Here is a 71,921-nt window from a genome sequence, read left to right as displayed (position 1 = left end):
TTTATCGATTTATCTATTCATTCATCCATTTATTCTTTTTCCTTTGTCTTCCTCTATATTCCTTCTCTCATTTTTTTATTTCTTTTAGTTGTTTTCTTCCCTATTATAGAGCACATAAAACTACCGAAACTTGTGTTTTCAGATACATTTGTCTCTTCGTCAAAACATTCCCCATCTTTCATCTTGTCTCCGAACATACACTCTATTCCTTGTAGAACAGGTAGCACTCTCTCCTACTCTTAACCCCTTGAGTGCCATGACGCGTTTCCATATTCATTCTGCCTACTATTAGGTGACTGTATACAGCTTTAGAAACTTCTATGGGGGATTCAAATACTGAAGACTGTGGCGATTAATCTTCTGACCTCCATAGACCTTTTCTAATATCAATAGAATGGTCTAATTGTACACAAATTTCTAGGTAAAAATGTGCCGCAGTATTGAAGGGTTAACCAGCGCTACATGACCTTGCTACAGTGGCGTATTTACAATCAATAAACCCCAACAGATCTCTACAATGAGGCGCGTGAGGGAGATGCTGTACTGTATTATCCTGCTGGTGGTGGCGACGGCGGAGTGTAGCGTCGAGGGGGATGGGCGACCTGCAGGCATCGTGAGGCAATTGGTGGAACGTTACCTGACCTCGTGTCGCCTCGCAGTGGTGGGGGCTGGGCGGGCTGTCTCAGATCCCTCGTTCACGGAGCTTGTCAGGTACAATATTTAAAGCGCAACTCTGTAAAGACTCTGCTGAAATACTGATTTATTTGTTCATCATATGTTTGCGTTTCATTTTTTTCTATAATTATTTTTTTCCTTTGAATTTTAAGTCTTGTTTCTTATTCTAAGGTCAGTATTAACCCTTTCACTGCTGTGGTCATCCTTGGTTAACTATCAGAGCACAAAAAAAAAAAATAAAAATAAAGAAATGAAATATGATACTGTTTGCACGGACACAGAAGAGAGACAGTAGATTAATTTTGTCCTCTAAACCACAAGATCAAGTGGCGGTAATTGAATAGTCCAAAAAAAAAAAAAAATGTAAAATATTCGGTAAAGTATCTCCGGCAGTGAAAGAGTTAAGATGATAAGTGTCGCATTGTCATTAGCAGCCAAGAAGCCAAGGAGTTATTTACACGTACAAAATAAATATACATTACAAAGTTTTGTTCCTTCAGAGTGGTGGGTAAAGCAGCTCCTGGGGTGGTGGTGATGGAGGCGGAGGGTGCCTTGTCACCAGCCTCACCACGGACCACCCCCTCCATCCCGCAGCAGGCACTGGAGAGCGATGCCAAGTTCCCATGCCGTGCCTTCCTCCTGTACATGACCGCCGCCAATACGTCCTGGGCTGGGTAAGCGTGCTGCGCGGGGGTTTCGGCGCGTTGCAAAATTGTATTTTGATGTCATTTTTTCCCCTGTCGCTTAGGGAAATGGAGCGTGCGTGAGACAAAAGACACCGTAAGCCATTGTATGAGTGGTTTGATACGGTCACCCATGCAGTCTCCTCACGGTCTGTCAAGGCATCAAAGTATTAGTGGGAAAGCCTAAACTTATAAACCTTTGTGTGTATTAGTTTTCACTTATCTTTTTACTTCTACTTTCTAAACTAGGAATATACCTTTTTTTCTATATGGTGTCAAAATGGTTAAGCATTTTTTTGGGAATTATTCTTTCCGTACATTTTCTATACCAAGTTAAAGATTTTTCCTGATGTACAGTCTCCTGCAGCAGGTTCCTCGGTAAGGCGTCTCTGGATGTGTCGCCGGAGATTAGAGTGATAGGTGTGGGGCATCCCGCCTTGGCCAAACAGCTACTCACCCTGCCCGTACTCCGGAACACAGCCCACGCTCTTTACCTCGCTGTCCCTCCTCGGTCACCATTCGCTATCGACTCAGGTGATGACGATGCAGTGGAAGTCATCTCCCGCTGCCACTACTGCGACCAAGGCCACCCAGATTACGTGGTTCTCGATTACTGGCGCCCACTCGTAGGATTCCAGGAGGCCACAGATCTCTTTCCAAGTAAAATCATTAGCCTTTTTACTGCTAGACATTTATTTTTTTTTTTTTTTTTCATAGCCGCGTTTTAATTTCTAGACAACTTTTGCACTACAGCCTTCTAAATGGTTCCGTTGCTTAAAGAAAATGAAATTAACATCTTCTCTTTCTCGCTCTTTCCTGTATCTCTGAAAACTTTTTTTTCCCCAGTGTTCTGAATGTGAAGAAAGAATGGCCATAGCAGGGAAATGACTAAATATGACTCAGGCTTATTATTTCCTTGCGTTTATCAGTAAATATTTTCCAAGACTCTCTGATGGCTTCCAGGTTTTTCTCTCCCCACCAGATCAGTTCCAGGACTGCCGGAGCCACGCGTTCCAGGTGGTGTCGATGGACTGGTTCCCGTTCCTGTCATTCAGCCGAGACACGCAGCGCCCCGGTACCACTGTCACGCCGCAGGATTCCGTGGACGTGCGCATGTTGCAAGCCGTCGCCCGCACCTTAAACTTCACGTGAGCTGCATGGTGGAGTGTTGGGCCGCTGCAGTCCAGTCAAGAGTAGCTATGTAAATTTGAGCTTTGGTCTTTGCAGCGGTATGAAACTTGTGTCGTTTATTGGTTTTCTAGCTCTTTCCCATTCTTATCTCGTGTCTGTCGAGTTTAGTCTAATAATGTTGGTGGAATGATTTTTTTCAACGGCTCCTATTGCTCTGTGTCCTGACTGCTTGTTGTTCTTTGCTGTTGTCTGTGGTCTTGTGGTTTATGTAACGTATTTGTGCTACTCTTGTTACTGTTATTGCTGCTTCTGCTGCTGCTGCTGCTGCTGTTGATGCTATTGTTAGATGTTATAGCTTAGTGTGTGTGTGTGTGTGTGTGTGTGTGTGTGTGTGTGTGTGTGTGTGTGTGTGTGTGTGTGTGTGTGTGTGTGTGTGTGTGTGTGTCTGTGATGGCAGTAGCGCTAACCCTCCATGGCCTCCGCATCTGACCCTCCTGCAAACATAGAAAGGGGCCACAAGGCATAGCAGGAGGTTCAGCGTCGCGAGAGGTGCCCGCTGGGGAGGAGCAGTCAGATGCGAAGACATGGATGCATTGTTTCTCAGACATTTCCAGGAAGAAGACAATAGCGGCTATTTGTTCTGCGTCGTTTCATAAGCAATATATTCCAGAACCGGAAAAGTAATAAGGAAGGAGGGCTGCTCGGATAAATACCTCAGATTCCTTCGGGTCGTTGGCTTCCTGGCATTCAAGTGTTAGCGATGTCTTGACGCAAACTGCTCATATAGACAAAACTGTTGGTGCGTTATGGCAAGCTGTATCAGAACAATCACTACCTTTACCTGCTTGCTCCTAAACATTCTTGGTAATGACGCACTTGGTGATGAATAGATAGCATGGTTTATTTTTGTGGACTGAAATGTGTTTATTGTCTTCCCGTTACTCGTAGTATGGTGAGGCGCTGAGAATTGCAATGGTACGAACGTTTTCTTTCATTTATATCTATTTTCTATTTGTCTTTTATCTATTTCAAAAGATAAGTGATTTTTAATATTAGTTATCAAACTCTCATTAACTGCGTCATTCACTAGAAGTCAATAATACGTTTAGAAATCAGAGTTGCACACTAAATCATCGAATAAACGTCTCTATTTCCAGCGGCAAGGGATTGTGTGTATCTTAGCTGACAGGACTGTATGATACCTTTGTCCTTAAATGTATCTTGTCATCGTAACTGATCTCACTTATTCTACTTTTCTTTTTATATATTTTTTTTCATGAAATCATATATTCTTATAGATCACATTAAGTCCAAATACCCACTCATCAACTCATCCCTCTTCCCCGCACACTAGTAATTATAACCAACAAAAGAAACACTCAAAAACAATCAGTGCCACACACCAGCAGTTGTCCCATCCATCCTCCTTCCCTCATATCATTCCACACCATCTGTCCATCCTACCCTGTCCATCCTACACCACCTCGTCTATACTACCTTCCTACACCAGTACCCTTCGTCCGGCCACCCTACCATTCCACACCACCTTGTCTTGCATCCCTAGCATCCCACACCACCCATCCTATACCACCCATCCTGCACACCCGGCTAGCTTCGTAAGGGTGACGGACTACAGACGAGGTGATTATGCATACGCGTACCTCCCAACTGACCTGGGTGTCTTGTGTTGTGAGGTACGTGATGCGAGTGCCTGAGGATGGCCAGTGGGGCGTGCTGCAGAAGGATGGGCTGTGGACAGGCACCGTGGGGACCTTGCAACGCCGCCTCGCTGACTTCTCAATGCTTTTAAACTGGTCCTCCAAGCGATTTCATGCTATCGACTTCTCCCGCATCTACGCCGCCGAGCCCTTGGTCATCGTCTCCACACAGCCACGCCCTCGCCCGCACTACCTTGCCCTCGTCGCGCCCTTTACCTGTTAGTCAAGTTAGATTTTTCCACTCCTTTTTAACACTTTCACTCTAGTCATGCTGTATTAACAGTCATAGCACATGGGTATAAAAGAAGAGGATGCAATAAAAGGTTGACATCGTCTTTTCTAAGGTATAGAACCATACATTCAAGAAACTGTCCTGGGAAACAAGTGTCCGAAAGCTGTGCATGATTACGAGAAAGTGTTGTACTGCAGTGAAGGGCTAGGTGTCAGGCCTCTCTGTGTTATGGTGTGACGAACGAGGGAGTGTGATGGTGTGTGATGAGTGAGCGTGCATGGAGGCGATAAGGGTCTCGGAGAATACAGCAGGAATGATGTGCCTATACATATACAAGATACTCTGTGTATGGTGTGTGTGTGTGTGTGTGTGTGTGTGTGTGTGTGTGTGTGTGTGTGTGTGTGTATGGGATATGTTGGTTTGCTGAACGACCCGTGCAATCTCTCTCTCTCTCTCTCTCTCTCTCTCTCTCTCTCTCTCTCTCTCTCTCTCTCTCTCTCTCTCCCGGGAAATAGGGGTGAAAAGAGAAAATAGTGAGGAAATATTTAGAAATACCGATTATGATAGGTATTTTGGAGAGAGAGAGAGAGAGAGAGAGAGAGAGAGAGAGAGAGAGAGAAAATCACCATCTGTATCGCCATTGTTCGCATCCACAGCTGACTCACTCCCTTACAATAACTAATGACTGTTATAACACTTACTGGAGTCACCGTGGGCTGAGGGAGGGAGCGAGGCGAGAGACAATGATGCGGCCTTGGTATAATCCGTCCCCTTGACCTTGCTCGCTCCCTCGTCACCATGAATATGTTGGTACTTAAACGAACGCTGCTTCCCGCTTCGTCATCTGTGGCTACATTACTCACACACTCCTCTAGGGAAGACTGTAAACAGAAGAGTTTGCTATCAGTGTGTTGCTCTCTTCTTCGCGTGAATAAGCTGTTTATAATGGATTCGAAACAGAATATAATGGGTTCGAATTGGAAATATGGGTTCTTGCAAGATGTAATGGGGTTAAAGAAGAAGTAATGGTTCAAACAGGAGATAATGGGTTCCAGCAAGAAATAATGAGTTCAAGCAGAAAACATTGGGTTCAAGTTTTGACAAAGTAAGATCAGAGAGAGAAAAAAAGGAATTGATCTTTCAACTATATAGTAGACGACGAATTGTTAGTGCAGAGTCATTAGCGAATATCAAGAGAAGATTAGACAACTTATGAATGATGATGATGGATGGAAATATGCTTTAAACATGGAGTGCCGCGTGCAGACCTGATGAGTTCTTGCAGCTTTTATGTTCTTATGTTCAATTGTTGGCGTACATAAGAAAATCAGGCAGCTGTAATATAAGACAGCTTGACTACACTTGGCAGTTCATGTATAGCTACTCGTATGTTCATATATGTTTATCTGTCATTATTGTTCATGAATTATTTTAATCTTCTCTTAAAGTTCATTATCAAGTACTTGAAACCTAATTAACGAGTCTATTATCTATCTCATTGTTTAAGATGGAATTACTGCAACGTAGTGAGTACAGCTAGTTCAAAATTAATATTCAGCATCTACAAAATTGTAAAGCTGCCCTCGTACACAGTATTTCTTCCCCAGCGAGGTGCAGAAGGGTAGAATGATGCATACCAATGTCCGCATTACAGTCGAGGTGTGGTCCTTCCTGGTGGGTGTGAGCTTATCTGGCGGAGCAGTTCACTGGGCACTGCAGAGGTTCCGTCGCCGCCTATTGCAAGGGACCGGGACAACAGAGGTGAGGGACCCGGCGGGCAAGAGTTATGCCTCCGCTCTGCTCTACACCACCGGGGTCCTTCTACAGAATCCGCCCTTCAAACTCCCTAGAAACCTTACTGGCCAGGTAACATTCATTCAGACTTTTATGTCCCTGACGTGTGAACGAGCACATAGGACAGTGTTGTTGGTGTTCATGTAATGCAGTCATTGTAGGCAGGCACGACCTCAGGGTCAGTCATGCTGGAATTAGAGGTGCCGTTACGTGGAGGGACCAGAATGGTGATCTGAACCGGCTGGCCAGGGTTGCTGCTGCTGCTGCTGCTTCTATCTGACAGCATTCATGCGCATCAAGAGTCAACTCACTTCTTTATTACCGAGTATAGCTGCAAGATGTCAGGCTGAGTTGCAGCTTCGTTTATGAGGCAGCTTAATGAAAAGCCTGAGGAGATTCCAACAGTCACGTGTGCACAGATGCTGGTGGGGTGGTGGCTACTGTTTGGCCTGTTGACAGCGGCTACCTACCGGTCTTCTCTGATCGCCCACCTATCGGTGCCGGCCATGAGCGCGCCTGTGGACACTTTCGAGGAACTGATAGGCCGTGCTGGGTGGTCTTGGGGGCTGGAGCCAACATATGGCGCCGAATGGGAATGGTTCAAGGGTAGCGCTTCGCCCACCGTCAGGAAGGTCTTCCAGGGAATCGAGGTACGTATAGTACAATGAATGTTCTTTTCGTAATTAGGAAGCAATGGTCATGCAAATAACACGGATTATTCTTCACAATGACCCCACCTCTCTCGTCAAGGTACTGCCAACCAAGGAGCACCTGCAACGTGTCATGGCGGGCAGCCACGCCCTTCTCACCTGGAAATTTTACATTCAGTCCCTTATCGCCTCGCGCTTCACTGACGCCAGCGGCTACACTCCCCTCTACATTGGCCGCTCTCAGCAGTACGTCAGCACCGGCTACGGTTGGGGCTTCAGGTGAGTCTCGCGGGAAGCAGCAAAACAGCGCGAGATGACTCGATCGATAACCTCAGGAAAGTGTCTAAAAACAGCGAAATCACTGCGCAGCAGAGACAGATGTTTGTTTATCTCCTACAGGAAAGGCGCACCGTTCCTCCGCCGTATAAATGAAGTAAAGCAGTGGCTGCTGGAGGCAGGACTCGTCAACTACTGGCTGGATGACCTCATCCAGGCCTCGGCGCAGGCAGCCAGGATGAAGCAGGCCGCGGCAGGGGGTACGGAGCAGGTGTGTTGGAGACTGGAGAGGGAGCTAACCTGCCTTTTTATACCTTAAGGATACTTCATCTTCATTACATATATACCGATTAAAATAGACATTGAATTGCACATATGTTAATGTAACAAATATTTTTTCACTATTAATTAAAGTGAACAGATTTTCCTGATGTAGTGACTAATCAATTTTAATGTCTGAATACATAATGATTCCAACGAACCGTGCATCGTGTTAATGAAAATGTATAGAGGGGCTGATAATGTCGAAGAAATACTGATGACAAAATAACAAGTAATACCTTCACACAGAAAGAGCAGGCCAGGGCGGCAGAGGACGGGCGCTTGGTGCTGGGATTGGGTCACCTGCAGACTGCTATGTACCTCCTGGTGGTGGGGTCCGGGTTTGCCTTCCTAGGCCTGCTGGGGGAACTGGTCTTGCCCCATCATTGAGGATGCCTACACCAGGAACTAAACTCCGCCTCATCATCCTGGAGTAGTGGCAGTTTCCTTTTGTTCCCGAGACTTGCATATTTTCATCACGAGTCTCTGATGTTCTCGTAGCAGCCTGTAGCGTCACTGGCTCAGGAAGAATAATATATCGACCTCAAATTACCTGCCACGTGTATTTTTTTTTTCAGATATCATGAGAACACTCTCTCTCTCTCTCTCTCTCTCTCTCTCTCTCTCTCTCTCTCTCTCTCTCTCGAACACGTGCTCCACATTTACTATTCAAATACAAACTTTTATTTCATTTTACTGTTTCCTTTTTAACCTTGGTTTCATCATCTAATGGTCAAAACATGAACTATCTTTGTTTCTAAATATTTTTCATGTCCCTATCTTGGCAAGTAAATCGTAGCTCCCAAAACAAACGAGCGTATCTCAGTTTTTGGCAAGATTAAGAGATTACCACCACCAGATTACTTGCGGTGAGATCTGCAGAATTGTTGAAGTGGTGTGTGAAGTGCATTAGTTTTGGAGATATGAGGCTTTCATCATATATGTATCTCAAATTGAGACGAATATTTCTGTGACAAAGAGGCGTATGTTTAGATAAGCTAATTTATTACGATACCCTGTCACCATGTAGAATGGGCGTATGCCGAGATCCGCTTGTTTGTGTTAACTCGAGCGGTATGTTCAAACAATTTTAATTTAGATACCCATACATTCCCTGGTAATCCCATTTTCCTTTTAATGATAAAAAAAAAAAGTCATATGCAGGAGTTCAATTCATTAACTATGAAACAGCGACTTCCACAAACTGCAAAAGAGGATCCTCCTAAATTGTATTCTCAACCTCCCACAATTGCAAAAGACAAGTATGATGACTTAAATGTCGCGGTGTACAAGTGCCTTCCCAGGAGTTAAGGTGTCTGAATATGTGAGTTTTTAAAAATCTTTGCCACACTGAGACTGATGGAAGTGGTGCATTCTATGAGTGACACATTCTTTTATCATTGTTTGCTCCAAAGAGAACTTTCAATGAGTCATGTGATTAAGTGAATAATACCTTAATATGGAAAGTGTAAAAACACTGTGAACGTATATTTTCATGGTTTCTTTATTATTGCATTCCTGATCTCTGAATATTGTAACAAAAGATTATGATTACTTATTGTTCCTTTGCAAAGGTGCCTCATCAATAGTTTTAAAGTATCTGGGTGTGATTTTTTTTTTCTAAGGCAGGTGATTTGATGAGTATTCTTTATCATTGTTTGTTTCAAAGATAACTTTGGATGCTTTTTGTAAATAAGGTGATTAGATTACTTTATCTTAAAATGTTTAGTATGAAAATATCAACAAAATGTGTATTTGCTTAGTTTTGTATTGCTTATGAAATACTGTAAAGGAATAGGAAAAAGTGGAATCAAGATTTTTTAAGCAAAAAGCAAGCATGAATGTTCTCTCATCAACATTATACATTTTCATTTAATTTTTCTTAATTACAAGTATTACAGTAAGCCCCCGCACTTGGCGAATTAATTGGTCTAGCGAAACTACCGCCAAATGCTAATTTTGCCAAGCACGAGTTCTTCATACCATATAAATTGCCTAAGAAATGCCTCAATCAGCCTTGGGTCATTGCCAAAGTCCCTCTTTTGACCCCTAAAATACCATCTTTCGAGCTGAAATAAAATCTTTTGCCTTCACATATTAGAACACATGTACAAAACAGACCAATAAACGATAAATAAAAGCTAATAAGACACGATATAAAGGCTGTAACTAACCTGACTCTGGTACATCTAATGCTCTAAATATGTCACTGTTTCTGCCTCAATCGTCTATCATCTTGATAATTTTCTCCTTTTCACTCACTCCGTACGATTTGTGATGCTTTCCTTGTCTGTACTCCCGTTTTTCCACCCGTTTCCCTTGCCCACTTTCGTCCTTGATGCCACCACCATTGTCCTTAGTCCTTACGCCCACCGGTACCGCCTGTTTCGATGGTAGAGGCCATGTTGGCAATACATCGCCAGAATTCGTTCCTACGCTAGCAGAACAGAGGGTAGAAGAAACAAAATGGCAGAAAGGGACTTTCACACTGCGTTCTGATAGGTTTAGAGAGAGGTCTGACGTCACCGGGGAGCCGCGTGGTTCGGCGTGCGGCCGCCTGGGAACAACCAAGATTGAATTCAAATCGCCAAGCGTGCACTCGTGGCCTGTGGCCACCCTACCGCCAAGCTGAGATTCGCCAAATGCGGGGGCTTACTGTACAACTTTCATTTTCACTTATGAAAATACCCAATTATTCAAGTAGTTGCTATTCATTTTGGATGCATCCATGCATTAAGTCTTTAGATGAGAACCTATAGAGATGTTAATTCCCACACAAAGATTAATAGTGATCCATTTGGTTCCAATAAAGTAATAAGTTCATTTCACACTCATGTTGTTTATTACTACATCTTAAACATTTTTCAGCTCCTTTAGGCTTTCATCTCATATTCTCATAACATGCAGTGTGGTACAACATGCTCATTGAGTAAGTATTCAGAGTTATATAAGACATAGATTACATTACTTTTTGGTGTAACTCAGTGATAATCTGAAGGATCACAATTTACCATGTCAGAAAAATGCTTGATTAAAAAGACAAAAAGGCGTAAGCAAGCATTCCACTTTCAGAAAACTTTAGGTCACAAGACAAACAAGCGTATCATCTTTTACCCCCTAAAAATACCTAAAAACTCCATCTACATAACTTTAAAACTATTCCAGTAGTAAATGAAAGCATATAGTAAAAAACTTCCAATCGCTCTCCTAAAAAAACAGCAAAAACTGAGATACGTCACTTCGTTTTGGGAGCCGCGAAATGCATATCTGGTCAATGCATACCTTCCTTCTTAAGCCACACTGTTCACCACAGGCCACCCTCTTCTACCTTCTCCAACACCATACATTCAAGACTTATGCCTGAAATTACCGTGTTCTTACTTATCATTCTTGGAAATAAATAAATAAACGATAAACAAATTAATAAAATAAACAAATACATGCACAACCAACAGGCACCATTCTGCTCATGGATGATGCACATTTCATACTATTAGCAACCACCCAAAAGAAGTTACTTTCTCTTCAAACATTTACATTAGCATAACCTGTAGCTTACCCAGCTTATGTTTTTATCTCCCTCCTGAACTTCCTCAGTTGTGATCAAGAAACCATTTTGCTATGTATGTCTGTCTACATTCCAGCAGTATTAAGAATCAAAGGCTTTTATCTTACACTTAGCTATCTCTCAAAAATTTCTGCCATCTCTTTGTTATAACTCTCTTTTCAGTGAAAATTTAGCAATTTCCTGTGCACACTTTATTGTTCTGATATTCTCTTCATTGATTTCCAAAAACAGTGTTATCTTTTAAATCATATAATTTTTTTTCTGCACAAGTCATCTGCACTACATCAGATCTCTATGCTACCTCTTCACTCCACCATTTACTTCCCTTTCCTTCCACAAACTTCACACACCACAAACATCTTCAGTAGTCAGTACACTCCACCACTGCGTGACTGAACAGCTATTCTTCTTTCACATTCCCATAAACTAGCCCATTCATTGTGTTAATGTATCCAAAAGAGCAAGGCATGACACAGTGACACATATATAACATATAAGAAGCAAAGCAATTTATTAACATCATAGTAAGCATTTTGGCACCAAACACATCCACATACTCTCTCATAAGTACAATCTAGCATGTATGTATTCATCAAAATATGCATTAGTGTGACTGCTTTTTATTGGAACAAATAGCACATTAAACTATTCATGACAATATATCAAACATTCATACACAAACAATGTATGCCAAAAAAATAGTATACAAAAATATTATTGAACTCATGCACATCTTTTTTCCATTAATTATTAGTTTATGGGCAGTAAATAATTAGAAGCTAACATTGTATACATTCTAAAAAAAAAATATATAGTACCACAACAGTACCATAACTTTCATGAGATTAAATAGTTTCTGAATGAAAAAAACAATAAATTCTTAATGTTTCCTATTAAAAACAATGCCTCTATCTTCCTATAATATGTACTATACCCACTCACATGTAACAATCCTATATAAATCACACTGTTAAAAATAATGAATGCAATGGTTTCTTTCACTGAGTCAAAGCTACTATCTTTAGAGCTTTGCTATGAAAAATCAACCTGACATGAATTATCACCTTGCCACTAGTCTCTCATATGAAAGCACCACAAAATGTAAAACGTACTTTCACAGGTGCCATGGATTTGAAAAATGAATAAATAAATAAAATAAATACTATATGAATAAATAAATATTTACAAAAAATAAAGACTGCAAAATAAATTAATAAATATAAAAACAATTAAAATGAAGTAAATAGTTAACTAAAATAATGAGTAATAATGATAATAATAGATATGCAAAAGCATCCACTTTATGCCTTAAGTTGCACAGACTGCTTAGTGATGAAGGACATGCATGCACCTTACCATTACACACAGCTCCCTCAGCCCACATCTCAGCATGCTAGCAATGGCAGGGCTACTGTGCCTCAGGATGATGTCAGCAATGTGTGTGTGCTTCCCTGTCATACAATACCCCCTTAACCTCAGCTCTACATAATGGCAGTTACTATGTACAAAATAGCACAGTGTCGTCAATCAATTTTTTTTCAGTTAAAGCAATGTCATGACTCAGATGGCTGTTGATGAAATGCCAAAGGAAGCCATTGCTGCATGAAAGAGTTAATACCACTAGAAGCACCTTGTTGGATACTGTTGGACAATATCGCAGAAAAGCAAGTTGTTCAATTGGCAGAATTGCATAAGTGTGAGAAGATCAGTTCTAGCTGCTCTGGCCCAGAAAAGCTCAGTGCGGGAAGTAATGTGGAGTTAAAAAATACTGCCCATGGAATGTGTGTACCTCACATAAATTAGTGTCATGTTGGTGAAGGAGTAACAAGATGCATTAATGGGAAGTGAGTATGAGGCCTGCACTAAAATGAAATCTTAAACTCCTTAAATCATAACACACAACAATGAATATGACAAGCACTGCTTATGTTGCCACAACTGCACAGTGACAGAAGCAAAAAGCATATAATAGTAAAGAAAGAGCAAAAGTAGGCAATAATAAAAAAGTTCAGAACAATTCAAGAAAAATTAAACAATTTATGAGATAGATATTTAAGGAAAAGAGAATAGGTTTTGATGCAAGGAAAGCTGAATTGATAAAAGTGATGAGAGAGGTTGGCTTCTGTGCAAAGATACTATGAATCCCGTTTGACTAAGAATGTTTGGATAGATAGAAAAGTAGATTTGATACTATATAGTTTGAACTTTATACCATTATATGTAACATTTTTTCTTTGCAATATTTGCCAAACACAATTTTTTTTATTCCCACTTGCATCATTCCAATTTCTTGTACTGATAGTTATTCATTAACTTTGAAACAGACTATTATCTTCTGCTATTCTCTTCTCTCCTTCCATCCTCTCAAAAGAAAATCAATAAAAACATGAAAAAATAAATGAATAAATGGACAAATAGGATATAAAAAATAAATAAACAAAACAAAATAACTATCACACTGAAACTGGTCCTGATATCTATTTGTAATTCTTCAACTTTAATAGTGTGTGTGTGTGTGTGTGTGTGTGTGTGTGTGTGTGTGTGTGTGTGTGTGTGTGTGTGTGTGTGTGTGTGTGTGTGTGTGTGTGTGTATCCTGTACTTTAGAATTGCATCTGTAAAACTAAAAATGCACAACATGATAGTTATTCCTATACAAGTGACTTTACCCTCTTGACCAATGCCCACTGGCTGGACAGAGAACAAGAAGGGGAAGGCAGAGTAGACACTCACCAGCTCACACTACTGTGGTAGGCTGAGAGGGAGCTGTACCTTTGCTTCCTCTTCCATTTGCTTGAAACTGGAATGTGATATTACAATGTGTTTATTATACACAAATAGCACACCTCTCACTGTCAACTGTTTCTTGTGATATTGAAGAATCCCATCACTAAGTCTGTGCTGAGGAACTCTTGCTCATGAATCAAAGCACTAAAAAGCTAATTTAAAGCTTGTCTTCTTCAAACATTGCTATGAATTAGTAATTAGTAATGTGGCAAAAAAGATAATGATGGTGGAGACATAATGATGATAATGAAAATGATATGATATGGTGATGACATCCCTTTTTTTTTTTTTCCGTGTGGTTGAAATTTCAAATATACTGAATGTCAATGATTCTAACAAACTGACCTGTGATATAAAAAAATGATGATGTAGAAAATGAATATTAGTATTGTTCTGTACTGGTTTCTCTCAACAACCTCCCTTTCTTCAATGATTAAGACTGGGCCATTCAGGTATAAACTCTATGTGTAAAATAAAAATAAAAAAAACTAAAAAACATCACTAAACATTCACCTCCTGTGGGGCTTCATCATGGTTAAGTCCTGTATAACCAATCTTCCTGGTGATGAAGTTCCAGTACGGCAGAAATATGCTCTTTAACTTTTGCTTATTAAAGTAGGCGACGGCGAGCAACAAGGACGTGGTGAACACGAGCAGGAAGGATAGAGCACCAATGGTAGCCGAGGAATATCCATGTGAGTAACCTGTATGACTCAAGGAACCCATGGCCCTCATGTTGTCTGACATGCCATAAGAAGGACACTGTAGTTCATGAACCTGCAAAGCAAAATGAGTGACAAATTAGTTGTCAATCTTTAAGAGTCTTCTACCGAGTAGGCTTATATGAAAAACTCTGATGTAAACAAATAATGATATTGCCATAGTGAAGCAGCAAAAGTAGAGTGTGGCAAAGAAAACCAGACATCATTATAGAAAAGGTGGTTACATATGCCTCTTATGAAATACATTATTGTACAAGAGAACATGAACAATTGCTGAACATCTTTGGAGAGTTTAGAGCAAAATTAATAATCAAATATGGTAAAAAGTCAATTAATGATTTCCATTGTAGAGGAGTAAAATGGGGGATGTTTCAAGTAAAGTGGTAATGAGATCACCTCAAGATAAATCAATAAAACTAAATCTGGTATTCACTATAAGGAATAAATCTTACATTTTTTTTTTTTTTTTTTTTTACGTAGGGAAGAGGGCCAGCCAAGGGCAAAAAAAAGAAAGATAAAAAAAAAAGGCCCACTTGAGTGCTGGCTCTCAAAAAAAGAAAGATAAAAAAAAAAGGCCCACTTGAGTGCTGGCTCTCTAAAAAGTGTAAAAAGTGCAAAAACCGTCAGCCAAAGAAGGGGAGCAAATACCTCGATACCTCCCTCTTAAAAGAAGACAAGTTGTAGGAATTCGGAAATACAGATGCAGGGAGGGAGTTCCAGAGTTTACCAGTGAAAGGGATGAATGACAGAGTACTGGTTAACTCTTGCATAAGAGAGTTGGACAGATTAGGGATGAGAGGAAGAAGAAAGCCTTGTACAGCGAGGCCGCAGGAGAAGGGGAGGCATGCAGTTAGCAAGATCAGTAGAACAGTTAGCATGAAAATAGCGATAAAAGATAGAAAAGGATGCAACATTCCGGCGGTAAGAAAGAGGCTGAAGGCAGTTAGTCAGAGGAGCGGAGTTGATGAGAAGAAGAGCTTTTGATTCCACCTATCAAGCAAAACTGTGTGACTTGAACCCCCCCAAACATGCGAAGAGTACTCCATACAGGGACGGATAAGGCCCTTATACTGAGTAAGCAGTTGGAAGGGCGAGAAAAACTGGCGGAGACGCCTCAGAACACCTAACTTCATAGAAGCTGTTTTAGCAAGAGATGAGATGTGAAGTTTCCAGTTAAGGTTATGAGCAAAGGACAGACCGAGGATACTCATTGTGGAAGAGGGAGACAGTTGAGTGTCATTGAAGAAGAGGGATAGTTGTCTGGAAGGTTGTGTCGAGTTGATAGATGGAGGAATTGAGTTTTGAGGCATTGAAAACTACTAGATTTTCTCTGCCCCAATCGGAAATCTTAGAAAGATCGGAAGTCAGGCGTTCCGTGGCGTCCCTGCGTGATCTGTTGACTTCCTGAAGGGTTGGACGTCTCTGAAAGAACGTGGAAAGATGTAGGGTGGTATCATCAGCGTAGGAGTGGATAGGGCAAGAAGTTTGGTTAAGAAGGTCATTAATGAATAATAGAAAGAGAGTAGGTGACAGGACAGAACCCTAAGGAACACCACTATTAATAGGTTTAGAAGAACAGTAGCCGTCTACCACAGCAGCAATAGAGCGGTCGGAAAGGAAACTTGAGATAAAGTTGCAGAGAGAAGGATAGAAGCCGTAAAAGGGCAGTTTTGAAATCAAAGCTTTATGCCAGACTCTATCAATCTCTAAAAAGATGATGACCAAGACTCAGTAAGGAAAGCCAGAAGATCACCAGTAGAGCGACCTTGAAGGAAGCCATACTGGCGATCAGACAGAAGATTGTGAAGTGACAGATGTTTGAAAATCTCCCTATTCAGGATAGATTCAAAAACTTTAGACAAGCAAGAGATTAAAGCTATAGGATGGTAGTTTGAGGGGGTTAGAACGGTCACCCTTTTTAGGAACAGGCTGAATGTAGGCGAACTTCCAGCAGGAAGGAAAGGTAGAAGTCGATAGACAAAGTTGGAAGAGTTTGGCCAGGCAAGGTGCAAGCACAGAAGCACAGTTTTTGAGAACAATAGGAGGGACCCCATCAGGTCCATAAGCCTTCCGAGGGTTTAGGCCAGCAAGGGCATGGAAAACATCATTACGAAGAATTTTGATTGTAGACATGAAATAGTCAGAGGGAGGAGGAGAGGAGGACAAGCCCAGAATCGTCCAAGGTGGAGTTGTGAGCAAAGGTTTGAGAAAAGAGTTCAGCTTTAGAGACAGAAGAGATGGCAGTGGTGCCATCAGGATGAAATAAAGGAGGAAAGATGAAGAAGTGAAGTTATTTGAGATGTTTTGGCTAGATGCCAGAAGTCACGAGGAGAGTTTGAGTTTGAAAGATTTTGACATTTCCTATTTATGAAAGAGTGTTTGGCAAGTTGAAGAACAGACTTGGCATGATTCCGGGCAGAGATATAAAGTGCATGAGATTCAGGAGATGGAAGGCTCAAGTACCTTTTGTGGGCAACCTCTCTATCATGTATAGCACGAGAACAGGCTGAGTTAAACCAAGGTTTAGAAGGTTTAGGTTGAGAAAAGAATGAGGAATGTACGCCTCCATGCCAGACACTAACACCTCTGTTATGCGTTCAGCACAAAGAGATGGGTCTCTGACACGGAAGCAATAATCATTCCAGGAAAATCAGCATAATACCTCCTCAGGTCCCCCAACTGGCAGAGGCAAAACGCCAGAGGCACCTTCGCTTTGGGGATCCTGTGGAGGATTGGAAAAATAGGACAAGATACAGAAATGAGATTGTGATCGGAGGAGCCCAACGGAGATGAAAGGGTGACAGCATAAGCAGAAGGGTTAGAGGTGAGGAAGAGATCAAGAATGTTGGGCGTGTCTCCAAGACGGTCAGGAATACGAGTAGGGTGTTGCACCAGTTGCTCTAGGTCATGGAGGATAGCAAAGTTGAAGGCTAGTTCACCAGTCAGTGAGAGGAAAGCCAAAGCTGGTGGTGAACATTGAAATCTCCAAGAATGGAAATCTCAGCGAAAGGGTAGAGGGACAGAATGTGCTCCACTTTGGAAGTTAAGTAGTCGAAAAATTTACTATAGTCAAAAGAGTTAGGGGAGAGATAAACAGCACAGATGAATTTAGTTTGAGAGTGACTGTTAAGTCGTAGCCAGATGGTGGAAAATTCGGAAGACTCAAGAGCGTGGGCACGAGAGCAAGTTAAGTCATTGCGCACATAGACGCAACATCCAGCTTTGGAATGAAAATGAGAATAGAGAAAGTAGGAGGGAACAGAGAAGGGGCTACTGTCAGTTGCCTCAGACAGCTGTGTTTCGGTGAGGAAAAGATGAGGTTTAGTAGAGGAGAGGTGGTGTTCCACAGATTGAAAATTAGATCTAAGACCACGAATGTTGCATGTACAAGACATGATATATATATATATATATATATATATATATATATATATATATATATATATATATATATATATATATATATATATATATATATATATATATATATACACCTAAAAATAGTTACCATGTTCTGGAGACCATAGGAAATAATGAAGTGAAGTGAATGAAGGAAATGCTGAAAATGAGGGGAAAAAATTGACATGGAGACTTTACTGATCTATCAAAGATCCTTAATGACTTCTTTGTGGAGAAATGCAAACAGAAAATAAAGAATATATTGCACTAAGTAATGACAGAAAAATCTTTAAAAGAGGAAAGAGAATGGAAAGAGATGAAAAGTATATCATGAAAGACGAAGACAAAAACTCTGATGAAAAGAGTAGTATAGACGCTAGTAAAGAAAGAATTTGTGGAAATACGATAGCAGGAAGAAAGTAATTTAAAAAAATATTTTTGACAAGTGTATAGAAGAAAGAAAATTATTTTATGTATATGCAACTGGAAAATAAAAAATTGAGAAAAACTAGTTCAACAACACATAATTCCATACTTTACCTCTTTTAAAGTTTTTCCAATATTAGAACTTGGGTATCCATCTATACACTTGAAGTCTCTCCAGCCCTCAATATCAACATCTGTTTTGTTCAACCATTCTATGAAATGTTTTGAGCGACAATCACACACAATAATGTTTTGCTGCATCCTTATCTTAATCTTAGGAGATTTGATTCTTGTAAACTCATCTAGTTTCCTCATTGCATCATCAGAGAACCTGAAAAATACAAATACTTTAATTAAAACCTGAGAAATATTAGATTATGTATAATATATTGTGAAATATACTACCACTCTTCCTGTGGTAGGATTAACAAAATATTGAGTGGCACTGTATTCTTTGTGCAAGCTATTATGGCATGGGTGAATGGACAACAATTCTCAAGAACTTCCATGAGAGATTTAATTCCTTTTGTCAAACTGGAAGATCAAGCCAGATGCAACCAAGGCTGCAGGTAAATTAAGTACAGCATGGCTAAACCAGATAACTGTTGGGTTCTGACAGACTCAGGTAGACTAAACAACCAATTCCAACAATGTGGTCAGTGAGGACTGGTCTTCTGCTTTACCCCAATAGGTGTTGAACCAAGAATGTGCATGCTGTGTGAGTGTGCCGTGTGTACATGTGTATATAAAGAGTGTCTTGTCTCCTGTTTTAAAGATTGACAGATACATGCTTTTGTATAGGACATAACATGAAATTCTTATCTGCAGTAAAAAGACTTCATAGAAACTGTCTTTGTCACATATAGCAATTAAATCAAGTTGCTATAAGACCCTTCAGGTAACCTAATAATGAATGCATTTTTTGCTTTAGTTACTTCCACACTCCCTTTCACTTAAAAATTATCCATGTGTCTAATGCAACACAACCAGCTGCTTTGCCTCATTTTCTCCTTTGTCTTTACATTTGTGAGGCAATTTCTGATAACAGCATTTCATCATGCTCTTTTCTTTATACTCCAACTTCTTGATATCATCTTTAATAGTCTAATTTTTATTACCATAAAGTATTGATACTTCTAACACAAAGTAAAATCAATATCATTGAGAATAGGGAATTAATTTCATAAACATTTACATCCACAATAAGCTTTTACCACAAGACTTCTTTCCCGTATGAATGTTTTGCATTCTTTATGCTATTATGTGATTTTCAAAATAAAAACTGCATATTAAAATGATCATTTAACCATAAAATCCTTGCATTCCTCTTGCACTTGCTCAAAGAACATTGCCAAATGTCATTTCATTCTGTTCAAATTTTTATGGCCACCTAGGTGTATAGTACATATGTTCCAAGATTTATACTCTTGGTTTACCTTCTGAAGTTTTTGCATAAGTATGAAGTTTGATAACATATTTACTCATCCAGAACATGCTGATCAATCTATGTACCAGGTCAAAGAAAAAGGCTAACATGGACACACATACTTAACATCACATTCATGCATCAAAGATCAAGTACTATATAATAATAAATACCTGGTAATCATATTCCTTTCCAAGTTGATGTATCGCAGTGAATGCAAGCAGTCTATACTGAAGTCAAAGTCTCTCAGTCTGTTATCAGTGAGCAGAAGCTGCTCCAACTTTGGTAGTTGGCAAAACACTCTGGTATTGTTCCCAATAGACCAAATTTCATTCTGCTCCAGATGCAAAGTCTTCAGAGAACTGAAATAAAAAAGTAAATGATAATTTGTATAACAAAGAAAATACATCATAACCTATATAAAATGGTTCCTTATAAGTCTTCTTTGGCCAATCTATACTAACTGCAATTGTCATACCTTATTTCAAACAATACCTCATTACTGCTGCCTGAGGTGGTGCAGTGCATACCACACTGCAGTCTGTATTTCCCTATGAAGCAGACAGTCTTGATGGTGAACCACATACCTATTCAGATTAGGAACATGAGGCATCCCCATTTTCCCTGTCTACTATAAGAAGCTACTGAAATGGGCAGAGTCAGCAGACTGAGATTCCTTTCCTCTGAATAATCCTACAATGAAATAAAGCACAGCATAGAAGGGGAGGCTCAGTTCTCACACTTCAATGATTGAATCAGTGAATGTATGGATGTACAGTCCACAGATGGTAGGAGTAAAGCTAAAAATGTGAGGATTGCTAAATTTCTGAGAAATATAGATAAATTTGTTGGATGTATAGAATTGGAAATAGAATTTTCCATCAAATATGATGAAAAAAGAAAGTGAAATTCTGACAAGAATTGTGTGGTGTGTATGAGTCAATGGCACTGAAATGGATGAAGAGAGGTGGTTAACATCCCTTGCAACTTACTCCAGTCTACTTTCATAGAAAATATCCTCCAAGCTCAGCAGGTAGTCTGTAGAATTGATCCTCTCTGAGAAAGCATTGGTCAAGTGGAGGTGCTCCAACTCATCAAAGTTGCTAAACAATCTTGGTCTCTCCTTTTCATCAGTGATCTCCAAGTCATTGTGGTTTAAAATGAGTGTCTTAACTGCAGATACCTTAAAACGAATCACAAAACAACATTAGACAAGCCAAGCACATTTAAGAAGTATAGGAAAAATAAAGTCATGGACAAAGCTACAATTACAGATAACACGATAAAATAACCTCTTAAACATAAAAAGCACAGAAAAAAAAGAAAAAGAAAATAGCTGAGTGTGTACACACAGTAGGAGCAAAAGATGCAAACTGAAAATAAAATCATTTGAAAATGCAGAAAAAAAAATAAGTTATTGAAAAATACATATGACAACATAACTGAAGTACATAAAAGGTAGGTTCAGTATCATCTGTGTTATGAAAAGATAGGTAAAAAGGAAACATAACAGCAAAACTAGAAGAAAATAAAAAGAATATACTAGACTGCAAGTCTGGTGACAACAGAGTTAAAGCTAACCCAACTCTACTTGTTCCTTGATGATCATCCTGGTCTCATCAACATCAAAATGTTGCACTCATATTGCCTTGAATGTCCAGCCTGAGCAACCTCCAACCATTCCCTCTCATTGCTTCTCTTTCTTGAAGTTTCTATGACACTCCTATGAAAACAGTACTCACTGAATATAGTGGAGATTTGAGGAAATGACATGTTGGGAATAAATAGCCAGGAAATAGGAAATCTATAGGTACTTTGTAGTTTCCTCTTCTTTCATTGGTCTTAATAGTTGTTTCCTCTGCAATGGCACAAAGCTATGCATAAAGAGGGCAGAAAGATCCATAAGTATTTTTTTCAAGGAATCATTAAGACTGGGATATCTTTGCTTAATTTCTAAAACAAAGTAGAAACTAAAGAACAAAGTTAAAAAGCCAATTGCAGAACCCTGAGACACTAGCAATTCCTGGTTATGCTTCATATATGTATTGCCATTCAAGACATGACTTGACGTTAAGCATCAGTGCTGTGTCATAGGAATGGTTCAGACTCACCCTGTGGAAAGTCTTGCCCTGAATGAAGCGAATGTGATTACTGGATAAATCGATGGTATCTAAATCATCAAAGAATTCAGTCTTGTTGAACAGATTTATTGGTAGCGTTGGGATTGTGTTTCCAGTGAAGATGAGAACTTCAGTTCTGCAATACAAAGGTTCATTAATGGTAAAGAAAAAAATAAAATAATATAGCTATTTCTCAACACAGGCATTCCTCAAGCAGCATCCATGTGGTCATGGCAGCATCCACAGGCAGACAGGATGATGTTACAAATAATGTGGAGTCAAAGACAGATTGAAAGACAAACGAAGCACAAGAAAATTTGAGAAAGGAAAGGTCTCCAATAGGAAGGGGGAAAGATGAGATGAATATAGATATGGAGATAGAAACACACAAGTTTATCCATAAAATGTGTACAATAAAGTAACAGAATTCAGTCACACAACCTCCAGTCATGTAAAATACAAACCACAGTTTCATACTAAGCATCAGACACACGTATTACCCATTCTGATATCACCACAGCATAGAGTAATAACTGATCAGACACATCTAATGCACCAACCATGATAATTAGACATCATTCCATAGAGACAAAGGTATTTCACACAGTACTCAGTTCCACTCACTCGCTTGGGAGCGACTGTAGCATTGTTGCAGATGTGAAGCCTGAATTGGTGCAGTTGACTGTGTACTTCATTCGTTTTTGTGTATCATATCTATCATATGCCATGCCACAGCTGCAGTGGTTCAAGAAGGCTGGAGGGCATTTGTTTTCATTGGCACCTCCCCATGCAACACAACACAGCACCACCAGCAACAATCTTGTAAACACCTGTGGAAAAATGGTAACACTACAGTTTGGTCTTATTTTTACAATTATCAAATTCAAAATTGTTCTTCATTACAAGCAAGTGGAAATTCTACATAAGCAAGTTAATTTTAGATCATGACTAATAATAAAGATGACATCTGCAATCACTGCATATCAGTACTGACACTTTCTTAAACAGTATTAAGACAATGCATACATGGCAGGTCATTACATATCAAGCAAACATACAATATTGTATGTACCTACATAATGCTACATACAATGTGGCTCCCCAGGAAGGATAGGTACACAACTCTGATCAGAAGTCAATTAATTACTTATACATCTGGGCATATTAATCTAATCATCTAATTAGTAATAAAATATCTTATTATGCATTTTCTTATTTATGATATACAGCAACAAGAGTGTTTGTTGGAGGCTTGCATGGGCAGCCTCAGCAAGATATTCTGAGTGAGTAGTACATATAATTTTCTTACCTATTATCTTTATAATGGAAAATTTTAAAAAGTTTGTGAAACCAACTTAACTAATGGACAAATAAATAGTCTTGAATTCAGTTCCATTAAAGTTGCGGTATTCTTGTCTCAAAACAGTTCTAATCGTAGAAAAGGAAGTTCCGCTGTTTGGCAATCATGAAGAATGAAAAGGTGAAAACACTGGTTAACTCGTGCTTTAGTAAAGTGAACAGATCACGGAGTGAGGAAGTAAGAAATCCGTCCTATCATCATAAGGGGCAGTCAGACTTCCTTCGACCCCTGCCTAAAAAGTGTCCTAACGAATATTCTGAATAACAATAACAATAAAAGTATTTATATATAATGTTGCAGGTATGAACGTAAATTAATCTTTAAAAAAAAAATGTTATTTGCAAAAGGTAACAAAGTAACATTATGATCTTTTCAAAAGCCTTGCGCTATATAAGAACAGCTAGCAGACCGAGAAAAGCAGCACCTCTCTCTCTCTCTCTCTCTCTCTCTCTCTCTCTCTCTGAGAAGCAGACTTGAGTGGCGCCGGGCACAGATTACGGGTTTCCTATCAATACATCACTATTTTTAGCTCCTGAGACAAGACTGTTAACTTTGGTTCCTTTGTGTACCCATAGCATTACTTGAAGAGCGTACTGGCTCAACCATATCTCTACAATTTTTCAGTAGAACATATCATTGGCAACCCGAAAAAAAAAAAAAAAATGTAATTCTACTTATATTGTTGGAATTCGAAATCTTGTCATAACCTTACATTTTTTTTTTCTGCCATCGTAAGGCGGCCGCAAATATTGCCGGTACATACATGTAGTAAGATATCGTGTGTTTCTATCAACCTTGTCATCAGAATGGACACGAAAGCACGGAGAAAACTATTGGTCGTCTAGATATAAACTTCATGTAACACTACTTCCACTTACAAGTAAAGTAAAAACGGCTGATCTTCCAAACTTGTCAAAAATACACCTATAAATAGAAAGATCTTCCAAGCAACGGCAATGCAGTCTTGAGCGGCTTAGCCACAGTAACTCGGTCAGTCAATCAGACGGGAAGTCACTCATTCAACGTCTTTTATTACGCACTGATTGATAACACCACCAAGTATGTCAGTCAACGCACACAAACGTAACGTAACCTAACCTAACCTAACCTAAGGGAAGCGTCACCCAGCCGACCCTACTCTTGTCAAATAGATGGGGACAGTCTATGGCATACAGGAAATGTCACACACATCGCACATTATCCTGGTGGTTCGTGTTCACACACACACACACACACACACACACACACACACACACACACACACACACACACACACACACACACACACACACAAAGTTCAGTTTTGAATAGTAAAGGCCTAAAGGCGCATAGGTTAAATTGTTATCCAAGGCGAAACAATGGTGTATTTACCTAGTTGTATTTAGCTAGACTTATATTACAGGGTTCGAGCGGAGCTCATTGTGACCTCTCTCCATGTCTACTTTAAACCAATTTCTCCTTAATCTTTTTTCCACACTTTCTGCTGCTGCAGTGTGTGTGTGTGCGTGTGTGTGTGTGTGTGTGTGTGTGTGTGTGTGTGTGTGTGTGTGTGTGTGTGTGTGTGTAATCTGAAGCAATTATATACTCTCTATTAAATTACGTTGTAGCATTTCTCTGCTTTCGGTTAAATTTTTTTTTTTTTAATTCTAATTCAAAATGTTTTGTTTCCCCTGGCTCATGTGTATATCACTAGGCAGTGGGCAGAGACGGACACCAATCATCGGCGGGAAGTGGAGAGGAACTCGCAAATTGTAATGAACACACATTTCCTGTCTCTTATGAAGAAACTAAAAATAAGTACTTATAAATAACGTCAATAAATATGAAGAAGAATGATTGCAAAATCACTGTGAGACATGCATGACTCTTTACGTGAAAGTTTAAAGACACCGCCAATATCTTCATGAAGTGTTAAGACTCTGGTCGTTAATGACAGTATGGTACCTACCATCTCAGATATAATTCAGTGTAAGAATGTAAAGTGAACTAAAAGAATTGGACTACTACATCACTCCTTATCCTGTCCGTCATTTTGAGATGTCTCGGAATCATACACCAATCTTGCAAACTAACATTTCATTCAAAGCGGGAAAAGCCACACCATCCTTGACGTTTCCTATACTGAAGTGGCTGAATACCCACATGCTTCCTGTCCATCCTATATTCAACGGCGACTACATCGGAGAGCTATGTGGATCAACATAAGTCTGAAAACTTGCCAGCTCCAGCAAGAGTATACAAACTAAGCAAGCCTCCACATGCAAATATAAGGCAAATCATTTGACCCTGCACAGATTCGCAGCAGAATAGCCAACTGATAACAATGAAAGTGAGAAATAAAACAATTAATAATAGAGAGAGAGAAAAAAAAACCGAAGATTTTGAGGAGGTGCAGGTGTGCCACGGGAACTATAGATAGAGAAATTCGCATACTGCCAAACTTCCACCACTCATCAAGAATTGTATTACACAGTAGGTGAGACCAGAAATGAATGCAAAGTTTGCCTACCCTGATAAAGAAGAAAGCACGTGGGTGAAAGTTGCAGTGTTACATCACGCACTGGGGAACAGGCGCCAGTCACTGAAAGGGTAAGGTGCTTTGCTTTCCTGCATCAGCATCTCTTGGTTGCTACAGCATGTAACCTAACAACACGAGAACTAATCACAAGTGGATACTTAAAATATGTGTGCAAATATATATTTGTATGTATGTTTGTGTCTATGCATGTTATATCAATGTTGAAAGTCTTTGTCCCACCCAATAACTGTCTTTTATAACAATATATATATATATATATATATATATATATATATATATATATATATATATATATATATATATATATATATATACCGGTATATATGTATATACAGTATATCCTTTTTATCCTTTTATAGTTCCTTTCTTCTAATGTTTATCCGTCCCTCTTCTCTTTCCCCTTCCACTCCTTATATCCCTCCCACTTACTTTACCTACAAAACAACAGTGTGTGTGTGTGTGTGTGTGTGTGTGTGTGTGTGTGTGTGTGTGTGTGTGTGTGTGTGTGTGTGTGTGTGTGTGTGTGTGTGTGTGTGTGTGTGTAAATATCTCAAGAGAAACAAATTTAAAGACAAGCAGAGAGAGAGAGAGAGAGAGAGAGAGAGAGAGAGAGAGAGAGAGAGAGAGAGAGAGAGAGAGAGAGAGAGAGAGAGAGAGAGAGATCGTATATCCCTCTTGAAAACAGTAAGCACGTTATAAGCATATTAATTATTAAACAAATGTGTTCAAAATCAATCCCATTTCACACCATCTCAATATAGAGGGGTACATCGGCACAAGGAAATAAACTGCTGCCATGCATTAAGAGGAAAGGAAAATAAAGTTCCTTACTCAGTAGCAGTGTCAACGGTCAGTTAAAGATATATGGTAACAGCCTCATCCGCTTCTACAAAGTGTCTGACGAGTGACACCCGACGACATTCATGACTTATCAAATGCCAGAGAGAGAGAGAGAGAGAGAGAGAGAGAGAGAGTGTTTGGGTTTCGGTCTGTTTTCCTGGTATTATAAGGCGGATCTAACCTACACGTTGATTCGTCAAGTTTTCTTTATCCCACTATGTCATGGTCGACAGTATCGTACAAAGTAAGTACTATATTTACGTAGCTACAGTTCAATACTTCGAGTAATGTTGGGTAACTTGCTTGCGAAATTTGTTTCCAGCTGAGCATTTCACAATATCAAGTCGAGCTTAATAAAATTGTGTGCATAAATCGTAAATTCCGATCTAAAAACTGTCTTTTCTTTTCTTTTACCTCTTTTGCTTAGACTCAATATAATACACAATTACTCTCCTACGCAAATGAATGCAACACTTGGTGCACAAATATATCTCTAGATCAGTGGTTCCCAACCTAGGGGTAAATTACCCCAGTGGGGTAATGACCCCATATTTTTGGGGTAATGGATGTTTGGCATGGGATGAGGCAATCAGTTTACATTTTCATATAATTTCAATGAAGATTTCTATTAATTTTTTCTGCTTTCTATGTATGAAATAAAATTACTTCTTTTCGTATTATAGATTTGCATTATTGTATTGCATAGTTTCTATTTTGTCTGTTTTTGAAGTATGAAATACAGTTACTTTTTTTCCTATATTACGAGTATTTGTTCATTTGGGTAATGGATGATTGTGAAATTGTATTTTTGGGTAATCGCTGCGAAAAGGTTGGGAAACACTGCTCTAGATGATGCGGAAATCAGCCTATAAAACAGATTAGAATGACAGATAAGAATCGAGCTATATGTTCGGAATGCCTCACAGATGCTAGTCTGGCAGGAGTGTGACAGGTATCAAGGTCAACAAGGTTTCTGTAGGCGATTCTAGCAGGTGTATTTGGCCATGTCAAGTGCAGGACGTTTACTGAGCGAACAGGGGTAAGGCTTCACTGCCGCAGGATGGTGTGAGGTGTTTCTAGCCTCGGAATAGAAAGGCACGCTGGTATTAAACTCCGTAGACAGAAGTTACCGACAAGTTTTCAGTCATCGTCCTCTGTCATTTATTGCTCATGAATCGATTTCATGATATGGAATAAAGACATATCAGAACAATAAGAGAACATGCCGTCACAACTTGGCAGAACATAATAACAAGTATGCCGTGAGTTCTACCTTCATCCAAACTGATGTAATGTTAAATTAGTAAATTGTGAAACACTTTCATCAATACAGTATATTTTCTGTGTCTAAATCTATCAACAAATGTTCTATTCAGCTACGCCTGTTTGTCCATGCCATTGTTGCTTATCCAGATTGTTTGGTCAGGTTTCAGGTGCAGGGGAGGCAAGAAAGGTTTGTGGTGTGCTCTGCCCTGCCCTGTCGATAGTGTCTGCATGGGCAGGAAAGGGATGGTAGGTAAGCGTTGTCATCTGTTCTAGAGATGAGGGAGGAACAATCATCAGAAAATAAGAGTTAAATCATCGTGTAGTAGTATAAATCTAATAATCTACTAAATGCGTACATTTAAGGCGAATAAAACGGGAAAGAATAATAAAAGCTTGGCAACGCTGCTGGTAGGAGGGAGAGGCTGACGGATGCTTATCACTGTACATACATTCACTTTCTAAGCTTATCAATAGAAACCCCCAATGATAGTGTGTCAGGAAAGGCCCGCTTTGTTTATGGAAAATCACGAAGAAATGCTCAAATTGATATCTATGTCACACAGTTAATAGTTAGAAATCGATGTTTGTGTCAATAAACTTCCTCCTATTCAATAAAGTAGCGTCCCTTGATAATCCACAGCTATGCGGGTGATTGGAATACTGTACTGGAGTACGGGCATGAAGCTTTACAAGACGCAATGCAAATCAATGAAAAAGTGGCATTACGCACCAGTAAAAGGACACTGTTTTTGCTTTATTACAAAGTTTCACTTCCAACTTGCCCTTTGCGTTAGGTCAGCGAGCCGTGCTCACTGCTCACTCCCTGGTCCACTGCCCACCTACACCTTCTCTAATAAGAAATGCTCAGATACAACAGGCTTCTGTAGCTTCCCTATCACATGGATCAGGCCTCTATACCGCCCGCTTTCAATAACAAATCATAATGGAACACGAAATCAAAGTAAAGTTGTACAGGTACGAACAGGAATAAATGCACCCTTCATTTACATAGTCACTCCCCCAAGAGACTTCGATGCATGCATTACTAAATAAGGTCGTGGAGTCTATTCCATTTCAACACCACCATTCACTATACCACATGAACCATCACCGTGCTCGTGCTATATCCTCCTGCTCGCGAGTAAGGTGGTAATATATTCTCTGGCATGTAGTACAGGGAGGGACAATGCCTGATGAATCACCTGGGCCGAGAGCAACAGGTAGGTAAGGGCAGCATCCACTCCTCCACCCCAGCCTTTCTTTTATCTCCCCTAGCGATTAGCTACGATATGCAGAGATAAAACATAGAATCACACGTTATCTTACCATTGTGTGGTGTTGGGTAAAGGATGTCAAGCTACTTCTAGGAGTCGCAGAACCCCATCCAATCACAGCTGAAGGTAAGCGCACACTGAGTTTCTTTCGAGAATCGAAACTCAGTCCGACCAGTGTTGCCATTGATAGAAACCATAAAAAGCCAAGACTATTAATTAAGATAAGCCAAGGATGGTCTAAAAAAATAAGATGAAAAAAAAAACACTTGGGATTATGGGCAAACCTTAAAGATGCTACTAGAAAGTATCAATCTTACCTTACACGGGGAAAATTTATTATAGGAAGATCTCAAGTAGTGACTCATCGGCATCTGGCCTCAGTCGGGCTCCCAAGTAGGGTTGCCTGCTCACTCTGGCTTGTTCAAAGTAACGTTGGTGACACTTGGCAATTTTCACATCACTGATGACTGAAAAGCAATAGGGATGGTTTTCACTCATAACAGGGTACTTCTTGCCATAAGATGGCTTGCTTAGCAAGTAGTCTGTCTGCATTGCCATCACTTAGAGCTTATTTGTTTCGTTTTAATTATATCAACCTTAGGGTTTAAAGAACACCCTTTCTATACAGGTAGATGAATGGGATAAGGCTAATACGCCACACATTAATTATGAAAGTACATTGAACTTCACATGATTATTTCTATCCTTCCTACCATCTAAATACGTATCATCTCAAGCTTTGTTTTAGGTAAAGTAAACCTTGCCACTGATCTAGAACATCCAAGTCTCTTTCTATGACAAGAAATGGAAAATGTATTACAATTCACTAACTGACTTAACTCTTCTCCCAGGGTACATTTGCGTCTTTGGGATCAATGATCAGGCTGCAACTTAGCGAGTACGCAGTCTCCTTGAAGGAGAATTTTTTTCTTAATTTGCTTGCAAAGTTCATCAAGAAACTTTTGGCAGACTAATCGGAACCTTTCTTTGCTTCCTGATCTACTATTGGTACTCTTATTAACAGTGTCTGGCACCGGTCAACAAAAATAATGTCCTTTAGTTTCTTGTAGAGGAAACTGCCACAGGGATCGATCTCAACACATTGTTTTGATAGAACCTTTTCTCTTTTCATAAATTTAATATGATAAGAATGCTTCTTTATACATCTGCAATGTCAGTTAAAGATATTCTAAATGAAGTTCCAGATTTATCTTGTCTACTTTGCCAAAAATATAATAAAAAAAAAGCATATGTTTAGTTCCACAGTTGACCAGTTTTGTATATTTTTGCTGTTCCGTCAAATTCAATAGTTAAAATCGTAGAACGGAAGACGTCACACACACACACACACACACACACTACACATACAGAGAGAGAGAGAGAGAGAGAGAGAGAGAGAGAGAGAGAGAGAGAGAGAGAGAGAGAGAGAGAGAGAGCATTAACATACGTATAATGAAATACAAGGCAACACACACACACACAATAGAGAGAGAGATATGGAAATTAAGGAAGACTGGAGGAGTGAGTGGCAAATTAGCAGAATGGATGGAGAATTACTTGGTAGGGAGAGAGATGCGAACGGTAGTGGAAGGAAAGAAATCAGAGTGAAGAAAGATGACCAGTCGAGTTCCTCAAGGGTCAGTGATTGGTCCTGTCATGTTTTGTTTTTATTTATGTTAACGCTATACCAGCAGGAATAGATAGTTATATGAACATGTTTGCGGATGATACCAAGATAATGAGGAGAGTAAAAAACTTGGAAGATTGTAATAGGCCACAGGAGGATCTGGACAAGATATACGAGTGGAGTAAACAGTGGCAAATGGAGTTTAATATAAGCAAGTGTCATGTTATGAAAATGGGAAAAAGTAAATACAGGCCATACAAGGTTTATGAACTTGGAGAAGAGATAATTGGAGAGGCCAGTGAAGAGAAGGACTTAGGTGTAGTTGTACAAAACAATGTCGTCGGAGAAACATATCAATAAGATATTTTGAAAAAACATATAATATGCTTCAGAATATAGGACTTGCATTTCTCTATCTGGATGAAGGAATGATGAGGAAAATACTATGCACTGTAATAAGACCTCAGAGTATGCAGCAGTCATCTGGTCACCTTGTATGAAAAAAACATGTGAAGATGGAAAGGGTGCAGAGGCTGGCAACAAGGATGAAACAAGCGTTCAAGGAGATAACTTATGAGGAGAGATTGGAGGGGTTGGAGTTGATCACATTGGAAGAGAGAAGAATAAGGGATGACATGATAACAATGTACAAAATAGTGAACAAAATTGACATACTGGATAGGGATTTGATATAAACGGCTCCAAGCAGTCACCTAAGAGAAAATGCAATAAAAAAAAAACTGACAAAAGATATTTGTTTAACGGATGTGAAGAAATACAGCTTCCCATACCGTAGTATTGACAAGTGGAACTAACTGAATAGTGATGTAGATGCGGAGTGTATCAACCAGATGAAAGAGATATGACAAGTGTGGACAAGGAGGCAGGACACAGAGAGCTTAGGTCGGACCCTGTAAGACACAAATAAGCATACACACACACACACACTGGATCTTCACATGTGCAATGAAACACAAGGCAACACACACACACACACACACACACACACACACACACACACACACACACACACACACACACACACTGGATCTCCACATGTGCAATGAAACACAAGGCAACACACACACACACACACACACACACACACACACACACACACACACACACACACACACACACACACACGCTGCAATACCATCTTTACAATGTGCGATAAGGTAGACGTCCACGCGTAGGTTCGAATCCCACCTTGATACTTTGCCATTTGTCCAGTGGTTTAAAGTTACCTACATGTCACCATGATAACCAGGTTCTAGGTAGTTAAACCAAAGATGCGCTTGGGTGGTGATATGGACCCTAATATGGGTAATACTATAAACAAAATTTCCTGCGCTACTAATGGGTGGAAACTTAACAGCGCTGCCAATACTCTTAAGCTACCTACAGGCGCTTTAGGCCAAGACACAAAAGAAAAAAAATAAAATCTTTACAACGTAAGACAAAGCAACACACTCTCTCTCTCTCTCTCTCTCTCTCACACACACACACACAACTCAGTACAATCATTCAATGAAATATCACACACACACACACACACACACACACACACACACACACACACACACACACACACACACACACACACGGTAGCTCAGTGATTAGAGCGCTGGCTTCACAAGCCAGAGGACCGGGGTTCGATTCCCCGGCCGGATGGAGATAATTGGGTGTGTCTCCTTTCACGTGTAGCCCCTGTTCACCTAGCAGTGAGTAGGTACGGGATGTAGATCGAGGAGTTGTGACCTTGTTGTCCGGTGTGTTGTGTGTGCCTGGTCTCAGGCCTATCCAAAGATCGGAAATAATGAGCTCTGAGCTCGCTCCGTAGGGTAACGTCTGGTTGTCTCGTCAGAGACTGCAGCAGATCAGTGAAACACACACACACACACACACACAAGTCTTGGAGGCAGTGGGGTAAATGAGAGAGCCTCTTAATGTTTAGCTCTTGTTCACCTAGCAGTAAATGGGTATGGAATGTAATTGGGTTGTGGCCTCGCTCTCCCGGTGTGTGGTGTGGTCTCAGTTCTATCTGAAGCTGAGCTGAGCTGATTTACCAGCAGACAACCGTGAATATACACACGCACGCACGCACGCACGTACACACACATACATACATAATAGCTTCTATGAAGTTAAGCGTTCTGAGGCGTTGTTTTTCTCGTCCCTCCAGCTGTTAACTCTGTACAAAGGCCTTATCCGTCCTTGTATGGAGTACTCTTCGCATATTTGGTTGGATTCCACTCACACAATTTTATTAGATAAGGTTTAATCAAAAGATCTTCGTCTCATCAATTCCCTCTTTCTCACCGCCGGAATGTTGCATCTCTTGCTATCTTTTATAACTATTTTCATGCTAACCGCTCTTTTGATCTTGCTAACTGTATGCCTTCTCTCCTCTTGCGACCCTGGTGCACAAGGCTTTCTTCTTCCTCTCACCCTTATTTTGTCCAACTCCACAACGCAAGAGTTAACCAGTACTCTCAGTCTTTCATACCTTTCTCTAGTAAATTCAGTAACTCCCTGCCTATGTCTGTATTTCCAATTTCCTACGATTTGACTTCATTCAAGAGGGAGGTTTCAAGATATTTGTTCCTATCCTTTGGCTACTTCTATCGACTCTAAGGAGACTGGCATTGAATGGGCCTTTTTCTTGATATTTTTGTTGCCCTTGGCCAGTCCTACTCCTACATAAAAGACACACACACACACACACACACACACACACACACACACACACACACACACACACACACACACACACACACACACACATTCCTCTGGGAGGAAGCAAAATCTCGCGGTTTCAACTGGACCTCCAGCAAGCAGGTCTTACAGTTGATGACGTCACACTTTGGTAGCCTACACCTTTGTATGGTACGTAAGTCATTTTTGAAAATGCCAATTCTCAAAAGGACAGCTAGGTAGGAATTCTTCATAAATTCTGACTTGCTGTAATCTTTGATTATGTTTTCGAATACCCAAAATACACTCAAAACACAATAAAACTTAAAATGTTCCCATACACACGCAAAATACTCACAATAGCCACGCAATATTCCCAAAATAAGTAAAACATAACTAAAACCATCCATAAAACACTGAAAACACACTTATGACACCTAAAACACACTCAAAGGCAAACAGGGAGTAAGGGAGAGGAAGGAAAGAGAAAAAAAATGAGGACAGGTGGACATCATATGGTGCTGCCAGGTGGGCTAAGAAAATCGAACAATGAAAGAAATTATTGATGGTATTAATTGTTTATCTTCTCTTTATGCGTTCATTACTATCTATCTATCTGTTTTAATGTAAAAGGAAGAAGAAATTTAATAGCGACACCTCTGCGCTGTTACTGGTCTTATCATTAATGTCATTCTTACTTTTTTGTTCTTATTCTTGATAATATATAAGGTGTATGTATTTATGTTTGTATTTACATATTTGTGTACGTATGCAATAACACACTCAGAAGACCCACACACGCCCAAACACCACTTACACCTACCCAATAAACCACTTAAAACACTCAAAACTAACGCAAAACACACTCAAAACATCATGTGACATCCCTAACACACTAAACATTCACTAGAAACACTCAAGATATATCAAAACCAGCCCCACACTACATACAAAACACACATATACAAAAGATCCCTCACACACACACGCCCAGACTACTTAAAACACTCAGAGTTATCCCAAAAGACACTTAAAACATCATAAAACACCTCAAAACATTCAATATACGTACAATATACCTGAAAACATCTATTACACACTAAAACGTTGAAAATAATCAAAACACCATACAACACAGCATTCACAAACAAATACTCAAACACATCTCCACAACACTTTATATACGTAAAATATACCTAAAAACATCTACTACTCACTGAAAACACCCAAAATGCACTCAAAACACACTTATAAACCTAAAACACACTCAAAACACCCTGCAAAACTACCAAACACGCTTAAAGAACGACAAGATTACAAAGGAGACTTTTCTAAATCTTGTGGCTTGGCTCTTCCTCTTCTTCCTCCTCTATTTCTTCTTTCTTCTTCCTCCTCATCCTTTATTTCTCCTTTTATCTTTCTTCTACTGCTTTCATTTATACACCTGAGCCTAGTAACAAAGAAAATCTCGTAGAAATAAATAAATATTAGGAAGGAAACATTAACGAGCTGCAGGGCTGGGAGAGAGACGTCAGCAGTCCCCACCTTGGCTGTGACGTCATCAGGTGGAGTGGGAACAGCGGTAACTCGGCTAAATTACGTAAATGATTTAAAAAAACAATAAAAAAAGAAAGAAAAAACGAAGCCACAGCCATATGACTAATGTTTTATGAATTGATAAATACTTTAATTAATATCCACGTCATCATAATATCTCCTCCCTTCCTAGTTTTAAAGAATTGTATAAATTAGGTATGCTAAAAGTATAAAAACACTTTCACTTATAGAATTCCAAAACGTCTACCCATCTCAACTTGACAATTCTTTCAAAAAGACTATTACACAATATAAACTCTTCTCAGGCATCCAACATTTACCTAGAACCAAAAGTGAACGAATTAACAAATATCTATGTAGAATAATAGCATTATAATCTAAACTCATTTAAATCTCTTGTACAGTTCAGTAATTTTAACTTGGCGAGTATTTAACATACTTTACTATTGTGACATCTTTTTCTTCGTTATCGTGTCCAGCTTTTTTTATTTGTCAAAGCAGGAAATATTAAATTGTATCTAGTCGTACAGCGAGTGTTGGCAACTCCCGCGACGCAAGAAACAAGGTGCTTAAAAGGCAGACTATAGTATTTCTCTCATTCTCTATTTCTAGCGCCTGATATACAAGTATTTCTGACAATAAACCAGGGTGAAAGGATACTAAGTAGAGGAATATAGACATTTTTCTATCTACATACACATCTATCTTGTTAATTATATACCAAATCATTGACTTACCTATCTGCCTACATATCTATCTATCAGTTTGTTTATCCAACTGTCCATTTCCGTATCTATCAACCCATCAAATTACCCGCTTATTTATCTATCTTCACACAAGCATATAAATACCACCACCTCCACTACCACCACCACCACCACTGCCAGTTCCCGCACCTGCCCACCTTCGCCCTCATGAATGGGAGTGTGTCAGTGATTGCATCGCCAACCTTCGCCTACTGTTTCGTGTCAACTGGGGATCCCTGACGACACACCCCTACCGGCCTACACGCTTTCGGACCAACGTAGCACGGGCGTGGGCGTGGGTGGAGGCCTCGGTGAGATATACGTGGTGTCAGGAGTTTATCCGATTCCCTTTGCCTCTGTCGTCTTCAGTGGTTCTCTACACACTTGTCAGGTCGCTACACGTGCACACTCGCGTACGGCAACACGCGTCTGGCCACACGCACCACACCTCCTACGGTACACTTCTAAGCGCCCTCGTACCGCGAGGTGCTTTTTTGTGCCAAGGACCTGTACCGTTAGTCAGCCACCCAATTAGCAGTCAGTCTGTCAGTTAGTTATTCAGTCAGTCAATCAGTCAACCAGTCAGTCAGCCAGCCAGTAGATCAGTCACTCAGTCAGCCAGTCAGTCAACCAGTCACTCAGGTAGTCAATCAGTCAGTCAGCCAGTCAATAAGTAAGTAAGTCAGTCAGTCAGTCAGTCAGTCAGTCAGTCAGTCAGTCAGTCAGTCAGTCAGCCAGCCAGCCAGCCAGCCAGCCAGCCAGCCAGCCAGCCAGCCAGCCAGTCAGTCAGTCAGTCAGTCAGTCAGTCAGTCAGTCAGCCAGTCAATCAGTCATGCAGTCAGTCACTCATTTTCGGTCAGTCAGCCAGTCATTTATTCAGTCAATACGTAAGTCAGTCAGTTAGTCACTCATTTATTCCTTTAGTCAGTCAGTCAGTCAGTCAGTCAGCCAAATAGTCAGTGAGCGAGATGGTCATGCAGCTAGATGGTCAATCAGCGAGATAGTAAATCAGTCATTCAGTCAGTCAATTAGCCATTCAGTGAAAATCTCTTTCTTGTTAATGCAGGCACCAATTATAATGCTATAAAGTGCTTATACCTTATTTCAAAGCGTGCTGCACACCATGGTTATTGTACCGCACTAATAGCCCTATTCAGAAACGCTTTACACTCTCACGACGACTATTTCCAAAAGCTCTAATAGAAGATGCTCATGTTTTTAAGGGTATTTTTATGGTTTTGGTGATGGACTAGCAAGATTTCTAATTGATCATAAGGAGAAACTGTCTTGAAAACCTAGCTAGTTGTCTAAAGGGGACTTGAAAAATTGTCGTGGTGAAAAGGCAAGGTGTTTCTGAATATGGCTATAGGTCACTCACTCACGACCTCTGCTTACGGCCAAATAACCTTCAACCACCATCGTCAAGTGTGGACACTTTCGCGGGCAGTCTGCACACTTTGCTGGGTAATGGCGCGCGCACACACACACACACACACACACACACACACACACACACACACACACACACACACACACACACAGCCTGCAAAGAAAAGCTCGACCGTGTGGACATGTCATAACACGTACAGTACATAACCACCCGACGAATTATAACTACCATACGCCTAATGAACTAACTTAACTACCCTCTACCAGCTAATTGTCCACATGTGACTCCTTTAATGCACGACACATCTTACTAGTACAGCCTGTCCATCCCGTCACTGTCTCATCACCGTCCCATCACTAATAACACTGTGGCACCATTAATTAACTACCCTTCACTATCCACTCACTCACTCCCACACGTCACGTCACCCGTTCAGTGCATTATTATACAGCTTTCTAGTCAATTATCTGCCCCATTACCGTCCCATCATGTTCTTGCCCTCCACTCTATTATTAATAGACTAACCTTTTCACTGAGCAGGTGGAGCTGGTGGACTAGGTGGGGCAAGTGGGGCGATCACTGTGTTCCCAAGTCTCGGGTCTGGTGATGACTGCAGTGCTGACAGATCAAGTTGCCAAAAGTTCCCTGTTTTGCCTAAAAATATTTTCCTATTTAGCGCAGCATTTCCCTGTCGTAATTTTTAACTTCTTACATACGTATATACACACATTCGTGTGTGTGTATATATATATATATATATATATATATATATATATATATATATATATATATATATATATATATATATATATATATATACACACACACACACACACGAATATAATATAGCTGTCATAAGTTCAGCTATCAAGCAGGGGTGAGGGAAGGAAGGGGAGGGACGATATACGGATCTCATACGTGTCATGACACTGTTTGGGTGAATACGGGTCTCTATCGTTCTCGTAGAAAACAGGTTCAGCTAGCTAGCAAAGGCGAGGGAGGAAAGGGAAGGGACGGTATACGGGTCTCGTACAAGTCATGACGCTGTTTGGGGATGAGGGAAGGAAGAGTGAACGGAAGAGAAAGGATTTATAGTGATCGAGAGAGACCTCAGAAGTGGATTGAAATTCAATTGAGAGGGAAAGGAAACAATAAATCATTGATAAAAATTAATACAAATAATTATTGTACGGATGACGGGTGAAGAGGATTGGAGGAGGACAAGGGTGGGGACTGCGGATGAAGGGTGTAAGTCCGTTGGTTAAAATTTCCCTAGATTTTGGAACATTTTGAATTTTCTTCCCTGTTTCCCTGTTGAGACCTAAATTTCCCTAAAACAGGGAAATCTCCCTGCATCTGGCAGCTCTGGATGACTGATGAAATGGACGTTGGTCACTGAAGGTGATGGTGGTGGTGTGGTGGGCAGTTGCCAAATGAAAATATTCTACGTCACCAGATCCACCATGAAAAGTCGCTAAAAGGTCGCTAAATCATTGTTGTATATGCTACAAATGTTCCTAGACGAAGTAAGTGGCTTGACTTACACAGGCTAATCAGTATAGGGCCCAGTCAGTCAGTCAGTCAGCCAGCCAGATCTTGATCTTGATCTTGATGCTACAGGCGACTCGGGATCACTCCTGAGCCGGGCCTTTGGATCGGCAGCTCCTGTAGACGACAAAAGAAAGGCACACAGAAAAAAAGGAAAATAAAGAAGAAAAAGGAAACAGGGTCCTTTGCTCTAACCGTCTGTACATCTGGCACGCCACATTCTCTCCAGAAACTCCTTCATCCCCTCAATCATCCTTTCATTCTCTACTCAGTCCCAGCAGCACCACCATTCACTCCCTCCCCGTCTTTTCCACTCTTTCGTTCCTATTATGTCCTAACTCAGTCAACACTTGCATCATCTCATACCTGTCTCTGGCATACTTCACACACTCCAGCATCACATGCTCCACCGTCTCGTCCTCTCCCGAGTCACACATCTGGTACACTTTGCTGCGGGACTCAGACCACCTGTAACTCCTTGCATTCACATCCATACACTGTGCCCTAGCTCTGAAGAGAAGATCACCACCCAGGCTTCCATCGTACCACCTCTCATATATGGGGGCCTCTTTCACCTTGTACCATTCTAGAATAGTCTTTCGTTCCATCCCATTCCTCCATTCATTCAGTCCCATACTCTTCACATCTCTGTCTATCTCACTCTTCCACTTCCTCACATCCCATTCTGTTCCCACTCTGCCTCCTTTTGTCACGACCAATTCCAGCTCATTCTGATTCACCCCAGCTATTCTCACTGCCCACCCAACCTGTAGACCATTCCTCTGTCATTCTCATACACCTTTTCCTCCATTTGCTTCCACTTTCACTCCACAGATACACCTTCCTTGCTATTCTTGCATCAACCATTCTCTCAAGCCTAATCTTGTACCTAAGTGTCGCTTTTATAAGTCTTTCCCTAAAAGAGCTCCATCCCATATCCCCTCTTAAGGCTTCTACTGCCGTGTACCTCGTTGCATTCAGTGCCAGCCTAGCTACTTAACACTGCCCCACTTCTAACTTGTCAATTTCACTTTCGTTCCATGCAATCACATCCATACCATACATTATACAGGGGACAGCCACACTCTTCCACACTTCTCTCAGCACGTCATACTTATTTGCTCTCATCCTTCCTAAACGACCCACCCACTGCTTCACCAAGCTTTTATTTTCATTCTTTGACTTTTCACACCCATTCGGACTCATCCACATCCCTAACTACTTGTATTCTTGTGCCTGCTTCAACTCATTCTCTCCCAACCTCCATGCTGCATCCTCCGACCTATTCGCAATCATCACCTTAATCTTCTCACTACTAAACCTAACTCCAAAATCTCTTCCATACCCATCAACCACATCCAACAGACTTTGCAGCTCCTCTGCTGACTCACTCATAACCACTACGTCATCTGCATAGAGAAGCACACCTATCTTATCATTCCCCACACTCACTCCTGCATTCATCCTTCTCATTCTGGCTGCTAACTCCTCTGTGTACAGGCTGAAAAGGGTTGGTGACAAAATACATCCTTGCCTAACTCCTCTCTCACTCCTCACCCAGTCTGTTTCTATATCTCCTAAACTGTACTTAGCTCTGGTATCAACATACATGCTACGCACTATGTTGACTATCTTGGCACTCAACCCAATCTTTTCTAGGACTCTACCTAGCATTTCTCTATTCACCCTATCATAAGCTTTTTCTATATCCAGGAAACCCAAATACAATTTACCTCCATCCCTCTTTTTTTTCTCAATCATTTCATTCACCACAAACATGTTATCCTCAGCTCTCCTGTCCGCACGGAAACCATTCTGCTCCTCACCTAATACTCCAGCTCTTTCAATCCACTTACACAATCTGGCATTCAACACCGCACTGAACACTTTGCCTACTGTATTGACTAACGCGATCGGCCTGTAATTTTTCAACTCATTCTTACTCTTGTGTCCGCCCTTATGCAGCAGAGTCACCCTGCACTCATTCCACATTCTTGGCACTCTCTCCTCCCACACCTGGTTAAAAAGCTCAGTCATCCTGTCAATCACAACATCACCTCCATTCTTATACAGCTCATATGGTATTTCATCCGGCCCTGCTGCCTTCCCATTCTTCTGCCTTTTCACACACTTCTCCACCTCCTCCCTGCTGATCCTTTCATCCAGTTCATCTGCATTCCTTCTCTCCAGTGTCACACATCCTTCTCTCGCACCAAACACCTCACCTACACCACCCACTTCTTCCCAGAACTGTCTGATTGCCTCTCTCATTCCTTCCTTCTCTGTTACAACTTCACCATTCACCTTCAAACTCTCCACTCCAACACTGTCTGCCATATTCTCACCTCTCAAGAACTTGTACCATTCACGGCCACCTTCCATGCCTTTCTCTCTTAAAGATTCAATCACACTCCTTTCACACTTTACTTTGGCCTTCACTATCATTCGCTTTGTCATTCTCTGCTGCTTTACATACATTTCCCATGCATTCTGGTACTCATTCTCTGCCTCATCACTTTCATGCCTCTTTTTTCCTCAGCCACCTACATTGTCTACTCCTCTTTCGCTCCTTTCTAGCCTCTCTGATTTCATCATTCTACCATGGTTTACGTACTTTCTTTCTTCTGCCTACTCTCACATACCCTATCTTGCTCTCTGCAGCACTCCGCACATCCTCTACCAGTCTCTCATTCACGTGCTCCACATCATGCACACCTCCATCATCCCAGCTTCTTGCACTCAGGTCCACCTGGAAGTTTTCCCACCCTACATCTCTCAGTCTCCACTTTCTTTTCTTACTGGCCACTTTCACTTCTTTCCTACCATGCAACAGGCACTCCACAACCAGCATATTGTGATCAGACACAATATCCACCATACCATCCTCATCTATCCACATGTGTGACACAATTTCACGCATTCTTCCATTCACCAACACATAGTCTATCGCTGACTCCTGCTCCCTTGCACTCTAAGTTACACGTCCCTCAGGCCTCGGCCCCAAAGGGAGCCTGCCACGGATGAGGTGAGTCGGCCCAGGCTTGTGTTTCGCCAGGCTCCACCTCCCCAGACCAACGCCTGGGCGACGAAGCCCTCCTTCTCGGCTGCTACCCCTTACCTGTTCCAGCCTTCCTGCCCCACCGCTGGCACTTCAACCACACCTGCCATGTTTCCACCTTTGCCGCAGCGCACTGCTACATTGCCCCCTGTGCCTCTAAACACAGTGTCCCAGGCAGGCATCACTCAGGAACTGCCTGGCACCGACGCTACCCAGCAGCTAATGGCAGTGGTGAGTGCACTAGCCGCCAAAGTGGACAATCTGACTGCAACAGTCTCTGGTCTTAGTACCGAGTTTGCCGCCTTCAAGAACCAGCAGCACACAGTATGCAGTGAGACCTCCACTGTGGCCCCAACCCATCCCTAGACAGCGGTGCTCAACACAGCCAAGGAGAGAGTGCCGTGTGTCAGCATAGCCTGTGCGACCCACCCACGAAAAAGGACAAGGCCGCAGAGCAATGTGCAACTGCTGCTGCACCCACACCGAGGATGGATACCTTCGTCAAGCCAGTCAAGAGAGCTACACGACAGCCCCGGAGCCTCTCAGGGATGGCCCCTGCTCCCCCTGCTTCAGAGAGCAAGTCACCTGTGGCAGACTGTGAGGAGGATGCTGCAGGTGAATGGACATTGGTCAGCCGAAAGAAGAAGCGGTGCCACAGCCCAATCCCAGCCCAGACTGCCAACCCCGAGCCGGACCAGGGACATCTGAAGACTGCCAGCTCCGAGCCAGACCAGGGACATCTGAAGACTGCCAGCCCCGAGCCAGATCAGGGACATCTGATGGCAGCCATGCAGATGCTGATGGAGCAGATGTCTCGCCTGACACAAGAAGTGGATGGCCTGAAGACACAGATGCAACACCACCGCGATGAACGGTAAGACTTTCCGCACCCTAACATGGAATGTCAATGGTCTACATGCCCGTTTCACTGACTTACACTCTCATGTCCTTCTCCATAAGCCTGACATTATTGCCTTACAGGAGGTAGGGCCAAGGGTGCCTGAGCTGCGGGGTTATGCCTCCCACACCCTCAGTTGTGGGGACTGCAGTAGTCGGGGGATGGCCACTTACATTAAACATGGGATTCCAGTTAACTTCATGGAAATGGGGGTCACTGAGGGTATTGAATTTATTACTGTTTGCTTGCACACTGTGGGTGAAATTATTTACTTTGTAAACATGTACATTCATGCTGGTGCCTTAAATATTGCAAATTTTCCTGAATATGTTCTTGAAGAGCAAAGTGTTATCATGGGTGACCTTAATGCCAGGCATAAGGAATTAGGAAGCCACCTCACCACCAATGCCAATGGTGTGCGCTGGAAGGCTTTCCTTGACACCACAGATACAGCTGTACTTACTGGGGACCACACACCCACACATGTTCAAGGAGGCAGACTTGATTATGTAGCCCTCATCAATATGCCGACATATACTGCCCAAACTTATCTTGTCAGGTCATTGCTGAGCGACCACTTCGCCCTGGAGACGACCCTCCCGGTGCAGTCCGCCACGGCAGTGCCCAGGAAGCGCTTGACGGTGCCACCATCCAGGATGACGGACCTCGTCGTCCATGTGGTGGCGTGGTACACTGCCGTGAAGGGCTCCTTTGCTGATGCAGAGGCACTGTACGACGGACTCCTGCACACCATCGAGGGATTCATCGCGACTCCAAGGGTTCCAGTGAAGGCCCATGCTCCACGCCGCTGGACTTACGCTACCGACCCTGTCATACTGAACTGCCAACAGACGCTCGCTGCCTACCAGAGACGTTGGCAGCTCAACCCAGCGTACACAGAGTCACGGGATGCCATGGTTACCGTGGCTCGACACCTCACGGATCTGCGGCAGCAGGAAAGGAAGAAGTACTGGGTCTCTTTCCTGGACAAGGTGCGCAGGACCCGGTCCCTCCGGGAGGTGTGGCACCATGTCAACAGCGTCCGGGGCAAGTCCAGACGGCAGGTGTGTGACCCTGATCCTGCAGGCAGGGCACGAGAACTCGTCTTGCAGTGGAAGGAAGCCTCATCCTTCTCTGGCCTTCCTGTGGAACACCAGGAGGCGCTTGATCAGCAAAGACCACGAAGGATGGAGTTGCTTTGCCACAGTGTTCCTCTGCTGGACGACACCTGTGTGCCTATCACGCATGACGAACTCCTCTCGGCAGTCAAGTTGGGCAAGTCAACAGCTCCTGGCAAGGATGGCATCACCTATGATATCCTCAATGCTCTCCTGGAGGTAAAGGTAGACAACCCTATCTTGGATTTATTTAACATGTCTTTCACTGCAGGCAAGCTTCCCGCTCTTGGAAAACAGCCATCGTCATCCCAATACCCAAAGGTGATGGCACCTTTCGCCCTATTTCTCTCACCAGCTGTCTGTGTAAGATGATGGAACGGGTAATATTGAACAGACTTATATACAAGGTGGGCCATGTACTCTCTGGCAATGTACATGGCTTCCTAAAAGGTCACTCTACAAGTCATTGTTTTGTTGAGTGTCTTATAAATAAGGATGCTACCTGCAGAGCTTTCGTTGATCTCAAGGGTGCCTTCGACAGGGCCAACAAAGATGTTATTATGGAGGAACTCATTCTCAAAGGTGTCAAAGGTAGATTATTAGGATGGATCAGGGACTATTTGTACAATAGAACAGCACAGGTTTGGTTTCAAGGTGCAGTCTCCTCTGAGGAAGTTTTTGAGCTTGGAACACCACAGGGTGGAGTCCTTAGTCCAATGCTTTTCAATGTTTTAATGGACAAAATTGCGCTGTTCCTTTCCGCAGGGCACCCAGGTCCTCATCTATGCTGATGACATACTCCTCCAATGCCCCACACCCAGGATTCTCCAGGTTGCTTTGTCACAACTGGCAGCGTTGTGTGTCCAAATGGGACTAGTGATTAATGAATGTAAAACAAAATTTCAAGCTAAAGGGAAGGTCTCTCGGCTGCCCACTGTAAATAACATTCCCATCCCTAGAGTTCATATACACAAGTACCTGGGTGTTCAGATGAGCTTTAGGAAGTCTCTTCAAGCCGTCCACTATGTTCGAGACCTCTGTCTGCCACGGCTAGCACCACTTCGGCTGCTAGCCAACAGGGGCCTGGGGTGGCATTCCAGTCCTAAGAATGTTCTATATATCTGTCATACGGTCCCTTATTGATTATGCCGCCCCTGTTTTAATACAGTTTAGTGCCACCCAACTCCGTCCCTGGAGCTTGTACAGAATGAAGCCATGCGGATAATCTTGGGATGCCCCAGGACTGCACGGATTGAAGTCCTCAGAGCTGAACTGCACCTGCCGAGTATTATGTGTAGGGTACAGGAAATGACTTGTCGCACAATTAGTCGGATGCTATGCACGGGCTCTGACTCTCTAAAGGGATCACTGACCCCCTGTATCATGATCCTCGCACTCCTACAACACCATACCTCAGGAAGATCTTGGGAGTACTGACAAGTGTAGGTGTAGCCGAGGCTTGTATTAACGTTGTTATGTCACCGCTGCAACCCGCCTGGAACCCTCACCGTGTCAGTGTTGATATTCACTCACTGCATCAGCCCAAGAGGGACTGGCTCCCTCATGTGCTGCAAGACATGTTCATGACTAAATTGTCCAAGTACCCACACGTTCAGGCTATTCATGTTTATTGTGATGGGTCAGTCAATGGCAGCAGGTCTGGATGTGGGCTGTTCATCCGTGACTACATCTCTGCCAGTCTCTACACTGACACTGAGGTTTCCAGGCGGCTCCCTGCACCCATGTCTTCCACTAGAGCAGAACTGTATGCTGTACTGGAGGCGCTCCACATTGTGGCGCCTCTCCATAAGAATGTATATTTCTTTATTGACAGTCAGGCTGCATTGTACGCCCTTCAATCCACCTCCCCATGGACTGTGATCTAGTTAATAAGTGTCTTGATCTCATCCACGCCCTAGAAGGTGCTGGTGCCACGGTCCATTTCATCTGGATACCCTCTCATGTGGGTATCCCGCTAAATGAAAAAGCAGACCACCTTGCTCAGTGTGCCCTACAAGATGACACAGTGGACCCTGGCACTGAGTACACTCTGGGTTATGTTAAGAGTAGCATTAAGGACTTTGTACAAAGTAGCATTAGTGATCAGTTGGAGCTTTGTTGCCATAGGGGCAGTAGCACTAGTCTTCACTATGCACGTGTCTCCCAGAGCTGTGCTTACACCTACGGAGACACACTGCATCACATGACAGGGTGGCAATGAGGCTCAGATTAGGCTACAAATACTTTTGGGAAGTCAGTGCTTCTCCTGGTGTGTGCTGTGTGCTGTGTGCTGCACCAAGGGGACACACTCTGCGTCACTATATCATGGAATGTCCTCTCATTGCTAAATTTAGGCCACAAGGTCAGCATGACTTGTACAGCCTCATTGACCATCTCCTAGACTCTGCCACCCTCAGGGAAATACTCAGGGAATATCCTCAGTTTGCTCCCAGACTGTAGGATGTCTTAGGCAATAAGGTGTGCAATATGTGTATCTATTTATTGAAATACTTGTATTCTTGTTGTGTATACTGTCCAGAGTTATTTTTGTGATACTTTAACCTTAAGTCCTTGCCCAGGGGGTGGGTGGCAAGGCCCATCCTCCTCCTTTGTTGTAATTATTTATTAATAATTATTCAACAATAAATGTATCAATCAATCAATCAATCAAAAGTAGATATAGAACGTCAACAGTATCATAATAATTAATGTTCTATGGATCTGTATGCACCTGCATGGGATTTAATACAACAATATTCTAGCCCATGTCAGTAAGAGACATGTAGCAGAGGTGACTTCTGCTGGTGAATTAGTTCTGAAAACTCCCTTTTATGATAGCTGGTTGTCTCCAAGGATTCTAGGGAGGATATACGGGTTCAATGGGCAGGCTGGAGGAATTGATTAGGGAACCTCGCTTCCAACAGATGGCGCGCGGGTCGTAGGTAATAAGGGGGTGAGGGATGGGGGGATCCATCTGCAGGGGAAGATGAGCGCCGTTACAAGATTCAATCATTCACAGTCAGGTTGCTATAGGAAAGGTGGACGCCCGAGGCCGCCAAGTAGGTGGGCAGGTCGAGTGTTGTGATGGCTAGTGCGGAGAGCCGGGAGCGTAATGCAGTATGTTGAGAGAGGAGGCGTGGGCATTGAAGCAGGAAATGTTCCATGGCCTCAGGGTAGTCCCACACCAAGGGCAGAAGTGGTTACAAGACAGACGTAGGCGATACAAGTAAGGAGTATGGTGTGGTCCAGGCGGAGGAGGGCAGAAAACGCATATATATATATATATATATATATATATATATATATATATATATATATATATATATATATATATATATATATATATATATATATATATATATATATATGAACATGTTTTATTTGCCTTATAAATTCATAACCGCGAGAGAATGCAGGGAAAAATAAGGGAAGGGGGAGGAAGCATGGGAGAAATTTTAAGTTACTCCTAATAACGTTTTCTATGAATTTACTCGCTTCCAACAGATAGCAGCATCGTCGCTGTCCTCCAAACTTTAACCCACACCAAAACTTCCTCCCTGTATATTCCTTGGTTGTCTCTATCTTGGGGATATTGCTCATTATACCTACCTATCGCCTTTTAAATATCTGAGTACATTTCTAAACATTTTCACTCTCCTATGGTAGTGCCTATCTATCTTCTTATCTAGCAAATGATCAATCAACGAATCTATTCACCTATCTACCTACCTATCCAATAGAGGCGTTTTCAGTAGCGGCGCGGCTGGGGGCAAACGGAGTCAAACGGAGGCAAGTTTTCGCAAACGCGAGCAAACGCCTTTCCAAAGCGTTTGCTCTCGTTTGGCAAACGCTTTTTAGCCAATCAGCGTGGAGCAACCCCGTCAACCTCATGGAATGAGATCAAGGAGTTACATTTCGAATAAAACTGAATAGTTAGACGTATGTTAGGCCATAGAGGTGGGTACTGTAGATGTAGATTTACGTTTACATATTGTGCGGCATACTGGAGAGAACCGATATAAAAAATGCGGCGTGAAATGAATTAAGGAGCTGGTGGTAGCTAGTGACATGTCGCATCTATCCGTCGTTGGTGTGGGTGTTGTCCGATTCCATACTTCTAGTCGTGACTTCGATACAATAATGGAGTTACTTTTCTATTATTAGGTGAAAAAATGATAATATTTTTGCAAATCCTTCTCTCATAAAGTAATGAATGATGGTAAAAATAGGTTATCTGCTAATTATTGACGTAATTCAATTATATAAGCGTCAGAAAACCGCAGCCATACATCTACAATGGAACACCTTTAAAACAAGCCCGTGTGGCATGAAGAAGTGTCCCACCATGACGAGACGGTGTGGCCAAAGACTATAGATAAAACAAGACTGGAAAAATTGCCATTCACCATAAGAAATTCGTGTCGCCAGTAAAGATGCCAGATACCGCTAGAATAGTGGATAACAGCGCCATCCATTGAGTGAACCGCAAACTAACGCCTCGGTAAACAAACAGCGCCACGATTTGAATAATCGCTTTGAGTTCCTTCCTCCACACACACACACACACACACACACACACACACACACACACACACACACACACACACACACATTATCAATAATGTACTCTAGTTCAGTACATATTTACTTCATCTACCTGTGACCCCGTTCTAGCTCCCTTGTATCCAACTTGAGTTATAAGTATATCATAGAGATATATGTATACTATTGTACATGTGCGATAACTATTTATAATTAGGGAGGCGACACACACACACACACACACACACACACACACACACACACACACACACACGGCGAGGCAAATAGGCAAGCCTCTTAATGTGTGGCCCCTGCTCACCTAGCATTAAATAGGTACGGGATGTAACTTGAGGGGTTGTGGCCTCACTTTCCCGGTGTGTGGCGTGTGTTGTGGTCTCAGTTCTACCCCGAAGATCGGTCTATGAGCTCTGAGCTCGCTCCGTAATGGGAAAGACTGGCTGGGTGACCAGCACACACACACGTGTGTGTGTGTTGCCTCACTTAATTAATAGTTATCGCACATGTACAATATAGCTACATATATCTCTATGATATACTTACAACTCAAGTTGGATACAAGGGAGCTTGAACGGGGTCACAGGTGGATGAAGTTATGTACTGTACTAGAGTACATTATTGGTAGTGTGTATTTACCTAATTGTATTTACCTAATTGTAACATACGGGAAAAGAGCTATGCTCGTGTTGTCCCGTCTCCATATCTATTAATGTTCAGCTTTTTCTTAAAATCATGAATATTCCTTGCGTTGACCACTTCCACGTCTAAACTATTCCATGCTTCCACCCTTCTATGAGGGAAGCTATATTTTTTCACATCTCTCCTATAAGTGGCCATTTTAGTTTTTCCCATGCCCTCTCGACATTCTTTCATTCCACATACACAGATCTTCCCTATCCATTTTTCCATGCCAATCATCACTCTGTATATTGCTATCAGGTCTCCCCTTTCTCTTCTGTTTTCCAGAGTCGGAAGTTGCATTCTTTTCAGTCTGTCTTCATAAGTCAAATCTCTTAAGTCAGGCACCATTTTGTTGCAGCCCTCTGTACTTTCTCTAGTTTCCTTATGTGTTTCTTTAAGTTCGGAGCCCACTGTATTGTTGCATATTCAAGCCTCGGTCTTATCATTGCAGTAATTATTTTCTTCATCATTTCTTCATCTAAATATACGAACGCCACTCTTATGTTCCTCAATAAGTTCAATACTTCTCCAATTATTTTGTTTATATGTCTCTCTGGCGATAGGTCATTGGTAATTGTCACCCCAAGGTCTTTTTCTTCATGACTGGTTTTATGTCTTCATTTCCTATCTTGTATATACTCCTGATTCTTCTTTCACTCTTGCCAAACTCTATTTTCTTGCATTTTGTCGTGTTGAACTCCATTTGCCATGTACAGCTCCATTTCCATATTCTGTCCAAGTCTTCCTGGAGTAGTTCGCAATCTTTGTCACATCTCACTTTTCTTAACAATTTTGCATCGTCTGCAAATAGGCTCACATAACTGGACACCCCATCCACCATGTCATTTATGTAGACCGCGAACATTACTGGTGCCAACACTGATCCCTGTGGAACTCCACTCTCCACCAAGCCCCATTCTGATGGTCTGTCCTTAATTATTGTTCTCATTTCTCTTCCTACCAAAAGTCTTCCATCCATTTTAGTAAACTGCCATGCACTCCTCCTACCATTTCAAGTTTCCAGATCAGTCTCCGGTGTGGTACCTTATCAAAGGCTTTTTTTAAATCCAGATATATTCCATCAGCCCAACCATCTCTTTCCTGTATTACATCTATCACCCTCGAATAGTAACATATCAGGTTTGTCGTGCATGAACGCCCTTTTCTAAAACCAAATTGACACTCACAAAGTATGTCATTTTCTCCAAGAAGTCTGTCCATCTATTCTGCACCACCCTCTCACACATCTTAGCTACCACACTTGTAAGTGACACTGGTCTATAGTTCAATGGGTCTCTCTTGTTACCTGATTTATAGATTGGGACAATGTTAGCTCTTTTCCAGTCTTGGGGCACTACACCTTCCCTTAATGAGGCATCAATTACTTCACAAACTTTTTCTGCCAGTTGCTCCCTGCATTCTCTTAAAATCCATCCTGATACCCCATCAGGTCCCACAGCTTTTCTCACTTCTAAACTCCCCATCATATTCTTGATCTCCTCCACAGTTACTTGAAACTCCTTCATAATCCCTTTCTGTTCCATTACCAGTGGTTTGTCAAAAGCAGTCTCCTTTGTGTGTGTGTGTGTGTGTGTGTGTGTGTGCTTATTTACCTATAGTTGTGATGTACAGCATGGCACATTAGCCTGTCTCCATATCTATAGCTATGCATATAGCTTGTCTGTGTATGGTGGCTGCAGTAACCACCCTTTCACTTATTTCACTTAAGCTATACCTGTCATGATCTTTAGGAAAGCGATAGAAGACCAAGTGTGGGTGGGTGCCCTTTGTCCTGCGACAAAATTAACACATGGATGCCCCACTCTAGTGTTCATTTTTGCGGATTTCTTGAGATCATGCAGCGTGTAACCTGTCACTGCTGTGGGCCCTCTTGTTTGAGTGGTGACACATGTAAACATGCAGACGGATCAACGGTGCTGATCTTGATCTTAAGCTGCAACAGCAGCGCCATCGCGTGAGTGAACCGCAAACAAGAAGAGTTACCAGTTTGCCTAGGCTATACGGTAAATTGACGCTTTCCAGTCTTGTTTATTTATATAGTCTTTGGTGTGGCATGAAGAAGTGTCCCACCATGACGAAATGGGAAAATTGCCAAGATATCGTACCGCACGCCGGCAGAACGCACGCTGAGCCTGCAGGGAGAGGATCTCCTCATCCAGTACAATTCCAATGGGGAAAACGGTCCGATAATCTTGATTTTCCCAAAGACTTAACATACTTTAGTATATCATTCAGTATACCTATTTTGAGGAAGTGTATGTCTCTGGCAGTCGAAATTTACAAAAATATATGTATGGGGATCTCTTAATAGTAAAAGAAGTCATTTATAAAGTGGTCGCCGACCGTGACGGACGTTCATATCCCTGCTGGTCTCTACTCTGACCGCTGTGCACAGTGAGGTGTATGGCTACGGTGCATTTGTTACCACTTGTCAAATAACCAGTGCTGGTGACAAACAGCAGCTGGTTGCTTTATAGCGTTTTTTTTTTTTCTCTCTTTTTTTTTTTTTACTTAATTAGGAATTATATTTGCTTACATTAGTAAGAATAAAGCAGCAGCAAAACATTCCATATTTACCTACTTTTAAGTAAATAATTTTGTTAAATGGTGTGATGATAATTATTTTAATCTAAATGTAAAAAAGACAAAGGAAATGTTAATCGATTTTCGTAAGAGGGAGAGGTGTACTCAAAATCGTGTAATTAAAGAGAAACAGGTAGAAATTGTACACGATTATAAATATTTATGGGTGCAAATTGATGATAAAATAACTGGTGATGTAAACACAAAGAAGGTGTATGGCAAATGTATGCAGAGAATATGAACGTCCGTCACGGTCGGCGACCACTTTATGAATAACTTCTTTTACTACTAAGAGATCCCCATACTTATATTTTAGTAAATTTCGACTGCCAGAGACATACACTTCCTCAAAATAGGTATATTGAATGATATACTAAACTACGTTAAGTTTTTGGGAAAATCAAGATTGTCGGAGCGTTTTCCCCATTGGAATTGTACTGGATGAGGAGATCCTCTCCCTGCAAGCTCGTCGTGCGTTCTGCCGGCGTGCGGTACGATATCTTGGGAACTTTCCCATTTCGTCATGGTGGGACACTTCTTCATGCTCAGGCGACTGATGTGTACGATAACTTCTCCCAGGGATTGAGATCACAGTGACACGGTCGTCTGGCACCTCCGACGGTGTCCTCAGCACTGTCCTGTTCAGCGTGAACTCAAAACATGTTTGGCCTTGCGGTGACGCTACTGATAATGAGAGAGAAGAAACCTGCTCTAGGGTGGACCACGATGACCGCTTTAAAACGGGACGCATTTGGCAACAATATTAGGAAGAACTTGCCAGAATGAACAATACAATAATTTCTTTAGGTACACATGTATATACAAAATACACCAACAAACATATATACTCACATTTGTACGTATGAATATATGCATTTAAGCTCCCTACTTAATGAAGCAGTCTTCCTACCTATATTTAAAACAAAAGTGACATGTCATCCTTCTTTTGTGGCAGTTGCCATTGGCTACAGCTGGCTCTGACAACTGACATCGTCCGGCTGGCCTACCTGCCTGCCATCTTTCTCTGCCCATCTGTAAATAGCACTAGTTTGACAATGTTTAAAAACAGATTAGATAAGCACTTAAATTTATTAGATTTATAATTATGTATAGCACTGCATGATAGTTTTTATAAGAAATTTACTATAGTTAAACAAGACATGATCCCCATGTATGGGGACCACAAATTGTAGAGGAATTCGCTGCAGGACTTAGCCCTGTTAATAGGCCAAATATTTAGAATTAGTATATAATGTATTGTGTACTTTTAAGTGTATCTTTAAGTACTGATGACGAGGTCGCTGTGCGACTGATACAGGATAACCTAGATGGGCCTTGGTGGCCCTTTGTTATCCTATTATTTATGTTTATCTGGAGTTTCCAGGTGTTGCTACTGGGAAGTTTCATGGCTAGGATTGGCAAGGAGGCAGTGCTGGTGTATGTACTTTGTGGGAATGACTTGTATATTTGTGATAGTTCTTTTTTTTTTTTTTTTTTTGGCAGGTACTACACATCATGATTTAGTTTCTTGTCCGTCTTAATTTGGTCATTGCGTATTATACAAGCTAATAAATCCCTCCTTGGTTAAACATTATATATATATATATATATATATATATATATATATATATATATATATATATATATATATATATATATATATATATGATGATAACTTGCTCCCTGTATTCAGAGGACCCCATATTCACAAAGCTAGTTTCTTGCATCTTTTGACTGCGTTTTTGCATCAGAACTAAACTCTCTATACAAATAAATCTTTAGTGGGCGACTGATACAGACAGTTTTTGTTTATTATAGGAATGCAAAGCAGCAATTAAACACAAGCATATGAATCAATAAGGTGAAAATCTGCAATACACACATCAAACATTAACTGATGGCTTTGGGACTCAAAACAAGCTCACAAAATATTATCACAAATTTTATTACATTTATTCACAAGATGCAATCAACAATATTGTATATAAACATTTGCTGTACATGAACCATTCATATACTAAAACTTAAGAGAGAAAAAACTACAAGCAGACATTTGTCACCTCGTCAGACCTCATACTTACCTACGTGAATGTTACCAATTTGGTGTGAAGCTAAAACGCAACCTTACATTCTTTATTCAACCAATCAGGTGGAATCACCTGGAGAGCTGCCAAATCCATTGTTGCTTTGTGCACACTGGTGCCTACAATCACCAACCTTGTGTCTGGGCAACAACCAAAAACTCCTTCAAAGGTGATATATTACAACAATCTGCTGGCACATGATTTAATATAAGTTAAATAATCTGATAAGGCTTTTATTTCCATTCTTTTAGTAATTGCTGATTAATCATACTTAAGTATATTATCACATTATTATGAATCTGAATGAACATCTGACACATACAAAAACTTAATTCAAATGATGTGCACCACATAATCATACTCCTTTATATTTACATCCCAATACACAACTATGTTATACATACCCACTAGGATGCTCAACCAGCTGACAGGATGTGATGAAGCTAAAGTGAATGATAATGCTATGCAAAAACATGAATCCAGAGAACAAAGACATCCCAGGCTTTACACCACAAGTATTGCTTATCTCTTCAATAGCTTCATGAAAATTCTCACAATGATTCAAGAGTACATCATAGTAAAGTATTAAAATCCTAGTAAATGTTGTTGGTCCAAAAATATTCACAGGAAACACAAAGCTACTCATTACACCTACATTAATGACACCTGACTGTCTTTAGGTGACTCACAACAATATGTTAAAAGCAAACTAGGTGTTGCACTTGGTGTACATAACCTATCAGTAATACCATGAATAATGTGATCTGGCGAAGACATTATATGTACTACGTATATTGAAAATGAAAGCAAGGTTTTTCTTGTCATTTCACTTTGAAGGTTGCAATAAATATTCATTTACTTATCTCTGCACAGCATCTTTACTTCATGTTAAAGACAATACTTTCATTATTCATAATTAAAGCTTACATGCCATAATATCTTTTTACCCAAAAAATTATCATTAATGTATGTATTAGCTGTACCTTTAAGGGAAGACAATAAGAAAAATAAATTTCACAGACTAAAGCTCCAGTAACTCAAAACTGTCAAAGTACAACACTACTTTTATTTTGCTATTATGAACAATCCTTTTGTTATCACTATACCATACTATGGCACCATACCCTTGCTTCATAAATCACTTTTGATTTCTTCAGGTCATCTTATATATTTCCTGTGTCAAGACACTGGGACTGAGAAGACTATGAAAAAGTCATCAATCTTTGAGCTCAATTCTATTGAATGAAAGAAAAAAATTCTTTATGCAGTTTCATTGAGGAATTTCTTTCAGCACTCCTAAAAAACAATTATCCTGAGCTACTGCTGCTGTTCTATAATCATAGTTCAGTCAATAATGAAAAAAATTATAAACATGATATTTTCTGTATTTGAATCCTTCTGGAATGTAAGCAGGCAACCCAATGACCAAACTTTTCTTGAGAAAAATAGGAATGAAGTCATTCATCACCACACTAAGAAGCAGCACATTCATCTTAACAATTACCTAGTAACTAATAGCAATTGTATTTCACCCAATTAAGAGAACACTCACCCTACACAGGCCCCATTGAGCTTCAGATACTGAAGTTCTCCCACCTGCTCTCTGGTAGGCAAGGCACAATAAAAACCTGACCACCTGCATCACAAGCCTTTCATACAAGATTACACACCTTGCCAAAGATAACTAATTCATACATTCTTCCTACATCAATATCAGGACAAACAGCAGCTTTCAGCAATGTCAGTGCTATGGTGCATCTTAATAAATTAATGTCTGCAAATAAGAACTGGCCTAAGAAAGAACTATCAAATCTTACAGCTATAACTGACAATAAAAAAATTATCATATTTGTATTGGTAAAAGGCACATCCCTCATAATGCCCACAACCAAATTAGCTTTCTTGTGACAAAAATTTCACTGTAACATAGCTTTCAACATTAACTAAGCATCTTAAAAGGAATCGCTCAAGGTTTATTTCCTTATGTATCAGGAACTGTTTGCATACACAAAAATGCAAAATGTTATAAAAAAAAAAAAAAAAAAAAAAAAAATTGATATCATGGTATAAGTCTGTGAATAAAAATTTTACTGTAAAGTCAATAAAAACTTCAATACTAATCCTTTTTATCAGTGTTCCTGTACCACATAGCTCTGCTGTGCCTTGGAAAAAGAAACCAGATTAAAAAAAAAAAATTCAATCCTGAAGAAAACAGCCAACTATGCTAAACATGAAACAGTACATATCAAAAGCTACTGAAGACAAATGCACTATTGGCAAAATCTTCAGCTGAATAAGAGGCATTTTATACAAACATATCTACATGTACTTACATATGTATATTCAAGCTTAATGGCTTATGTTGACTTAATGTATACATCTAATCACTTTCTGATTTAATACAATGATCTGAAGAAATCAAAACACAGTTGCAAGAGTGTGGATTTGATGTGTTTCTGATACAGCACCTACGGTAACATGTAATTTTGCTTTCACCTACAGCAATCAGGACAATTGGACAACAGCTTAAGGTGATACTAAAGACACCAACATGATATTATGAATTAACTCCAAAATCTTTTGATCTGTATGACACCATATTTGAATAGGAACTTCTACTTGATGAAATAGCCTCTGTGAGTAAAGTTTATGTTATTGTCATACTCCATATTGTTAGTATTTTTATAAATAGTGTTAGAGAATGACTAAAATTTGGGATCTTCAAAACCAAGAACTCAAATGTTATGTACAGAGGTGCAAAATTATGCACAAATATTTTCATTTTTTGTTTTCTTTGGGGAGGACAGCGCCAAATTTCAGTGTGATATCTTCCTTTCAATGGAATTTTAAACAAGCAGTGGAATGCTCCATACATTGGGTAAGTCTATCAATAAAGAAAATAGAACTGGATGCTCTGTGACTGCACTCTTTTAATGGACATTTGTTATTAATCAATCAGCAATTCATTTTCAATTTTTTTTTGGCAATACTGTTTACTATACTGAGCAAACTTAATATTTTAGTGTTATTTAGTAATTTGCAAGTCAAGTTATTTTTCTTTGATCATTCTTTCAATGTCAAATTTATGATTAAGTACTATATGAACAATACCCTAGAAGAGCTAATATATTGCTATCATACTATTGTACACATAGTAAGTGTTTGGCAGGAGACTTGCATAACATCTTGTCCAAAATGCTTTCTCTTTGTTCAAGTCATTCATTTTAGTCACGTAATATGGTCATTGTAGTACAAATTTACATACATATATCTGAAACTAACAGCACAAAAACTTAGTGAAAATGGCCTATATTTGTTGTTTCTGAAACTTTCTTCTCATATATGCATATATGACTTTAAGGCTGAAGCTTTGTATTAGGACTTGAATGATTTTAAGTTCACATAATCATGTGTCCCACAGGCATACAGATAAAACAAATACCTTCTTCATTACTTTCATAAAACCCATCAAGTAATCTATAGCATATGGCAAAACAAATAAGAGAATGAAATGCTGCAGCTGCAATGCAGAAATCAAGATATATGGGAAAATTCTGGATTTTCCAATCAAAAGTATGATCTGTCAATTTTACACAAAACTGATTTTAAGATTCACTATAAAGAGTATAGTATTGCAAACCAACTTGTTAAAATGTACCAATTGTAAGCTGAATACAAAAAAAAAAAAAAAAAAAAAAATTGAATGCAGAGAAAAGAGTGTGTGTGTGTGTGTGTGTGTGTGTGTGTGTGTTTCACCGTTTGATCTACTGCAGTCTCTGACGAGACAGCCAGACGTTACCCTACGGAACGAGCTCAGAGCTCATTATTTCCGATCTTCGGATAGGCCTGAGACCAGGCACACACCACACACCGGGACAACAAGGTCACAACTCCTCGATTTACATCCCGTACCTACTTACTGCTAGGTGAACAGGGGCTACACGTGAAAGGAGAGACACCCAAATATCTCCACCCGGCCAGGGAATTGAACCTAGGTCCTCTGGCTTGTGAAGCCAGCGCTCTAACCACTGAGCTACCAGGTGTGTGTGTGTGTGTGTGTGTGTGTGTGTGTGTGTGTGTGTGTGTGTGTGTGTGTGTGTGTGTGTGTGTGTGTGTGTGTGTGTGTGTGTGTGTGTGTGTGTGTGTGTGTGTGTGTGTGTGTGTGTGTGTGTGTGTGTGTGTGTGTGTGTGTGTGTGTGTGTGTGTGTGTGTGTGTGTGTGTGTGTGTGTGTGTGTGTGTGTGTGTGTGTGTGTGTGTGTGTGTGTGTGTGTGTGTGTGTGTGTGTGTGTGTGTGTGTGTGTGTGTGTGTGTGTGTGTTTTATGAAAATGGTTGCATACAACAAGTTAAATCTGGATACAGTAAACTCTTAAACTATTGCCTTATCAAAAAATAACTGAAGCTATTTAAAAGTTCTTGTGAGGACCAAAAAAGGAAGACTGGAAAGCAAAAATATACATACATTAATAACAATAATAATTATCACTCATCAGCTGATTATCTGCCTTCCTCACTGAGTTTAGTATGGAAGAAACCACATGCAACAGAACCATTTTGTCAGAATGATTGTGTCCACAGGACAGTTTATTGATATTACTGTCAACAACAAAGTTGGTGAATACAGCCAATGATCAATAGTCAATGAGATTGTAATCAAACCCACACACCAATCTCTTGCTGATAATATCCAATTCCCACTCAGAGGGTAAACAAGTAAAAGTAATACAATATGGAAATAACAATATAACTGGAAATGCACAGTGTTTCACCAAATTGCCATGTAGGACATCATTATGGAAACTGCTACCATCAGTGGTAGCATGAATCTCACAGAGGCTTTAGTAGGAAAAGACATCAGAGAAGATGGCTGCCGTATATACACTTTTGATTTAAAAAAAAGTTAAATGAGCTGCCTCTAAACTGAGAGAGCCTCTGCTTACATCTTACAGAATTGGTGATTGGACCATTAAGAGTAAGAGATTACCATGATAGTCAAACAAACACATATTCCAAGTCAGAAATACCTGAATGTTAATTGTGGTGCAGCACTGCTTTTACACTAGTGACAGTAACGAAAATTATTATTCTGAACTATAGATAAGATTTAAGGAGTTTACTGTATAACTGAAAGAGAATCTGGTTTCAAATATATATCAAAAGTATGACAGAGAAAAAGGAACTTTTTGCAATTATAAAACATATCAACTGAATTATAATGAAACATAACCTATTACTTATTTTGTAATAATGCTATGTAAGTAAATATCAAGAAATATCTTTATATGTATAATGACTAAATATTGATGTCTTAAAACATTCATACAAGTAAATATATTGTTTTTCTTTAATATACATTAAAAAATGGAGACAATATTATGTTATATTATATAATGACCAGGTTACATCATTTCACAAAATTTTCTCTGAAATGTAAAACATACGAGGCTCATTCATTAATAAAAAATATGGTAAATGGATTCTTTTTCTTTTAGGTGTGTTCGTCATCAAGACAGAAACTTGTATAACAAACTTGTCTTTGGTTTAATGCCCTTTGCATAAACAGCTATGAGCACAAATCACATAACACAATGATAAGGAAAGGGGAATAACCATGGCAAGGAATCTAAACATTCACATTATCAGGGAACTCCTAAAAATTAATGGCAGCAGGGTGGAGCCTGAACCTACCCTGTGTGTGTGTGTGTGTGTGTGTGTGTGTGTGTGTGTGTGTGTGTGTGTGTGTGTGTGTGTGTGTGTGTGTGTGTGTGTTTGTTTACATTTGTAATTACTTACTGTCACAATATGCAAGAAAAAGAGCTATGCATAAATCATCCATCTCCATATTTACTCTTGTCCAGCTTAGTTATAAATGGCTGAATATTTGTTGCATGGACTACTACTGTATGTGTGTGTCTGTGTATGTGTGCATGTGTATGTGTTTATGTGTATGTATTTACCTATTTCTATTATACAAAATTTGAGCCAAACTTGTACTGTCTAGCCTTCATATCTACTTTTACCCAACTCAAGTCATAAAGTCATAGATGTTCATTGCACACATCACTTCTACAAGCAAAACATTCCAAGTGTCTAGACAACTATTTGAGAAGCAATTTTTTTCTATTGTTTAGGCATTGAGTCTTTTCTAATTTGTACTCATGATCCCTTACTTTCATAAGCATCCCTTGTTAGATAGTTAACATTGTCTTATTCCTTTACTGTGACCATGTGTGTGTGTGTGTGTGCATCTCTCTCATGAGCTCACAGACATGATGTGATACAACCTCCAATGCAACATGGTGAAAGATTAAATAATTTGTGTTTGTGAATGTGTGTGCCCATGGGAGGTGGAAAAGCTGATCCTACAGTACTACAACTTAAGTAAAGCCTCATTGAGCACCAATTACCCTGTTAAGCCCTGAGTCCATGACTGCTTAGTTTATGACATCCCTCAACACAAGCCTTTAATATTTTCATAAGCATTCAACAGATGATGTACATCAAGCAACAGACTTCAGTTACTAAGCACAACAAAATCAGAATCCATGGTTTGAATAGTTATCAGAATCTCGCTTAATACATATTATACATATTATATTATATTATATTATATATATATATATATATATATATATATATATATATATATATATATATATATATATATATATATATATGATTCACCATGCATTTATAAATCTAAAAAGTGGACATAATATTGCTACCAAGATGTTGTAATTCCCAAACACATGCTGCCATAATAAAAACATGAAACCCTAATATGTTAATGTTCAAATGTAATACTTACCAGACACACCAGCAATACAGACAAACATACAGACAGAGAGACACACAGACAGGTAGACAGAAGAAAAATTACATTATATGATATTGGGGTGTGTGGACTTTGTGTAAATGTAGACCCATGCATGTAATGCCAAAGTTAGTTACAAAATAGTGAGACATAAATGAAGGTGGGGAGAAATGCAGTATGAGGGTCTAACTTGTATATACATGCAGTGGAAAATGTATACTGTACGAGAAGTAATATAGCTTGTGACAATGTTACTAGCAATAAAGGAATATTATATACAGAGACAACTAAAAAGGAGCATAGTGAAATGAACTAGTTTGAGCCTTGGAATGAATAATATGAGAACTGAGAGAGAGAGAGAGAGAGAGAGAGAGAGAGAGAGAGAGAGAGAGAGAGAGAGAGAGAGAGAGAGAGAGAGAGAGAGAGAGAGAGAGAGAGAGAGAGAGAGAGAGAGAGAGAGAGAGAGAGAGAGAGAGAGAGAATTACAAAGAATGACTTAAAAAAAGCCAGAGAGAATCACAAAGAATGACTTAAATAAAGCCATACATGAACTGAAGAATTTGATAGAATTTAAATAACTTAAAAATCAAAGATCCAGGAAATGTCCACATGAATGACAGCAAAATATAATGTCAAATACCTTAAGAACATCTTACATTACCCAGTTAAAACAATGCATCAATACATGCTGAATACCTATTAAAACAATCTGACCTAATGATATTTCCTATACTCTCTCTGGGTTTCATCATCGGAAGGTTTATGGTCCTAATAAAGTTCACTCCAATTCTCCACAATTAGGATTAACTACATATTCTTGTTGGAAATTTTACTTCAATAAGTCTGTTCCTAAGGAGTGTGATTGCTCTAATCATTCAAACTATTAAACATGGTTCTGATTTTGAGTCTTTCTAAAACTTTTAAATATATTCTCAATGTAAAGATTCTCAATTTTCAACCTGACTACAATCTGCCTTTACATTGCCATTACAGATTTTATATGGTCATTTCACTAATGATTTAGTACTCTGATGAATCCTGGTCATCCAGTTTTGGGGAGCTTTCAAGAAACTTTTATTACCTTTGTTCTTTTCCATACAAAAGATTATATTTAATTCTCTCTCTCTCTCTCTCTCTCTCTCTGACTAGTTATACTCCCATGGATTTATATAATACTGTACATAAATAAGTGTAAATACCAGTCTAATATGTCATTGTCACTAAGAAGTAGTAAGCAAACAAAAGTTTGATATTCCAAAGTCAGAAAAATCAACAATATGGAAACAAAGACCATGAATTGTAATCTGTCACACTGTATAAAATACTACTTGCATAGTCTTGAGGTCTGGCATGGTAGGGTTTAGAGACCACTGCTGCATTGCAAAAGGTTGTCCAATTATTCCAATTTAAGTACAATATAAAACTTTTGGTGTTTGCCATGGTTATAATTCAAAATGTCCTTGCTACACCCTTACTTAGCATCAGGAGCCTCACTGAACAATAGCAAATGCACCTTCAGATACCCAACATTCATTCTGCTACATCATACTGAGCAAGAGTCAAATGGGTCCTCTGTTCCAGTCATGTGGTTAGAAATTTTTACACTTGGAATTTCAATATCTACATTAAATACATCTGTTCACTGTCATTCATCAATGAAAAGGCCCTGTAAATTACATTTAGCATTAATCATCTCATGGAAGGTTGTGGCTATTCTCACAAGCTTCACATTCCATAGGTGTGAAGTAATGATGGCGTGCTAATAATTGGACTTACCTATACATCATTAAATTTCTGAAGACTGTCTCGTAGTCGATCAGTAATCTGGAAAAAAGAAAAAAATTCCATGAAAAAAGTCAAAGAAAATAGAATTTCAGCTTCCTATGTTGATGTTTATAAATAACATTTTCCATACACTTAAAATACAGACAACTTACAATCTCTCATTATAACAAGAATTTTGTGCAAAGACATATTTCAATATCTATAACTCTGAATAAAACAAATTTTTGTGGCCTTAAACAGGTTTATGGTCCTAATGGAGTCCACTATTTTTCAATCATCCTACACATAATATATGAAATGTAGCTACTTGTATCCATCTATAATGCCTTTTTCCCTTAAATATATCTTTCTAGCTATTCCCTTACTCATCACTAGAATCTATGACATCTATCAGAAATCAATAGTGCACATCTTTAAACATTTTCACTGCTTCATGTGTCTTTTAATTATGTAACTTGGAAAATGAGCCAACTATAATTCTTATGGTTGTCAAAATTAATACAAACAAGTAAATAAATAAATAATGAAGAGAAACAAAAAACAAAAATGAAAAATATAATTGAATCTAATGCCTCACCTTCTGATAAAAGTTAATTTGTTCGGTAAGGAAAGATGTCATGGCTTTCTTGAAGTCCCTTTGCCGTTCATTATGGAAGTGTGCCACCTCAGCATGAAGGGCATAGGCAATGGTGTCAGATCTCCTCACCATCGGGGGAACCTGGTCGTCATCAAGCCGCCCTTCACTTGCTTCCTTTTCCACTTGCCTTCTCTTTGCTATAGCACCCTGTGAACAAATACACCACTTACAAAGATGGAAAGTGAACCATGCACCTCATTTAAGAAGACCTAGGTAAAAACTAGCCCTGTTACTTACTGTTACCTGAAGCTTCCATGTATTTTCTTCTGCTCAAATTAAACAAATTATTAGAAAAAAATACACACACAGTTAACTCAAGATTAACACAAGGGTTACGTTCCTGGAGAGGTTGTGTCATTCAAAATTACGTTATTCTAACATAATTCTCCCATAGAAAACAATGCTAATAGAGGGGGTTACATTCCTGGCCACAAGGAAAGTTTGCCTATTTTGGAGATTGTTACTAAAACCTTAAAAAATATTAATACATCACTAGGTCATGGAAACAATAAAAACACAAGTTCTCATCTTTGCATCTTTCTAGTCCGGAAAATTAGAAAATTATTATTAAACGTGATTTGTTGTTTGATTTTACACGCCAGGAACATTATCCCATATTCATACATTTATTATTAATGTGTTTAACAAAACAAACCATGGGTATAATTTGGTGGTGGTTGGTAGCAGTGTTTGATTACCATCACGTCAGTTGACTGAGCCATGCAGTCCAGACCACAATGCCTCACTGTTCCACCATAGGCAACATGGAAAACTTTACGAAGAAGACCAACCCTATTACTGCTGCAGTGCGCAATTTATTTAACAGGCTTGGTAAGCCAGGAAAAAATGCTTCTAAATAAAAGCACAGATGGCTGTATAGTGGCCTTAAGACAGAAGATAATTGCCACCTCCTTCAACTGTGCAGGCAATGGGAAGAGAACTGTCCACAAGCTAGCTACATAAATGGTACTTATCAAGCACTAAAGACATACAACTGATCATAAGTTAAGTAGATTTCTGATTGAAAACTTGAGAGATGGAGATGCTGTGATTGAAGGTGGCAGTGGTAATGTTGTTGTTCCTAGGTTTGGTTCCAATCACAATTTTTGTACAGTAAGCAATCTGAACAATAACCTATATATTTCTATGATTCTAAGATCAATTAGTTCACAAAAAAAGAAAAGAAAAATAACTAAATAAATAAAAACAATAGGTATTAAGGCAAAATTTATGCAAAGGTAATGACAAAGACAAAGGTCTTGGTTCACCTTAGCAGTGAAGGTAAATTCTGCCAGATCGCTGCCTTCCCGAGCTGCAGGAAGGCAACGTTCACTCTTAAGAATACCGAATTCTCCAAGATGGTATTGGAAGATATTCTTAAGAATCTGGCCGAGAACATCTCAAGTGGTTCCCGCAGAAACAGCGTCACTGAATCAAATTAGCCAGCTTTAAATTGAATAAATCACATTACTTAATCATATCTCCTTTAATATCAAGTCGCGATAAATCCAAATAGTGTTATTCACACTTGCATTAATCGAGTTGACTGTATATCCTTCCACAACATAATTCTTTTCCCTTTGAAAATTAGTGTGCTGCAGAAGGCTTCAAATTTACCAAATAATAATCAAACACTAAAAATCATTGGTTACTGAAATGATATACCAGAATTGGTCTTAAAAATCATATGCAATCTTTTGATCCATGTACTTTCAATTATGAAATTATCTTTTCAAACTCACTTTCTGTACGTACCACCACATTACCTGAACATACCACCTCCTGCAGGACCCCCAGTCCTAAAGTCATGAGACAAAAGCTTCAAGAGTCACACGCATTGCAAAGCTCAACACTATAGAAAATCTGATGTTAAAGTCGCCCATCACCATTACTTGTGTCTCATTTTTCAGTCTCCTGCTTTCTCATGATCCATTAAATAACTTGTGTTGGTAACTATCAAAGGCTCCAGATTAACAAATATATATAATATTTTTCTCTTTCCTAAATGATCCTCCTGTATCTGCCAGTGTAGTTAGTGACAGTGGTCCCTCGGCCTCCACTCAACCCACAGTGCATATTAAATAAGCTAACTTTCCCTTTACAAGTTCCTTTTCAACACAAGGAAAAAACACCTATAAAAGATAGGCTGTCTGCTAAGGAAGAACTATCCTTTATTCTACTGTAGATGTACCTTTGCAGCTGAGATGACACTGGGAAAGCCATCTATAAGGCCTTTATACTCAAAGAGAAGGTGGCACAATGGATCCCAGTCATGCTTGGGCTCCTCCTCAAATACTGTGCCAATGTCAGCATAAGCCTCACTCACATGGTGGATAGCATCAGTCAGTCCTGGGGCACCTAATGAAAAGAAAAAAAAAAAAATAAATAAATAAAAAAATAAATAAATAATAATAATCTAAAAATATTGGAATGAGTTACAACTTTTGATATCTTTTACATTATGCTGCCTTCTGATCACTTGTATAAAAGATGTCACTACTAGTATTATTATTCATTCTTAGTATTCATTAGAAAAGTTATTTATTATAATATTCAGCCCTTTATAGTTTCACCATTCAAAATTAATGCACATGAGGCAACATGAGAGATTTGATAATGAAAATGTCTAAGTATTAACATCATTATTTGCAAAAATACAGTATTCATAGCTGTATTCACAAGCATTCTCTTATATCTTATTTTTTCACCCTCTATGAGGGAGAGTGCTAAGATATACGAGAAAATGAGAGGAAAGAGATGATATTAAAACATGCAGAGGGAATATAGGGACAGAAATTAATGAAGATTCCTGCACTGAACATTCCCTATAATTTCAAAACAGACTCATACATAAAGACAAAGGATGAGGAAAAGTTCATTGCTGAATCTCAAGTGAAGCAAGATCAAACACTTACAGTTAGATGGGTCAGTATCAAAGGCTCTACTCAGTTTAGAGAAAGAGTGTGAGATCTTGTTGTATTCTCGCTTGAAGGCAGTCTGGTGCTTCTTGGTTTGGTCAATGCAAGTGTTCTGGAGAAGCTTTACTGATTCATCAAGGTTGGAGAAGAATCGGCTGTAACCTTCCAGTTTAGCTTCCCTGTTGAAACAGATGATCTTTGGTAAGTCTTCACCAGCCTTTCATTCATTTAGTTATACTTGTGAGTTCTTTACTAGTAAAGATTTTTTAAAATTTCATTTTCCATATTCATTATTAAATGAACTTGAAATTGAAATAGTGTATATGCTTTTAAGATCTGTAAAATCATTCATAGAAATTATTACTCTGTCAATTAAGAGCAGTCATTCAGGTAGTAACACATCTGACTACAACACAGAAAAATTTAGTTCAAACCCCAGTACAGGCAACCACTGCTTAACGAAGATTCACACAACGAAATTTCACTACAACGGAGGTTTCATTTTACTACCATCTGCTCGTTTAACGAACATCAAACTCGCTTTAACAAAGTTTTATCCAGGTAATTTTTTCCAAGTTTGAAAGCACCGCCGTATCACGCAAGCCAACAGGCTTTTGAATACAACAGCGCCTCTCGTGGACAACACGCGCACCACACACTTCCCCTGTTCAAAACAATAACAGCTTCAGCAGCAGGTCGTCTTCCCTCGCTCAACTTACCACCAAAATGCCTTGCAATGTTGCCTAGCATTGCTAAGAAGACTAGGAAGTCTCTTACTCTCAAAGTGAAGCTGGATATTATTCAGACATGAGAGGCAAGAAAACTAATAGCACTGCTCACCACCATCTTGACTCCATCTACTGTCTCTATTTTCAAGTCAGCAGACTCTATTAAAAAGGCTGGTGAGACCACATCTTCCTTGCAAGCTAAAAGAACCACCTGAACTCATGACTCTACAATGGATAAAATGGAAAACCTTGTGGAAATGTGGTACATAAGTTTAGTATGTGATACAATGATGCGCCCTTTGTTTACATTCCAAAGGTTGCTGGCTAGTCTCTTTCCCATTTCACTCTCCCTCCCTTCATAAGTTTAAGATCATCAACATTATAAAGTTACGTACATACATACATTAGTGTACATTATAATGACTTAACTTAAACTGCCTAAATATTTAACTTCATAATTTTTACTTTCATTAAACCTTTCACTGTACACTGATGCACTCTCGCTTTGTTTACTCTCAATGGAAGTTCAAGTCAGGGGTTAAACTTGTTATAATTGGTTTGCTTAACAAAGTTTCGCTAACAAAGGGTTTTCTAGGAACGTAACCCCTTCGTTAAGCAGGGGTTGCCTGTATATAACATATTTGAAAGATTATAAGACACAAGAGCTTATAAGATGCACCCAGTTTGGAAAGACATTGAAAATAAAGTAGGGAGACAACTGTACAATGAGGGGCAACACACACACACACACACACACACACACACACACACACACACACACACACACACACACACACACACACACACACACAAAAACGATGCACAATGAAACTTACGTCTGCATGAGGTCAAGTGGAGTGTCGGGTCGCTCTATGGCAAGGTAAAAGTTAGCTCCTACCAGTTTGTCACTCTCAGCCTTGCGCTTGCCAGACTTCCAAACCTTCTCATCATTTGGGCACGTGACAAAGTGATGAAACACTTCACACTGAGCCAAGATAGGATGACGGCAAATACGATCAACCCATGACTGAAGCATTGTCATCCGGTACTCTATCAAGTCTTCTTCAAATCGACCTGTGGAGCAAACAAGGCAATCAGTGTGCAATGAGAACAAGTCAAAATATAAATAAACGATTTCCATAATGCTATTCACTTTACAATGAATATGGCATACCTATAACACAACATACTTTGTTATATCAAAAACACAATCAATTTTGTTTCTGGCTACTTATCCAATTCCAGCACCCATGCATAGGACAAGGCAACCAAATGAAGTTGGTTCTTATCATTCTCTTCCAAATCTTTCCTAAGGTCTGTATTTTCAAGTCTTACTGATCTAATGTTCAGAAAGACTTGAGACAACGTGCAATTCTCTCTCTCTCAAAAATGCATGAAGTAAAAAAACAAGAAAAAACAGTTCTGTAGTTCGGTAAACAAGATAACAGGTATATCACATCAAGCTATGTAATTATAGATACTGCTTTTTAAGTGATAGTAAGTCATAGATGAAGACTGTTAAAGACTAAGATAATGAGAGTGACAAACCTGATATTTGTTTCTCTGGCAGAGGTGGTATAGGTATGAGTGGGAATTTTTCACTCAGCCGGCCCTGGATCCAGTCAAAGTGCTTATACCTCCTGGAGACAGCAGTTGATGAGAACTGAAGAACAAGACTCATTAGCACATCAGAAGTGGTGTGTGTGGCAGAATACTGTACTGGTAAAGGAAACAAAGGACTGAAGATGTTAGTTCATGTATTATGATAGTTGAACACAAAACTGAAGACTATCAACCTATATAGTATCGAACTAACATTCTCCCTTAAGAATGCATAACCACAAAATGATCTCTGTAAAGCCTTGCCATATCAAAAGAAGAAAAACAGTGGTGTATCTAATCCTCGTTACATTTCTTTTAGTTACCTATGAAGAGAATATAGTGACAGATTTCTTTCAACTAAATTGTAGATACAAGAATAAAACTTCATAGCCAGTGGGCTTATTTGACAGAACTGGAAGAGGTTTGGTCAAAAGTTCATTACTCACCGAAGGCATCAGTGTGTAGGCAATGAAACTCTTCATGCCATGGAACTTGGACTCCTTTTTTGGTGATGAGATAGCACAGGTGAATTCGTGTTGATTTGGTCTCCATACTGGACCATTCCCATAATCATCAACAAACACCTTGTCCTTTTCATCAACAGCAGCTTTTCCAGCACCTGCAAGAGGTAAGCTTTTAACATCATGTTGCTGGTAACACACATGTATACTGAAGGTAAAGTAGAAGAATCATAATCAAATATATTGTTAGGTACAAAATACAAAATCATATAACCATGGTAAATTAACAAAAATACACTACACATCTTAAAATGAAAGTAATTTCAAAAGTAAATTCTACTTTGAATATCTATTCATTTTTCTTTTACATTTGACACAAGACAAAACAAACAAACAAACAAACAAACAAGCCACACAGAAGCAGGAGAGCCCTACCAGGCAGAATGCTGGCCAGCAGTCCCATACTCACCTACAAGGAAGTCTTCAACACCGCTCTTCGCTAAGTTTGAGAAGCGGTTGAAGCTCTTTCTAACAGTCCCGCGGCCGTCCCGACCTGTTTTCAGTCAACCACCAAACATGGTAAAGTGGGCCATCCCCTCAATGGGAGCCTTAGCTAACACTACCCCAAGCTTCACTCAATAGGACCAGAAGTGTTAGTACAGAAAATAAACGTAAGGAGACTACAGATTGCTGACAGTGCAACATATCACTCAAAGAAATCTGTGTTAAATGAGAAGAAATAGCTGAATCACTACTTCATCCACTTAGCAACAGAAGAATAGTCACTAAATTGGTTAGTATTAATATTCAGATAAAAAATTACTGAAGTAGAGATGGGAAGATAGAAATCATCACACATCACAGGGAAACTACAAGTAACATGGCTGCAAGGACTGGATGGCTCAGTATGGATGAATAGATGCATGATGGACTTCATAACTACCTGTACTCTAAATATGAGGGTATAATTGTAACAATGTACTAATGTTAAACTGATGCCTTCCTACAGACAACTGAGGATACTTAAAAAATGTTTCAGGAAACATCTGAATTCCAGTTAATTTCCACCTGTAAACTATAAGACAAGAAAATGAGAAAAAAAAAAAAAAAAAAAAAAAAAAAAATACACTATACTATATATAAAATGTCTATATATATGTAAATCAATAAATAAGTGACCTAAGAAATTATAAAGTTAATGTATACATTATGAGCAGTCTGGGCCAAAAGAGATGATCTTTCAAATTACATTGGTATTCTTCAAGGTTAGAGTGGTATTTTTAGTTCACCATCAACAAAAAGGGGAGGAGAGAGATGTAATTGTAGCTGTACAGGTTAAAGTGAGAGGTAGACATAAGTAGCTTGTGGCAAGATGGATTAAAGATACAAATATGAGGAATTTACTTCGCTAAAGATTTTTATAGCAATCCACATCAGACTAGCACTTCAATGATGCAATAATAATGGGTTGATTATCATGTCCTACTTTTATGGGGAGTCATCTCTTCCCTGACCAAAAGTCTGCTTCATATAACCATTTCCAACCTACACTGATAGACAGTGTTGGTGGACTCAGTAACAGTGATGGCTGTCATAATATGCCCATTAAAAAAAAAAAAAAAAAAAAAAAAAATGAAGCTTCATATTTAGGACATAACAATACCTATTGGCATTACCACTACTTCAAGACCCTAATTCTGCTTTAAAACACCAAGATATTGATCTGAAGGTTGATTTTTTTTTTTTTTTTAAGCACAAGTAAATATAGGAGTGTGTGGCAGGACACTCGATGAGGTGCTGTTTAATGGCCCTCATGCCCAAAGCTATCTTGTAAGATTTGTTTTTCTGATTACTGTATAGGTCCCCTTCCTTTTGTTTTCCAAATCAATATATGGTATTTATTGGAACCAAATATCTACTAAAGCTTCTCCTTCTTGGGGATACGTATTAGCATTCTCTTTGGGCCACCTCCTCAGAATATGATGAAGGTCTAATCTTAGTGCAATAACCACACAGGATCTTCATCATTGCCACCACTGAAACAATTTTGTGATATGAAACACTGAAAAATTTATCTAAAAAAAGTTAAGCTAGTATACAAGAAGTGGCTAGGTATCAAACCAGATACAAGACACTCAGAGTACATACATGACTAGCAATAATGCCATGAGATCGACTTGACCATCCAGCAACTATACCGCCACCACCACCATCACTCACCCATCCCAAAGAAAACACCTACAAGCAGAGCAAACAGGTTGAGCGCAAACACAACACTGACAAACTGAGAAACCTATATCTTGCAGTATGATGCAATTATTTTTTTTTACTCTATCAGCTTCACAGCACAGAGCTCCTTAACACCTAGAAGCAACACCAGCATTCACTTGCTGTACTAAGGAAGCTAAACTGAGGGTCACATAATACACCAGTTTCAAATCAAGGAAAATGGAATCCACCTAATCCTCACTGATTACATACATTATAACTAACACTAACCTAAATGTTTCACATACATGTAGTTGCACATTAAAGGATGATGACTGAGCAAAAGACATTGAAATGAGTTGGGGAAAATGTGATGAATCAAACACAAAACTCTGAATTATAACAGAAGTAAATCATGATGCTGGTTACTGCCACTGCTTAGTTTTGTGTGTGTATGTATGTATATATATATATATATATATATATATATATATATATATATATATATATATATATATATATATATATATATATATATATATATATATATATAGATAGATAGATAGATAGATAGATAGATAGATAGATAGATAGATAGATAGATAGATATATATATATATATATATATATATATATATATATATATATATATATATATATATATATATATAATATGCAAATAATTGAGTTAAAATAAAAATATAAGAAAAATATAACAAGAACTAATAATTTCTTACAACTTAACATGAAGACGATACAGTGAGGAAATTTCAAAATAATCACTATAAGACAGCATGAAGCCTTCAAGTCATACCTTCCTGCTCTGCATTTAGCTTTTTCTCAGTAAGTAACAAAAAAACTCTTACTTGGTATGTCAGAATGTTCTATAAAATCCACTAGAACGAAACTTTCATCAACAAAAGACAACTCTGACTAAATGAATACATAAATTTATGATTTTGTCATCTTCCCATCATCTGTGTCCTGATAGACAAG

The 71,921-nt window shown here is 39.7% G+C and overlaps 4 protein-coding genes across 9 annotated transcripts in view; 2 read left to right on the top strand and 2 right to left on the bottom strand.

Annotated features, from left to right (window-relative positions):
* The first annotated feature begins 1,893 nt into the window (after positions 1-1,893).
* Positions 1,894-4,430, top strand: LOC123514913 (glutamate receptor ionotropic, kainate 4-like). The gene is made up of 2 exons (XM_045273169.1): positions 1,894-2,506; positions 4,184-4,430. Exons 1-2 carry the CDS (start codon positions 2,253-2,255, stop codon positions 4,428-4,430), a joined length of 501 nt encoding a protein of 166 aa, XP_045129104.1. The 5' UTR covers positions 1,894-2,252.
* Positions 4,431-6,004: 1,574 nt separating this feature from the next.
* Positions 6,005-7,870, top strand: LOC123514941. Its single transcript, XM_045273210.1, has 4 exons — positions 6,005-6,883; positions 6,984-7,162; positions 7,283-7,430; positions 7,730-7,870. Exons 1-4 carry the CDS (start codon positions 6,599-6,601, stop codon positions 7,868-7,870), a joined length of 753 nt encoding a protein of 250 aa, XP_045129145.1. The 5' UTR covers positions 6,005-6,598.
* Positions 7,871-11,224: 3,354 nt separating this feature from the next.
* On the bottom strand, positions 11,225-37,868 carry LOC123514834 (phospholipase A2 inhibitor-like). 3 transcript variants are annotated; one of them, XM_045273070.1, is made up of 9 exons: positions 37,748-37,868; positions 29,523-29,672; positions 22,551-22,756; positions 21,918-22,062; positions 20,799-20,989; positions 19,980-20,168; positions 18,495-18,711; positions 14,347-14,610; positions 11,225-13,846 (listed from the first exon to the last, which is right to left on the bottom strand). In XM_045273070.1, exons 2-9 carry the CDS (start codon positions 29,574-29,576, stop codon positions 13,784-13,786), a joined length of 1,329 nt encoding a protein of 442 aa, XP_045129005.1. In that variant the 5' UTR covers positions 29,577-29,672; positions 37,748-37,868; the 3' UTR covers positions 11,225-13,783. The 3 variants fall into 3 exon arrangements, with proteins under 3 accessions (XP_045129005.1, XP_045129006.1, XP_045129007.1); XM_045273071.1 differs by having other exon boundaries at positions 11,225-14,610; XM_045273072.1 differs by lacking the exons at positions 29,523-29,672; positions 37,748-37,868 and adding an exon at positions 29,258-29,365 and having other exon boundaries at positions 11,225-14,610.
* A 20,473-nt stretch (positions 37,869-58,341) lies between these two features.
* LOC123514647 (sorting nexin lst-4-like) overlaps positions 58,342-71,921 on the bottom strand; it is a 39,260-nt gene continuing 25,680 nt past the window's right edge. For 3 of the 4 annotated variants that reach the window (XM_045272657.1, XM_045272660.1, XM_045272659.1), the window contains exons 5-12: positions 69,187-69,270; positions 68,703-68,875; positions 68,203-68,317; positions 67,491-67,728; positions 65,924-66,105; positions 65,200-65,366; positions 62,949-63,155; positions 58,342-62,410 (exon numbers count right to left, since the gene is read on the bottom strand). In XM_045272657.1, the coding sequence (XP_045128592.1) occupies positions 62,363-62,410; positions 62,949-63,155; positions 65,200-65,366; positions 65,924-66,105; positions 67,491-67,728; positions 68,203-68,317; positions 68,703-68,875; positions 69,187-69,270 (1,214 nt within the window). In that variant the 3' untranslated portion in view covers positions 58,342-62,362. The remainder of the gene's footprint in view (positions 62,411-62,948; positions 63,156-65,199; positions 65,367-65,923; positions 66,106-67,490; positions 67,729-68,202; positions 68,318-68,702; positions 68,876-69,186; positions 69,271-71,921) is intronic. The other variant, XM_045272658.1, reaches the window with a different exon arrangement.

Source organism: Portunus trituberculatus, chromosome 38, assembly GCF_017591435.1.
Source record: "Portunus trituberculatus isolate SZX2019 chromosome 38, ASM1759143v1, whole genome shotgun sequence".
Classification (NCBI taxonomy): Eukaryota; Metazoa; Arthropoda; class Malacostraca; order Decapoda; family Portunidae; genus Portunus; species Portunus trituberculatus.
The sequence above is the reverse complement of the archived record's forward strand: the minus strand, read 5'-3'. Positions and strand labels throughout refer to the sequence as shown.

Bases quoted from the DNA above. Each gene is read 5' to 3' on its own strand.
- LOC123514834 (XM_045273070.1), bottom strand. From the start codon at position 29,576: ATGCCGATGAGTCACTACTTGAGATCTTCCTATAATAAATTTTCCCCG. The intron at 22,063-22,550 runs GTGAGTGGAACT...TTTGTATTGCAG, and splicing joins CTACAGTCGCTCCCAAGCGA to AACTGAAGTTCTCATCTTCA. The intron at 14,611-18,494 runs GTAAAGTATGGA...TTTGCTTTGCAG, and splicing joins TTGGAAAAACTTTAAAAGAG to GTTCATGAACTACAGTGTCC.
- LOC123514941 (XM_045273210.1), top strand. From the start codon at position 6,599: ATGAGGCAGCTTAATGAAAAGCCTGAGGAGATTCCAACAGTCACGTGT. The intron at 6,884-6,983 runs GTACGTATAGTA...TCTCTCGTCAAG, and splicing joins AGGTCTTCCAGGGAATCGAG to GTACTGCCAACCAAGGAGCA. The intron at 7,163-7,282 runs GTGAGTCTCGCG...TATCTCCTACAG, and splicing joins GGCTACGGTTGGGGCTTCAG to GAAAGGCGCACCGTTCCTCC.
- LOC123514913 (XM_045273169.1), top strand. From the start codon at position 2,253: ATGACTCAGGCTTATTATTTCCTTGCGTTTATCAGTAAATATTTTCCA. The intron at 2,507-4,183 runs GTGAGCTGCATG...TTGTGTTGTGAG, and splicing joins GCCCGCACCTTAAACTTCAC to GTACGTGATGCGAGTGCCTG.